This window comes from Triturus cristatus, chromosome 9 (assembly GCF_964204655.1).
Source record: "Triturus cristatus chromosome 9, aTriCri1.1, whole genome shotgun sequence".
Classification (NCBI taxonomy): Eukaryota; Metazoa; Chordata; class Amphibia; order Caudata; family Salamandridae; genus Triturus; species Triturus cristatus.
In genome coordinates, this window is record NC_140592.1 from 759385233 (window position 1) to 759445361 (window position 60129).

Consider the following 60129-nt stretch of genomic DNA (forward strand, 5'->3'; position numbering starts at 1 on the left):
CTCTTGTCCCTGGAGGCGAAGTTCTCCCTGTCCCTCAGGGTCCTCCTGGAGAAGGTCTTGCAGATGGCACACGCAGCAGGGACATGTGAGGATGACAAGCAGAGGATGCAGACATCATGTGGGTCCGTCTTGGCCTTCTTCCTCCCACATTCAGGGCACTTATCAAATAAAGCCATGTTAAAAGTGGCCAAACTGCCCCAAATTGCAGGATGCAGTAGAGGAAGGCGCTAGACGTCGAGTGAACAAACTATTTATCCAAAAATATCAAATTTTATCCAAATATCCACCCAAAGGGTAGAGCTCAAGCTCCAGGGTACTGCAAGCAGGAGCCGGAAAAAAGAACTGAAAGTAACTTGCTTTGGCTGTGCATCCTGGGATACCGGGGGTCTCTGGAGAGTTTCTTAAAGGAACGGTATCCCTTTAGCAGACACATAATGACAGCCTATAGGGCTTGTCTGTCCACCCCTTCCTCTCTATTGTTTAAAGGGATTTTGGTGAAGGGAGTGTGAGATAATAAAGGAACATGTCAGATGTGAATAAAAATGACATTTAAACTTTATTTTGGCTTTTGTGTTCACTTCGGAGGAAGTGCTGGCCAGTGCAGCCATATTGTGATTAGGCTGTATTATTTTGTCTGTCTCTTAAGTGTCTTTGCAGGTTTGCAAATGCAGGACAGCTTAAGAGATATTTTTTGATTGCACCGGGGTCCCCGCACATGGGCGGGACTATTCATAGATTATGACTATACACAGAGATCCCCTACTACAGAATCTTCATTTATGTTCGTTTGAGTTCTTTTAGTTCGTCCCAATTCTGGGCCCGATTCAAACTTTGGTTTATATTTGTGTCTGGTAGTAGAGATGGTCCTGCCAGAATCGAAGCTGCCATGTCATCAGTGTATCCCAATCCAAGGGCCTCTGACATGGTAAGTTGGTCTGTCATTTCTTTATCTCTCCGAGTTTAGACCAGAGAGAGTGAAAAAGGAGGAAACTAATGTGCTAGAGGGGTTGAGTAGGAAATGTTGCGTAGTTCTCAGTGAATAAGTGTTAGGAAGTTGACTGTGGAATGTCGGTGCACTACTACAAACAGAGATCAGAGATCAAAGATCGCTGATCAGACACCCGAAGAAACTCTCTACGAGTTGATTTGTGTGTGCTACCAGAATGTATCGGGATATAAGCCCCACAGCTGTACGCTGCTCAAAACATATTACACAAAATTAACTTAGGAAGGATCCCTAGTTAGGTTGGGGGCCGAGAGGAACACAATGAGGGAGTACACCCTCCCGTGAATAAACACTAAATCACTATAAGTACTCCCGCAATGGACCAGTTAGCAGTAGAAGCCTCTACTACCAGATCAGATGTTGGTATGCCCTATTCGAAGTAAATAACACCACCTAGGTGTGGGGAAGGAGGCAAGTCCTTTTGTTAATATTTTCCCTCACACACCCTAGTGGTGTCATGCTTCATCATTGGGACACCCTGACGCCTAGAGGTCAGGGTGGGCTCAACCAATATTCCAGGGAGCTCTTGGTGAAATGATTTTTTGGCCAGGGGGTATAAAGATTAAAAATCGTGTCGGACCCCAGTATCCCTTTATTCTTGGGGACGGCACTGATATTAAAATATAACAAGAAGGGTTAATAGAGGTATTATGGTCCTAGGACCTTATTGCCAACATGTTTCTGTCCTTAATGCCCCATGAAGGGTGCACGGACATTCATCAGGGCTAGTGCCCCCTGCGTGTAGGGAAAGAAGTAAGAGAAGTTCCCTATACTATTCTGCAGTAAGGGGAGGTAGCTGCTCCTTATTAAAATATAGTTCCGTATTTGAAATCACTCCATCTGAAAAATAAAAATTGACAAACAACATATATAGTGCGTCAGTTCTTTTTGGCAACGAGACATATCAACAAGGACATTGTGGGTGTCTCTGCTCATTCCACATCATCATACGTGAAATCCAAAAAGAAAAATAGAATGTGCGCGTGATTTTAGGCATAACCATTCACTTTTCGTGACACACAACATTTTGGTGAGTGTCTATTTTATTGTGGCGGAATTTTCCGCATTCTACATGCACTCATAATTATGGTGTCAAATTCGTGCGGTGGCGGTTCTGTACCGCATACTATCATTACACATCCAATTGCGTGTGTATCTGAAACCACATCTTGTGCCAAGCCTTCCAAATTGTCAACACGAGTTTAAAACGCATCACTCCTATTTCATGCATACATCCCAAATATACATTCACTCTAGTCTCTAGGTACTCTCTAGTTACATAGTACGTTTACCCCAATTTAGGAGAGGAAACACATCTAGTGGGACCGCTACACATAGGGTAGCCCTGTAGTCACACACTATATGTTTCCGTATCAGACGTTTAGTTAATTTGATGAGTTCACGGTCAAATGCCAGGAGGGTTGGGAAAACGCCGTGAAGTAAGATGAGAGTCAAGACCCACAATCAATGGCCGCAATATGTAAGGGAATCAAAGGAGAAAACGAGAATGAGGTGTGGAAAACACACACACCTGCACCAACATGCTGTCTCACAACTCGTTCTCACAGAATCATCCACCTCACATTTAAGGTTTACTCACACCACCAAGGGTCCTGCCCCGTGTCAGCACCTATTCGGTATGGGTTCCCACTGCTCGGAATCATTCTTGTGACTGCTGCCCTCGTTTTTAAGTCTGTCTTGATTGTTGATTGTTGATTCCGTTGCTTTCCGGGATCTCGTGGCCACGCCTAACGCGGAAGTAACTTCTGCGCATGCGACTATGTTTACCGCATGGGAATTGTAGTTTTAAACTTGATTGTAGTTCGTATCTAGTAGCTCATGATATGTTGAATCTGGTCAGCGTTACCCAGTGAATTCTACACATGTCCCGGTGTGTACCGCATGGGAATTGTTAATTTAAACCCAACTGTAATACGTTTCTGTAAGCTCGTAATTAGAAAATACATAGTTGGTTCTAATCAGCGTTAAGCAGAAATTCTGCGCATGCCCTGATGTGTCCCTCATGGGAAAGTAGTGTTTTTTAACCTGTCTGTGATTCGTATCTGTAAGCTCTTAATTTTAAAAAATTACAAAATTACACATTACAAGGTGGGTTTTACTCAGCGTTATCTAATTGATCACCAGGATGATATTTTGCCTAAAAAGTGAAGCGAGTTTGGGTTGTTAAAAAATCACTCGCTCAAACCTACTAACGGTTCTCATTCGTAAGAGTTGAGAAGTAGTTTAGGGCTTTGCGTGAACCAGGTGAATTACAGATATCTGGAAAGTGAATTCACTGAGTATCCTGCAGCGATACATACTTGCTTGTTGGTGGAAAGAAACCATGTGCCCAGAGGTGCATATATACTCGATTATATATCCATATCTTACACAACCAATATATATGTGTGTATATGTCTGTGTGCATGAATGTTTATGATTTTATGCATATTGCCTTGAATCTGGACAGGGGCTCACTCTGTATGCAGTTATCCTACGTGTGCTAGTACCAGATCAATGACTTAACTACATATACGGTTAGTATTAAAAGACCCATGTGTGAGCGTAAAAGTGGGGGCACTTTTGTAATACGTATAAGGCAGTTTTTAAACTAGCGATTTTTATTTAGTTGATTCCAAGGAATATGGTCATTAAGACCAATTATGTGAGTTTTTAGTCTGTGGACCCATCTTTGTTCCCGTTCTAGGAGGGTCTTGGACATGTTCCCATCTCCTTTAACTTTCTCGATTACAGACCACCATAGGTCACTGTCTGAATGTTTCTTCTCTACATAGTGTGCCGTAAGTTTGGTAGCTGTTATGGATCTTCTGATGGTGCTTCTATGTTCATTGAAATGTACTTTTATTTTTCTCCCTGTCATGCTTATGTATAAGAGTTGGCATGGACATTTGATGACATAGACCACTCTTTCCGAATTACAATTGGTATGGGATCTCTGTTCCCATTTGTGATGCATGCCCAAATCAATCTCTTTTGTGTGTTCCGTGAATGCACATGCGACACAGGATCCACATGGATAGTGGCCAACAACGGAAGGTTGATTCCATAAAGTACTTTGATGGATAGTTTTCACTTTCTTTAAATCTGTATGGATCAGAGTGTCTCTCAAGCTTTTGTTCCTTCTGAAGGAGAACATAGGTTTTTCAAATTCCAATTTGTTTGAAGTTAAAATTGGCCATTTCCTATTTATAATTTTCTTGACCTCATTGGATGATGCATTGAAAGTCGTCACGCAGATGAGGGTGTTGGGCTCACCCCTTTTATGAGTTTCTAATAGAGCTTCTCGTGGGGTATTCTGGGAGCGTTTCTGGGCCTTTTTGATGATTCTGTTTGGGTATGCTCTTTCTGCCAGTTTCTTTGTCAGGACTTGAGCCTCCAGTTTATACTCTGTCAAGTCTGTACAATTCCTGCGGATCCGTAGGAACTGTCCTACCGGTAGATTTTCCCTCAACGCACGAGGATGGGCGCTGTTGAAATGTAACAGGCTGTTTCTGTCTGTCGGTTTAGTATATAAAGAACTGACTAACCCATTGTTTTTGGCATGAGTCGTGATGTCAAGAAAAGATATGTGGTCTTGGTCATGGGTCAGTGTAAACTTCAGATGTGGGTTTAGGTTGTTGAGCCATGTGTGAAACTGTTCCAACGTGGTTGTATCTCCTTCCCATACAACTAGGATGTCATCAATGTACCGCCACCATTTCTTTATGTTGGTTGAGAAAGGATTGGGGGTCCATATGTGTTCATCTTCAAAATGCCCCATGTATAGGCATGCTATGCTCGGCGCACACGTACTGCCCATGGATGTTCCGTGGACCTGTAAATAGAGCTGGTCATCAAAGCGGAAGAAGTTTTCCTTCAGTGCCAACCGTAATAAAGTAGTGACCCAGCTCACCGGGGCTTCCCAGGTCCAGTCCTCTTTGTTTAGGACAGTTTGAATCACCTCGATACTTTCTTCTTGAGGGATGCTGGTGTACAAGGCTTCTACGTCTAGACACACTAGTACATTTTTCTCTGGATTGTATGGTACATCTTGAAGGATGTTCAGAAGATGTTTGGTATCCTGTATATAAGATCGGATCATTGTGACTAAGGGACGTAGAAACCGATCTGTATACTTAGAGAGAGGTTCCGAGCTGGAATAGTTGGAGACCCGGCCCTGGTGCATCTCCTGACAGGGAACACAGGCTCGCCTCATTGTGGCTCCCTTGCCTCCAGGACACAAACGTCACCAGTTTTGCCCTGTGCGTCTCTACTGTGTCGTGAGACAGCAAGGTCCGGTGCAGGGGGCGGAGAAGGCCTGGGTCCCCCAAACGCAGTAACCTGCAAAAGTGGTGAAGTGCGGAGGCGCAGCCATGGCCGGACTGGGAACCAAAATCGGCCCTGGCAAAGTGCTCGGCCCCCCCCCCCCCCCTCGCAGGGCTTGGGGTGCCCCCGAGCTCTTTGCCAGGGCCGGTTTTCGGACGATTTTGTTACAGGGCCAATTTTGCAGCTATGCTGCAAAAACGGCCCTCTAACAAAAACGGCCCTCAGGGGCCCAAAACCGGCCCCCACCCGTGCGGAGCACCGGGGGATTGCCCGGTGCCCGCTACGGCCAGTCCAGCTCTGGGCGCAGCGGAGCGGCAGGAGAAGGGGCCACAAAAAAGACAACTGCCTCCCTATTACTGCTGTCAAGGAAGATTATAAGAAGAAAGTATGGGAGCACAAAAGAGAGTATATAGAAGCAGAGTGGCTCAGAATATTCTCTCTATTGAAAGAGAAGAACGACTCCCGCCTGTGGAGGCACATAAATCATCTCAGCAACCCAGGGCAGACTAAAGAGTATGGGGTGGTGGAAAAGGTTTGGATCAGGTATGTTAAACAGCTATACACAACGGATTTGGTGGGGGCCATAGCCTCCTTTCCGTTCCACGCAGCTTCAGTTCCCTGGGTCCCTCAGGGTTCTCCTATCACAGAAGATGCAGTAATAGCGACCATTAAAAAAATTAGGAATGACGGGGCCCCAGGGCCAAATGGAATTCCTACCTCTGTGTTTAAAACTGCACAAGATTTCTGGGTGACAACATTAACGCCACTCGTTAACCACGCTTTTGCCACTGCCACGACACTGTGCTCCTGGAGAGGCTCAATTCTTTTCCCCACTCATAAAAAGGGAAACAGCTCCAATCTAGCAAAATATAGGCAAGTCGTTTTGCTTAATTTAGAAGCCAAACTCTCTGCCCGCGTCCTAAAGAAGGAATTGGAGTCATGGGCAACGGGAAAAACAATTCTTCCGCTCTTTCAATCTGGATTCAGGTCTGACTGCTCACCAATGGACAACATCATAGCGCTGAGGGGACATTTCACTACCGCTAGTGCACCACTAGGATAAGTCTTGAGGGAGGGGAGAAGCAAGTGGTAGGTGAAAGACAGGGCAGGTACACATGTGTGTTCTCTTCATAGGCAGTAAATAATACCCATGTGTGTTTTTACTACCTATGAGGTTTGCTCTTCCCATAGGTTAACGTGAGGCAACGGCTGAAATTATTTCAAACTGCAAAAGTGGCTTGCAGTGGAGCAGCTTCATAATATTTCCTATTGTTAAATTCACAGTGACAAACCCTCTCCTCTGGTAAATGTGGATGTGTCATTAAAAGTTTAGAAATGTCACTTCTAGAAAGTGGGCATTTTCTCTGCTATAAAACTTTGAGTCTCTTTTAGCTAGACTCCAGTCCACACTGGCGGATGAGAGAGTACATCTGTGCATTCCCCAGCGACAGCTATAAACATTGGACATGACACTGGAACGACAGACCTCTGCCATTTGAGGGCCTGGCTGGATGGATTAGAAGGAAAGGTTTTGTCACGGCCTCTGGGAAACCAAATCATACTCCACTAAAGATTAAGATCTGCATTCCACAACCTCATGGCAGACATGACTGAAATTTAGGGGAGACACCTGTGGTTCAAAGGGAACCCCTCTGAACCACCCCCAACTTTAAACACATACTACAGTATAACTACTGGTGCAATACTTCAGCTGGGTAGAGATACACTTGTGGAAAGTGGGACCGGACATCCTGGAACTGCATGGTACACACTGCCAGAGGCATCTGTTGTGCACAAGAAGAATTACTGCCAATGGAAGGGACTGTGCACCCATCCTGAATAGTGGCTGGCCTGGTCTGACTACCTGCTTCTTTGTGGCTCTCCAGGGGTTTGTTGGCTTGCCCCATGTTCTCTTGTGGAGGTCTCAGGGACATCAAAGACCTCCGGCGAGGGATCCACACCATCTACATGTGACACCCGGAGAGTGGTGCTCTCTTAAGTGACTGTCCTAATTTATAACATAACCTAGCATGTGTATTTGTAAAGCACACATTCACCCAAGGGTATCTTGGCGTTGAATAACATGCTCATTGTTACCCAACTCATTGGTACTCATTTTATCAACCTCAGAAGGGTGAAAGGCTGAGTGGACCTGCTGGGATTTCAACCTGTGACTATGAGGTCGAACACAGGCCCCTACAGGAAACGCATTAGTCTACTAAGCCACCAGACCTGGCTGGGGTGTGGTGGAATGTCTGAAAGCATATGAGATGATGACTGAGGAGGTTAGACCCATAAGTGAACTAACTCCTTATTTCTATCAGGAAGCCATTCAGAGCAGTCTCTTCTCCTACCATTGCTAGGTGGCTTTGATGGGTGATGCAGAAGGACGGCATTGACACCAAATATCTTTGGGGCTTATTCAACAAGAGGTGCCTTGGCATCTAAGGCCTTCTCTGTAGGCACGAGGTTGGAGGACATAATGAATGCTGCATATTGGTCCTCTGATTCAAAATGTAAGAGGTTTTACTTTAAGCCCATTGTGGACATAGCCTCTGTGGTGGTATGTAAGCTTTGAGCATCCATAATCCTTGCTTCCAGTCCTGACATAGAATAAAAAAGTTCCAAGCAATCAAAAAGGAAAGTTTCAAGTCTTGTTGAGGATGCAGAGGAGAGGATTATCCCTCATTGGCTTATGTTACCCACCCTCATTCTTCATTTTGCACCAAAGAATCATCTTCACCCAGAAATGCTTTGTTGTGGTATAAGTAATTTACTTGTAATGTTAGATGAGATGTTAACCTTATCATGCTAGTTTAAAACACTTGACACGTTGGACTATTTTAGATATGATTTAATGACAGAGTGAATTAATTTAACAGGGAATAAACAGATGACAGATTAAAGGGAATTCGATCATGTTCACAATGGCTGTTGGGGGAGGGAGGGGATAGTTGAGAAGGTTATAAGTTGTTTCTCTTTTTTGGCCAAGAACAAATATCTACATTATATATGTAACTGATGAACGAGAGAGGTGAAAGTTCTCTGCCCGTTAGAGATGTGGATAAAACCTAGATTGCTCACCCAACATTACAATGTTGCAGACATATGCCTATGCTCAGCACTGTATGTATATGATATAAATGCCAATAAAGATAAATATTTAAAAAATCCACGATGGCTGTTGTGCAGAGAAAGAGACACACGAAGCATTCATCTCTTTTCAAGATATAACTGTACCAGGATTAGAAAGACTACTGTTCTCGTTTTTCCCTGGGTTCATGGGAAATGTAGTTTCTGTTGTTGGTTGTAAAGGAGTTGGACAATAAAAAGTAGACAGTTCATGCAGAATGCTCACCTTTGTGTCCTTAAAAGAATTGAAACTTTCTTTTACAATTGCTAGGACATATTTCACTCTTGTGTATCCACTAACAAGTAGCTGAAGAAACTTGATTTTGTCCTACCAGACTTCTGTCTCTGGGATTATTATGGGTACAGTGCCTGCCTCAATCTGATTTTAGTGTCAGATGTGGGAGGACATTAGAATTTCCATGGTACACTCCACACACACACAGACTCCGAGCCCAAGTTTAGTGTGGCGGAAGTCTTTAGCCATCTTGAAAATGCCTGATGCATGGCAGTTTGGGCCTGCATAAATGGGTCAATAGTCATCTTCACCCACTAGCTAATGCCAGCATACTTGTTGCACCTCCAGGCACCCATTTGAGAACATTTTCTAGACCCGCACAGGATCAGAAAAGGACTGGACTTGCTGTCTGTGACCTGAGAAGGCCCGAAGGACTGGACCTGCTCCCTCTTTTCCCCAGGACAAGAAGTAGACTTCAGGTGTCCGTTGGCTTACCTCCTTTGTGGCTTCAGGGAGACAACAAGCTGAGAGAGGACTTTCCTGAAAGTAAACAGCTGACCAGTGGCACCTGGACTGGACTCTGCTGTTTGCCTCAGCTTGGCACCCTGTAAGTCTCGGAGGGCCTCCACTGAGGTCCTGGGGGCCTTAGATGTGTTTTCACATGGTTTATTGGTACTTAAAAGTCTTAGGGCCAGATTTATTTGTTGCCGTGATGGAGATTTAGAAATCACTGCCAAGCAGGTAGTCATTTCTAAAGCATTGTCAGGAACCGGTAATTTCTAAATCATTATAAGGAACCGCTGTCACAGTGGTTCCTGTCAATGCTGTTTTGAGTTTCGTGCAGAGCTCCCTCAACACGACGGGGCCTTGCACCAAACTGTTTTCTTTTAAAAAAGAAAAACCTAAAGCGGGATTTTCTATTTGATAATGCCCCTCTTCACCATGGGAGTCACCTCCTATGCCAAGGGAGACATTTTTTAATTTTTATTGCCCGTTGCCGCCAGGGTTTGCTTGGTAGCGATGGACATAAAAAAAAGGCTATATGCCCGCCCATCTTAATTGGATGGACTTAGAGCCAAATCTCCAACGGCACTTACTCCGTCACACCGTCTGAAATGTTTGGGAACAGTGGAGATAAGAGTAGCCACCGCCATAGCCAAGCATATGGTCTGCTCATATTTAAATAGGGCAAGCGGACCATTGTGTAGGCCAGAAAGGTTTGTCAACATCAAAATTGGGCCCCAAATCAGAAGGTAAAATATTTAACTAGGACGAACCAGGTTGAAGTATCAGACCTGTGCTCCATCGCAGACTGCTTCAAATTGCGTCTAGGTCAAAGTCTACTAGGACCATTGACTCTCACTGGGGCTTTACATTGTCGCTATTGCTATGTAAAATCTTTGGTTTCCCATCTGGGTTTTTTCTCATGTAGTGTCATTTTGTTTATTAAATTGTATACAGTTTTTCGAATTAATTTTGGGATTTTTATTGCTTTGCATCTTGACTCTATCACTGTTTTGGTACTGCATAAATACTTTACACATTGCATTGCGCCTTAGCTACCAAAGGGGCATGGGGGGAGGTGTGGGCAAGCCCTGGTTAATTTAGTATCTTTGAGGGCACACCCTGATAAGAGTTGTGATTATTTTTTGAGGTAGGTAGTCAACCACCACAATTAATTATCCCATTTATTACACTCACGATTGAGGCTCTAGGAAGCATGCCTCCTAGAACATACACCACTATTAGCATGCTGGTCTCTGAAGAATATTGTATTGATGTCTTAGTGTAGCTAATTAGAGGCAATAAGTCCTTGAATAAGTTATTGAAGGATGGTATAATACAATCATTTCTGAAGAGAATAATACTGAGACTAGATATTAGCTGGATACAGATGTATGACGTTACAACGCACACTTTTACAACGCATGCACTTACAACGCATTTTTTACAACGCATAATCCATTACAACGCATGACATTACAACGCATGACACTACAACGCATTTTTAAAAACTACCTTTACAACGCATTTCCATTACAACGCATACTACCTTTACAACGCATACCATTACAACGCATAATATTAAATTGCATTTAAGGTAAGTATTAGATAGTATAGGGGTAAAAGTTACTTTTCTAACTCCAGGGGGTGCAACAGTAGGGTAAGTGTTGGATAGTATAGGGGTAAAAATTACTATTCTAACTCCAGGGGGTGCAACAGTAGGGTAAGTGTTGGATAGTATAGGGGTAAAAATTACTATTCTAACTCCAGGGGGTGCAACAGTGGGGTAAGTGTTGGATAGTATAGGGGTAAAAATTACTATTCTAACTCCAGGGGGTGCATCAGTAGGGTAAGTGTTGGATAGTATAGGGGTAAAAATTACTATTCTAACTCCAGGGGGTGCAACAGTGGGGTAAGTGTTGGATAGTATAGGGGTAAAAATTACTATTCTAACTCCAGGGGGTGCATCAGTAGGGTAAGTGTTGGATAGTATAGGGGTAAAAATTACTATTCTAACTCCAGGGGGTGCAACAGTAGGGTAAGTGTTGGATAGTATAGGGGTAAAAATTACTATTCTAACTCCAGGGGGTGCAACAGTAGGGTAAGTGTTGGATAGTGTAGTGTAATATTATGCGTTGTAATGGAATGCGTTGTAAAGGTAGTTTTTAAAAATGCGTTGTAGTGTCATGCGTTGTAATGGATTATGCGTTGTAAAAAATGCGTTGTAAAGGTAGTGCGTTGTAAAAGTTGCGTTGTAAAGGTTGTTCCCCGCTGGATACAGTTTGTAATACACATCCTTTTAACCACATTGAGTAAAAAGCATTAGTATATGAAGAAAGTACACATTTGTTGTGTAAAAAGGCATACCTTTAATAACATGTCAGCATCCTTCAACAATGAAATCTTGAACTGACTACACATTTACTATGGTCAATGTTTTTTATGGGAATGATTTAAGGAACTCTAATCGGTTAGAAAGTGATTTTTACACAATCAACCTGAATAGTTCTATAATAGTTCAGAGGGCGGTAGGGGCACTTGGGTGAGGAACTTATGGAAAGCTTTACTAAATGCAGCTAAATTTAAGCAGAACACAAACCCCGACAAGTTTGCAAGTGCTAATACATTTAAACAATATTTACAGAAACCCAGTCTTTAAAAAGTACAGAATACTATATTAACCCTACTTTTCACGAGTTCCAGTAAGGAAAGGGTAACATTTGTAAATGCTTCTCTACTGAAGTGTTATGAGCCCCAATGTACCCAATATAGGCCTAGGTAGCTGTACAACCTTTTACCTACATTTGTCCTACCTTGCTCTACATAACAGCTCTGGCGCTGACCATTTGCCAAGTTATGCGTCGAATAAATGTCATGTGTTTTTTTTTCTCGAAAACTAGCCTCATTTATTATTAGGGCTCCCGGTTTTATGGTATTTATTTTTTTACCATTTCCGTCTGTATTTATCCATATTTATTTTTTGGGCATTTTATCTGTATTTATCCACATTTATATTGGCCACAAGCAAAAGTTGACACTGAGAGAAACACACTAACTTCAGCTACAACCCAATTATGCCCCGCTATAAACACCTGGAAGCAACTCAATTTAAATATGCACTAGACTAGACTAATATGCTACCTAAAAAAAAAGTAACAACGTACTGGAAAAAAGCAAACACTCACAGGGAAGACACCATAATGCTTTTACACTCATTCTTCAGAAATCAATGAGTGTATTTGCTTGAAAAGCTAACGACATGAAAAGAAAAGTAGTGCTTCACTTGCAAACTCTGAAAGGTGGCGCTAATGTGTTAGGGTATAAATAAAACCAAACTGGCCACTTTGCGACTACTCTGTCTTGTTTTATTTAGTTATGTATTCATTGTTTGCATCTTAAAACCTTTTTTCTCTCCTCATGAGGCTGCATTTTGGTGTAGAAAAATTCCAGACAAAGACATTTGCAGCAAACATGTTTCTCCTTTTTTTGGATCCATTTCACAGAGGAGCGAATGACGGAAAGGAGAGGAAAGAACAATCACGGTTTTCTACAAGTGAGGAGAAGTGGAGCAGAAAGAGAGGGAAGAAGAGGAAGAAAGAGGGGGGGCAGCAGAAGTGGACACTGTCCTTGTCTTGACCAGTTAAAAAAATAAGAGACCGCAACGGTTATGGGCTATGCAGTCTGGCCACAAACTCTGCAAACACTCCAGTTAGTGGCGTAGAAAGGCTTTGAGTTTGTGGCCAGATTGTTCTTGCAGCCATACATACACAGTGTTGCTCTGCAGTCTGGCCAGAAACTCGGCAACACTCCACTGACGTAGCTAGGCTTTTGCACCCCAGGGGGTGCTGGCAATCGAATACTGTTTTTGCCATCCGCAAAACTGCATACTCCACCGACTACAGCCCCACCCCCTCCCCTCTTCCCCGAGGGCACTTACTTTTGTTTACTAATGGCTGGTGAAGAGCTCACTCCAGGGGCTGTACGGAGCCCCGGAAATAAATGGCTGGGCATCAACAAAAACGTTTGATGTTACTTGTAGGCAGGCACAGCCCTGGAATCAGGAAGAGGGCTTGGAGAGGCAACTCTGCGGGAGCATGGCAGTAGTATTTTCCCGTTTTTACATTTAAATACAGACAAAGGAAAACTTGTTTTCCGTCTGTATTTATATGTAAAAATCCGTTTAAACGGAAAACCGGGAGCCCTATTTATTATGCATGAGGATTCTTAGTATCACACAGCACGCTTATCATCTTCTGTATAAAAAGTCACCGCTATCATCATCCTTGAACAACAGGCCCACAGTATAATTACACATCTAGGCACAACCCCTGAGGGTACCTTTTGGATATATAAGCACCACATCTTCGCTAGACAAGCCAGAGGAGAAGCTTCCATGCTGACAGTGGACGCTGAAGTCCCTGCCTGCAGAAACTCCAGCATATAGTGGTCTGACATCCCTTGTGGGGTGTCCAACTCAAGACAAAGACAGGGTCCTCCGTTCTTTACCATCAGGTAATCGAGTTGGCTCTTTCCTAGGAGGGTTCTTGGCTTCACACCTACATACATGCTAGGTACACTTAGCTAGGGTTTGCATCTTAGGAGTATGTTTAATTGTTGCTATGATCTATTTGCCTGCATATATTCACTGTTTTAGCATCATGTTAGAATTCTACCTTTTATTCACTCAGTCGGTGCTTGCAATTGTATATATCTGTTTCTGTCTAATGGCTGTCGCAGCACACATATTTTATGCTAGAATGACACTGGTTCAATAAATGCTTATTGAAAACGTCCCCATCGTTTATTCTGTGGATTTCTCTGAGACCAATTGAGCACGAGTGACTGAGCGAAAAGTAGTACTCTGTTTCCACTATCCCAGAAGGATCAAGGGTTGTAATGTTCGATAGTTGCCAGAAACGATTCGCTCCTTGGTAAAGTTAGGGGGCTTATGATGGCACTGCGAGCTAGCTTTTCTAAATTCTAACATATCCTTTGGGGGTGTCTGGAATCAGTCTGGACACCAATCCCTTAGTTTATGTTGTCTAAACACACAGATCCTATATAGATTTTTAGGAACTACATGACAGAAGAGATAACTGAAAGGTATAAATCAGGAATGTCAGAACAAGAAATCTGACACTGTGGTTAAATGCTTTTAGCCTATACAAACACATCTTCCCCCCAGAACCAATACCAAATAAATAATGACCGACACCCCCCTCTTACCAAGAAGAACAATGAATCTTGGAATGAGTTCAGGCCACTCACGGAAAATGATCTCACCAAACTCATAGACAACATGAACCTCACCACACACATATCAGACCCCATCCATCATTAAGGAAATCAGCCACATCATCACTCCCCTCTGGGCTAAATTAATCTATAGATCAATGACACAAGGTAAATGTTCCAGACTACTTAAAGTTGGGGCAGGTCACACTGCTCCTTAAGAAACTGGAACCGGACCCTGAAGACCTGAACAACTTCCGCCCTTCACCAATTTCCCCTTTCCCAGCCAAAGTCCTTGAAAAGAAAAGTGGGCTGCACCAACTTAACCAACAGATTGAAGATTGCAACCTACTTGACATCTTCCAATTGTGTTTCAGGGCAGGCTGCAGCACGGAAAGAGACACTCTCAACATTACTGACGACATGGTCAGAATGCTGGACAAAAGAGACTCATGGTTACTCCTAGACCTCTCCTCGGCCTTCGACGTGGTCAACCATGGCATTCTTATCAGATATACCAAAATATCTAGCTCAGAAACAGACAAGATCATGAGAACAGTACTAGCTACACAGCTCACACTCGCTGCTACTGGAGCAGCTCAGATTCAAGACAAAATATCACACTTCCGCTCCTTCACAGGAAACGCCCCTCCATGGCTATCTTCAAGGCAAACGTAAAATCATTTCTGCTTGAAAAAACCCTTACGACCCCAAAGTGTACCACGTCTCTGGCCAACCCACCCTTGGCAAGATTAGCACAATCATTTCTATCAATGTAACCTGTACATAATGCAAGTCGTATGTACCTTGAGGTAACCTCATGATTTATGTAATAGCCATTGAAGAGAAACAATACCACTAGTACAGTACAGCATTCTGATACCCTCAGGTCATGTACGTGCTTAATAAAAGTCTAAACATAAATAAATAAATAAATGTTTAGAGTACATACATACAAAGTCACAATTTGTAGGCAAAATAAGAAAAATGCAGAATAAAATGCAAGTTAAGAAGGTTATTAGGCTTCAAAGACTAGGTTAGAGAGCTCAAAATATATGAATCTAGAAATATCTAAGAAAGACACTTTCAATTTTGAGATGTGGTTGCTGGGGTTTAGCATAGGAAAAACAAGTATTTTAAGTAGCACTTCTGTGGCAGACTGGTGTAGTTATATTTCTTCCACCTAAGATTCTGATAGAAGTAGGTTACGTTTGTACAAATCTCAAACTGAGAATGTCCGCTTACCAGTAACCTCTGTTACTTAGAGTTTTAGGCTACTAGTCGCAGTCCTTACAGATTGAGACTGGCTCCTGTAAGAGTTTTTACCTACCCTATCAAACTTTTTTTTTTTAAACCAATAAATGATTGTATTCACATTATGCCAGCCTTACCCTCATCCCCAGCACTGGAACTAAAACGATCTTGGTCCCACACTTCTTTCCAGATTTAATAAATATAAAGCATATACATGTGAACCAAGCAAGGCAGAGGATGGAGGAGAAATTTAGGACTGTGACCAGGTAGATTAAGACTTAGAGTAACGAAGATTAACAGTAACTAACCAAGCGATTACTTCCTTGGAAGTCTTCCTCGTCCTAGCCCTTACAGATTGAGGAATCACCAATGCATGTAGACCAGCTGCAACATGCCCTCAGAAAAAAATGTGACAAAGACATTCTGCACGGAATTCTTCATAAATGAAAATAAAAAACAAAGAAATATCCTATAAATTAGTAACGCTCAAAATGTGTGAAGCAAAATCTGCTAAGAATCCACCTCCCACCCGTAAGTGCTAATGTGTAATAAATGTCCGGGGAAGGATCATGTCCTTTGAAAGAAACTGGGAAAGCCACAATACCTCTATTTGAGCTGCCCTGTACTGCCCCTGGCAAGAGATGGTAAAGCAAATCAATGTACTCAGACTGGAAGGAATTATGCTTATCATAGATAGTACTAAGGCTGAAAGACATTTTAAGTGTACAAAGCTTCAAAGAGGGCATCTTGCAAAGCCTGAAGTACTACGACCTGATATCAGGATGAAACGGGACAGTAAATGACTGTCTTGAAAATTAAACTCTTAAGGATATGGGTACTAAATCAGAAAAAGGCGAAAAACTGGAGAAAGCTCAGTGTCCCTGAAAGCTAGAATTGCTATCCAATGGCTTCTTAAGGCGAAGACTGACAACCCATGCAAGAAACCATGAGCTAGGAAATTTAAGACTCTCACTGGATCGCATGAGAAAGGAAGAAGGTAATACCCCATGAAATGATATTTTGCCAAAGTCTGGCATAGACCTTTAATGTTTCTGCCATACGAGATTGTTCAATAAAAAAGGCAACTTACACAGAACATCTATCGGATTCTAAGGTTTCTCAAGTTCTAGTCCCCCCATCATAGATGGCTGAAAGATGGAAATTAAAGAACTGGGGCCCGTAGATGTGATGGACTGAAGGGAAATGGCTAGGAGTATTTAACTGCTGGATGAACTAGCACTAGAGACAAGGTATGTTTGAAGCATCAAAGAAGTACTAAGCAGAACATGATTGCGCTCACCTTTAATTTTCCTCAAAACCCTGAGGATCAAAGGGAAAGGATGGAATATGTAAAGTAGACCTTATGGCCAGGGAAGAGATATGACATTGATTACCCAGACCTTCAGAGATGCAATTAGTGAGTGCGCAAAAGTTTAGAAGAAGGGCATTAGTCTCTGAAGCAAAGAGTCCCAGCCACGGATAACCAAACCAAGTCACAAATTTCTGAAATAGCAGTTTCATCATGACTGAGCTTGGAAACGGACAACGTATTCACCAGGAAGGCCCTTTCTTCTTCCCTTCTGCTAGGTAAAGGAGACTGGACTCTGCAACAGAAACATATCTGGGGCTTAGGAGGCAAGTGCCGGAGACTTCTAGCTGCCCTGGTGATTCACATAGGAGGAAGCCAAAGGTAGTCTGACACCGACAGCTTTGCTCCGATGATGCTCATGAAAATGAATGAAGGCAAAAAGAACGGCTGCCAACTTCCTCTAATTGAAGGACATTCAACTTTCTCCCAGGTACAAACCCTGAACCGTGAAATCTCCCGGTATATCCCTTGGGAGGCTGGCACCTATTGTCAAGTTCATGGTAGGTGGAAGGGAGCGAGAGAAATATCCAATGAAAGAAGCCACCTACTCAATGATTGAGCGAGCTGACTAGCGACTTGGACCACAGTTTTGTAGTCAAGGGACAAAGGATTCCAGTGCAAAAGATGTTGAACTGAGGACTGGAAGTGGCTGCAAGACCAGGTAATTACAACGAGAGACAGCAATTTGCCCCTTAACCCTAAATTATTGTCTGTCTGTTGCCTGGTCCTTGTTCAACAAGGTTCCCATTTCTGATGTCAGTTTATCCTTTCTTGACTCGGAAAGGAACATCTGCCCCAGGTAGGAATGAAAAGTAGCTCTGACATAGATTCTGGACTGGATGAAGATGGGACTTTCTCCAATAGAATAACCATACTAAGGACTGGACCATATGGCAAACCACCTACACATACAAAGGCCATCATCAAGATATAGAAAACTCTTAGTAAATATCCTTGCAGAAGACAGACCAAATGCAGAACTCTAAAGTTAATCGTTGGTTCATTGCACAAAACCTTAGGAATCTTTGAATCTATAAGCACTGGAACATGTGCATATGCGTCCCTGAGGTCAAGTAGTTTCAAGGATTGATCAACAGACGAACAGACTGAAGTGTTGTCATATTGAAATGGATGTGAGGGATATAGGTAGTGAGGTCCATCAAGCCTACCGGACGAAAGTCTGTTTTTGAACTACAAAGAAGGTACAATAGCACCCAAGCTTCTGCTACACCTCTGGTACCAGAAAGGCTGGCACTTTACTTGAAGTGCCTGTGAGCGCACATGACTTCAAGGAACACAAGTTGCACAGAAGCATTGCAGGGGCTTGTGAACTGGATTCTGTAACCCTGACAGATCCTTCGAAGAACCCAGGTGTCAGAAATTGGCAGGCTTATTCTGTGGAAACATTCTGTTTCAACTGCTTACAGGACCTTCTTCTAAATGTTGTAACAGTCATGACTTTGAAACTGGATGGAGAATGGAGGACTGGAGACAGGTCTTTGATGCAAGAGAGCCCCGTACCTCGAACCCTCCCTCCAAAGGATGAATTATGCTTTGGAAGCCAGAGGGGCCCCATATTCCATTATGGAGCCTATACCTCGTTTGAAAAATGGACCGCTAGGTGCCATCACCTTCCTGTCTTCTGCACTTTTTTGTTTACCATCTCCTCCAACTGAAGACTGAATAATTTAGCTCCTGTGAATGTTAAAAACATAAGCAGGGATTTGTGAGAGCTGTCTACTTTCCAGGAACACATCCACACTGTTGTGCAAGCCGCCACGGGTAATGAAAATGTTCCTAGCTAACGTAACAGAAAGTTTCAATTCTATTAAGGACTTGGAGGCGAGGATTATGCTAACACGTTCTTCACTTTATTTACAGCAGCCATATTAAAAGTATCAACACAAACAACATTTTCCAGAATCCACTGGGAAAGTGGTAAAAACAAACAACAGTCAACATAGTCCATCAGGGTCCGCAACCAATAATGCATCAGTGTGCTCATTATAGTCTCTTGCCTCTGTCCTTCAACTCCTCTTTCGTCCCAGGAGTCACACCAGTAACCCTTTACTACGCATCTTGCTTCCCAGAATCCATGCCTGGAATGCAGGATCTGAAATTACCATGAGAACATAGAACCCAAGAAGCAAATAAGCCACTGAAGTATGCATAAAGACAGACTTATTTACACCATCAAATACTAAAATGCAAACCAAAGGATGAAACTGATTACTTACTCATCATGGGGAGGGTCTCCCGGATCAGGTATCCGCTGGTGGGATAGTCCTCGCCTCAGAATCCTTAATAGAACTGAAACTTTCCATTACATTAGCTAGGACATTTTTCATTCTATGTCAAGACCAGAGGCTTGGGTTATACTACTTTAAAGCTTACTTACAGCTAAATAAGCCATACCCAGAATAGGCTTAAAATAGAACCATTTCAAGGTAGAGTCAGAGGACCAATCAGCCACGTTCATAATGTCCTCTAGTCGGGTGCCCAAACTGAAAGTCTTGGAGGCCATTGCCCCACTAGTAGAGTGAGCATCAAAAATAGTGAGATCAATACCAGCCTTCTGCATAACCCACCACACCCACCGTGCTATGTTGGGAGCCGAAACCACTTTATGGGGCTTATTGAGAGCAATCAGGAGCTGTCTCTCCCCAAAGGGCTGAAATCAGGAGACATCTCCTTATAGGCAGTTAGGCATTGCACCACACATAGCTTAGGCGAATCAGGAAATGCAGGGTATTCTAGGACCCTAGTGTTTACACTTTGTACGCCTACCAACTGTGAAAGCAAAGAGAATGTTCTTCCCGTGATATCTAAGGATCTAACATCAGAAACCCTCCTGCAGGATACCAAACAGAGAAGCCTTGCCAGTTTAGCCAAAATCTATTTATGCAAGAGAAACCTATTAGGTTGCCAAGATAGGAAGAGGTTGAGCATCTTTTTAATATCCTAAAGTGCCAAATACCTTGGCTCCGGAGGGAGGAGATAACCTGACCCCCCAGAGCAAGCGGCAAACAAAAAGATGCTCGCCCACCAGGAAACCGTCCACAGGGACATGCCCTGCAAATATTGGGAAAGTATTGATTAGGATACAGACCAATCCTTGCTGGGTGACACTGGCCCACAAATTCAGAATCTGAACTACCACAGCGCCCAGGGGGTCACAACCCCATCGCACACACCAACGACATCAATGTGCCCAAGCCGATCTGTACTGCTTGACTGTGCTGTCAGGCCAGGCCTTTGACAAGAAGTCTTTCAGCCTGAGACAAAAGACCTGGGATCGGCCATCTAAAACTGGAATCCGCCATGCCATCAGGCGAAGGGAGCCATCCAGTACCATCGGATGCGTAATCCGATCCAGAATAAGAAGCAGCTAAGGAAAAAGGGGAAGCTGGATTGGAAAATCCCATGAAAGTTCCAGAAGAACTGGAAACCATACTTGCGACTTCCAAATTGGGGTGATCAGGACCACCAATGCGTGTTGCCGTCTGATCTGGGTCGAGGCCCTCGTAATCATTGCAAAAGGGGGAAACACTTATGCCCGCTCTTACCCCCAGTCCTGCAGGAACACGACTGTGGCTACTGCCAGAGGGTCCGGCCTCCAACTGAAGAACCGGGGCAATTGATGGTCCAACGTGGAGGAAAAAGGTCAACTGAAAAAGGACCAGAGCCTGAAGCATGGTAAAAACTTCAGGATTAAGCTTCCACAGGCCAGAATCCCGAAAGTGATGAGACTGCCAGTCCGCCAGCTGGTTCTCCCGACTGGGAAGATAACTCGGTCATCACCAAAATCGAATGATCGAGGCAGAACTGCCAAAAATGAGTCGCTAGGTCGGACAAACCTTTTAAACGGGTGCCACACAGTTGATTGATGTACCGGATGGCCGATACGTAGTCCATTCTGAGTAAAACACAGGACTGGATCTTGTCCCAGATCCAACACAGAACCGCAAAAGATCCCGCAAGCAATTCCAAACAGTTGATGTGCAACGCCTGCTCTTGGGGAGACCATGAACCTCTTTGGAAAAATCTCCACACCGAGCGCCCCAGCCTGACCTGCTGGCATCGGAGTCTATAACGAGATCTGGGATCAACCCAAAAATTGCTCTCCCATTCTGTTTCCAAATGGGACAGCCACCAGCGGATCCTCTCCCACGCTTCGTCAGACAGGATGACTGAGTGAGAATAAGCAAGGCTTTTGCGCAGATGCATTATCTTCAATCTCTGCAGGGCCCGATAATGTAACGGTCCTGGAAAGATGGCTTGGATGGAAGCCAAGAGTCCCACCAGACTAGCAATCTGCCTTAAGGACACCCTCTGTCTGGCCAATGTTCTGCAGAGCTTGTGACTTATCTTGGCTATCTTCCTCGAAGAAAGACTCAGGGTGGGTTCGTTGGAATCTATCACAAACCCTAGAAAGGATGTCCTCTGAGAAGGTACCAAAAGGGACTTTTTCACATTTGGTACAAAGCCAAGACTTTCCAGCAGATAGACCACCAGCTGCAATTGCTGAGGATCATATAGTCAAGATACACAATAAGACGAATCCCCTGCGCTCTAAGATACTCCACTTCAGGCTTTAGCGCATTAATGAAGCACCGATGAGCGGAGGAGAGACCGAAAGGCAGAGTTGTTAACTAGAATGTTTGGTGGCGCCAGAAGAACTTTAGGAACCTCCTGTGAGGAGCAAAAATCAGAATGGCTAGATATGCATCCTTCAAGTCCAAATGGGGCCATCCAGTCCGTTGATCGCAAGACGATGAATCCCCTCAGTTTTGAATTTTCTGGTAAACCAACCACTTGTTGAACTCTCTTAGATCAGGACCGGCCTCTGCACCCTGTCCGCTTTGTTGACAAACATGTTGCTATAGAATCCCTGCGGATGAGAAGTAGGAAAAATAGCCCCTTTTTCCAGGAATGAGGAAACCTCTGCGTCCACCAGTTCTGACTTGTGCTGGGAAAATTGAATGGGTCTGGGCCATATCTCCTGAGATAGGACCCCATAGAACTCTATGTGGAAGCACTGAACCGTCTGCAGGACCCATGCATCGTTCTGGAGAGCTTCCCAAACACGGAAGAAATGCGCCAGCCAACCCCCAACTTTCAAAAGGGAAGAAGTAGACACACTTACTGGAAGTAGAGGCAGTGTTGGCAACTTTTCTAGGCCTCAGTAGCACAGCCGGTGAGATAATCTGAAACCAGAATCACTGAAGAATCAGGCAACTGGAGGGGGCCACAGGCCTATAACTGGGCAATTCTTGAATCCCCGATAACCCGCAGCATAGCAAAATATACATGCTGCATCAAGTACCGGCTCAAGCACAGCCAATCTAATAGATAACTAATATTAAGCAAAGCGTACACTAGAGAGGGTATGCAATATCATGCCAAAAGAATATTATTGAAAGATCTGACCTTATCAGAAGTAAATACATATTGCCCTAGTCAGGAGACAGAAAAGGGGCTGTGACCAAGGTTAGTTTAGTTACCATGCAGGTGGTGGAGCTAAAGCTAGGCATCATGTGAATATCATTCATTTACTGCTTTTGTTTAAAGTTTGCTAGGGTAGGTAGAAACTCTGTGGCCAGGCCCAGGGTTAGGACAAGGTAAATAGACAAGGAGATTATCAACGCTACTGAGATCTGACTAATTATACAGCTTCTGGCCCAGAATGATTAGCCTCATTGTACTCAAAAGGGTTGCACGTTTGTGGACCAATGCTTTCTTTCCAATGTTTAGAGTGGCTGTTCGGCACCAGTGCTAATCACGCTAAGCAGATTGCTACGAAGAGTGACATGAAGCAGAAGTGTGCCACTTATGTTTAATTTGCATTTCTCCAATCTAACAAAAATAATTGTTAAGTCTAGCCTTTGTTAAAGTATGCCAATGACAATGTTAATGCAACAAGCATAGACAGCAAAAACTTACTTGTAGGTTATCCAATAAAAAAACTGGTATGAAATTTCTTAAAATAGAAGCGTTTTGGTTTGCTAGAGGCGCTAGTAAATGTTGATGGTACATGAACAACAGTTGTGCAAAGAAAATTACATTTTACATGCACCCCAACATCACTTTTGATGCATTTTTTTTTATGGACGGTACATTAAAATAATATAACATTGAAAACTGATGATTCTTTTTTATTCTTTATTTAAATACGATATTTAAATGTTTCATTTAGTTGACTGAAACTAGGGTGGGGAGAGTTGGCTTACATTAAATAAAAAACAAAAAGCTATCTTTATAACAATATTTAGCAGTTGTTTGGGCCCAATCAACCTTACTAGGTAACAGAAAATGCTGAAATAGAAAGGCTACATCTATGCAGGCTCTTCATTTATAGCTTCCTCCGTCGGATGGTAAAAATGGTGGAATTGTTTCTAAATTTTATTTTGACGACACACAATACATGCCCTGGGATCTCCTGTTAATTTTATTTCTGTGGTGATGCCTGAAACAACAGCCTATGACAGATTTTACCAGCCAAAATGTGGATCAGAAATTAAAACTCTCTGGCTTAACTAGGTTTCCACACAGCTTAGTTAAAAGTTTCAGGCATCTTAGTTTGGAGAACAAAAAGGTATTCAAACAAAAGTGTAATTGGGCTCAGCTATGCAAGTGAGGTAACACTGGAACATCATAACAACACAGGAAAACAGCCTTTAACAAGATTCAGGCTTTACAGGGTTTGGATTTCTTAATGTGCCAGGGCATGGGGAGTGTTAGTAGTCAAGTATACATGCCCTATGTTTTAACATGTTATTTTGGTTGAATAAGAATAAATAAGGATACTTGCTTATACTTTTTATGTAAACTATCATATATTTCAGAGTTTTGTAGTGATTTGTTACAGGAGTATTGTTTAGAAATTGATAGTTGACTAAAACGTTAATTGATGATTAGTGGACTACTTCTCTTTTGATGTAGATGTTAATATTTTCTAAATTAAATAATGAACTTGATGTTTGTAATCTCTTGTAATGTAATCTATTTTGAGATGGAATGTAAACGTTTTATGCAACCGTGAGGGTATTGTAATTAGTTGACCGTCTCGTAGTATTTTTAAACCATTGATCAAAACACAATAAAACTGGAATCTGAGCTTAAAACACACAGCCTGGTCCTTTTCGCAAGAAGTACATTGTTAAATTTATTAATCTCAAAAATGAGTCAAACTTGTGACTCGACAGTTGCTAACATCCCAGCAGTAGGTGGTTACCCTATTAAGCCATGCTGTCAGCTGTAGCCCTTCCATCTCAATGCCTTCTTTCCATCCTAGTTTATCTACCACCCACCAAAAGCTCACGTTCAAAATGAACACCAACTACCCAAAGAACACTATTTTTTTAACGAACCTCAGATGCAAATAAACTAATCAAGACATTGTCAGATTTGGCGAATGTCTGGAAAGGAAGGAACTATGCATGTAAATCACTGGAACAATTCATTAGAAAGCAGAAACGCTTCTTTGTGTGTGTCCAAGTAAACACATTATCTGCAACACCTGCAACTTGAAGGTATGGTATCAACAGCAGACACATTCATACAAAATAGGGCCACAGGTAGCAGGTTACAGGCTGTGATACACCTCACAGTTATTTTAAGTAAAAAGTTCACATTTAAGAGGCCTTGTTTATCAAAAGTAATGGATGGCTGGGGGCAGTCAGCAGTAACTCTTCCAATCCTCCAGGCTTCTTCTCGCTCGCCTAGCAGGAATTATTTTCAGACATCATTCTCCTGCCTGAATGTCTGCTTCCTCCATCTCTACATCTGCAGCAGCAGGGCCTTTCTTAGCCTTCTTTCTGTGCTTAGTGGTTGGCTCAACATCCATAACATTAGTTGGTTTGCTGCTTCTGGCAGGAGCCTCGACTGCAAGATGTTGAGAAAAATACGGCAAATGTAAGCAGTGTGGATTCCATAAATACAGCACACTCCTCATTAGGCTGCACCATTACACGTTGTTTACAAGAAACATCCCAGCATTCTCTATAAGCGTGTTAAAACACAAATCCAAAATGTTCCAAACTCACTGGTGCACAGGAGCCTCCGTGACAATGCATTCAAGCCTCCACAGCAGCACCACATAACAAACAAATGTTTACTTTCGTCAGAAAAACTGCAAAACTCAATTAACTGTGACATTACACTAGAGCTCGGTACATTGTTTACTGAACTCTACTGTTTTCACTCAACAAAAACGTTACGTTTCTGGTGTGGTTTTGACATACTAATTGAGCAAAAAGCCAACACTCATGGCTACAAAGGGTGTTTCCAATTGGAAAGTGGCAGATTTAGAACAGAGAAACATCTTAAACCTGACCAAATCAAATACGAAAGACATCAGCATGAATTAAAGAAGGAGAGGCATTTTGTGCTAATGCTGAAAGGCAATACAGACCCCTTTTAGATTAAGAAATAGTCAGTCACAGAATTGAGTTCAACATAAAGGCTCTGGGGACGAATTAAGTCAAGCAAACGGATGTTTAAAGTGAGCAGGGGTCCCAGTTTCCCAAGTTTCTTCCTCTGCAATTTGTGACAAAATAAGACCACACTGAAAATCCCTACGTGGAACGACGCTCGTCACACGTCTACACTGTGGCCCACAGATGGGTAACTTACGATCCATGGTGGTCTTCTCCCTCTCCATGTGCTTAATTTGCTTCAGCAACTTCCGCCGCTTTTTCCCAGAGAGTGTGGTGATATCCTTAGAGCTGACAAGAGGGAACAGAAAAACGGCTGCTGTGAGAAATCAATAGAACAGACTAACACAGCTCAATAAGACATCTGTCAACAACCACAAACCCAGACCAAAAGGCTGGCAAAGCAGAGGACAAAGGAATCTAATCTGTCCACTTAGGCAGACTCAACGCCACAATATCTGCTTGGTCCCCATCTTTACCTGTTCCTTCTCACTTCTGGAACTCATCGGTCTACCTGCATTTTAGAAAGTCTGACCTGGTTTCTAATCTAAAATCTGTTCGAAGAGAGCATCTCAGTGGATTCCACTTCTTGCATATTAATGAAGGACACCAAGGCAGGAAAGAAGGTTGTGAACAGCTTTGCAGAAGATGCAGCTGCTTTTGAAGATGTTCTAGACAGGTCATATAGCTTCAGTCCATTAGGAGGCATGCTGCAACATGCTGGGCGCCCTTAAAGGGGCGGGGGGGGGGGGGGGAGAAGTGAAGTGTGGCGTCTGAGAGGCAATAGAGCAGAAGTTCTAAAGTTGCTTTCTAGGAGAATTATTTCTCTTTCTGAAGCAGAAAATGCTGATACCAAGCCGTCTTGGCTTTGCTGGCGATGTGTTCGCAGAAAGCGAGATTGGTATCCAGGGTGATCTCAGTGACTTAGCATTAGATAAAAGGTGTGATTCGAATTGTGCAGGTTCAATACATAGAACCAGGTCTGGACTAGTTCTTGCTTGTTGCTCTTGGCGAATGGCAGGAAATCTGTTTTCTTGGGATTAAGCTTCAGTTTGGTGTGGATATCCAGGAACGGATGGGTGCAAGCAGTGTTTCATGCATTGGAAGTCTGGAGCAGAGGAGACTTTCAAATACATTTGTATGCTGGTGGCCAGTTGGTGAATTTTGATGCTATTACCACTGAGCAGCACCCTAGGGAGCTTCATGTAAAAGTTGACGATAACAGAAAACAAGATGAAACCCTATGGAAATGTTCCAAGTGACTGGAATATTCTGGAGGTGCCCATATGAACAAACTGGTGTTGGTTGGGTAGGTAGCGGTAGGACCACTGAACCAAGTTACCAGTGAATCCCATTCAAGATTTAAGGGTGTGGAGTGTTCAATGGTGTTTAAGGCACACAAAAACGACCAGCAGTTAGGATTCATCTTTATCTGTGGTCAGGATGGTGTCATCTATGATTTGAAAGGTAGCTGTTGCCATGCTACAGCATGATCTGAAGCTGGATTGATAGTGCAAGAGATGGCTGATGTTCATGTCACCCTGAAGCTGCTGAAATCTGCTTTTTAGATGATCTTGCGGATAAAAGCAAAATGAGCAATGTGCCTGCAGTAGACGTGTAGGTTTCTTCAGCAGCTGGAGGACTTGTACTTTCTTAAGAGTTTCTGGGAAGATGCTTTGAGTGAGGGGTCATTGATTTTATAATGGTGAGTGAGCTTTTCCAGAGAGGGCTTTGGCAGTGGATAATAGTGAAACATGATCTTCAGAGGAGATGACTTTCAAAGAGTTGTGGATGTTGGCGACATCTTTGAGAAACGTTTGGTAAAAATGACGTTATGATCAAATTACCCCAGAGTTCTATTTCTAGCTATGTGCTTCAGAAGAAACCACTGTTTGGCCTTATGAGTGAGCTGCCCATGTGATCCTGTTTACCTTCTGCCACATGTATCAGCACAGAACCCAATTTAATGATCACATTTAATAGGAGGTATTACCAGTGTGTCTCAGTTACTAGCAATTTTTTTTTTTTTTTAACTGTGTGAGTTTCCATTTCAGCAATTACCAGAATAAAATTAATGCTCAAAGGGAAGTACAGCCTCCGTGTAAGACTTATTCAAACCAAATCCTATTTCCACGCCACTATACACTGCCCTTCCAGTCTGGGTGGAAGTATTGTGACTAAAAGCCAAATCAAGTGGATGAAACCACCTGAAGGCTTATATTGCTTACAAGCCAAAAGTCTTACTGCTGCTAGTAATACTCAATTCTAGGCCACTCTTTAGTTAGTGTTACAACGAACAAGAACACCCTCCCTTCACATCACCAAAAACCCAGCGTGAAGCATTGAGCTATGGCACCCACCCATCACATCATCAAAACACCCAGCATGGAGACTTAAAGGTTCAGGAATGCCCAGACAAACGAGACTGGCTGTCAGAGAACATTCTTAATATTTTTTTAACCCTTTTAGAGTGAGATTATCCATAATAGCACAAGCATACATGATATTATTTCCTGAAGGGGCAGAGAAACATATAGAAATTGGGAATCCGGAATGCAAATTACCATCGAATTAGGACCAACATCTACTGACTTCTATCAGGACAGCTGCAACTAGCGCTGCAAGGCACCAAAGGGTCCGTATGGAGGAGGCAAGACATTTTCACCAGATCTATATTTCCTCCCACCTGTGCCCACGCTCACCCCTTCTTTTTCAGATGAGGCGCAGTGAAGAGACTCAGGTCTGCAATGGTTCCTGCAATGTTAGCGCCTGTGATCTTATGCTTCTGATGCTTCCGCTTGCTCAGGACACGGCGCTGCTTGAACAAGTTCTTCCCCAGCTCCTATGTTTTGTATTACAAAATGTTTTTATCATTTAGATTCCTCTATTCACATAAAGCACTATTTCAGAAAAATATGTACTTAAAATGAGAAAATAATTTGAATAAATGTCTTATCCACTGAAAAACACAAGCCATCTAATATAGTGTTCTGACACATTTTCTTACACTACATACTTGCAGAATATCACTGTGTACCTTCCATCACCTTACAAAATTTAGAATTTGTAAGGCAACTTAATTCACAGAATGTACGAGTCTCAGCCCCACACTCAACAGAGCAATTAAAAATAGTACATAACTCCTCTAACAAAATAGATAATCCCCTTATGTGCCAACTCATTTCTTATTAAGCTTTACCATTACCATGTGACCAAAGATGTTTTTCAAAGGGAATATCGCTTTGGGCACTATAGATGAGCAGGGACATTTAGGACCAGAAACCATTAGGTCCAGAAACGCCAGACACGTTTTTACCTTTTGTGGATCCGCACTCGGTAAAAGGATGAGGCTGCAGGCAGAGGCACAGCCTGGCCACCCCTCCAGCCACGAGAGGAGTAGAAAACTCTCCCCTCGATAGACAATAGCCTCTACGTCACCACGATGCCCTCCATGCACCTCCACCAGCCGACCAAGCACTGCCTCCCCAATCCGCTATTTACCACTGCCTGAAAGCAGGGGGTAAAACTTTACGTTAAACTCCCCAGAATCTGCAAAAATCTGTTAAATAATCTGGAAATTCTGAGTCGTCTAGGTTATTTATTCCCCAATGCTGGGAGTTTAAATCATAATCCTTGTTAACTCAGTGGGGCATGCTGGCCAACATCGTTAATTTCAGACCCATTATCTCCATGCAGGACCCATTAATTCTGAGTCTGGCAGTTTATTCCCCACTGCCAGGAGTTTAATTTGTAATCCCTGTTAACTCCCGGCGACATACTAACCAGAATGGTTAATTTCAGTCCCAGTATCTCCATGCAGGATTAATGAGGGAACTCTGGGTTAGTGCACAGCACCTAGCTCTCCTTCTTAAGGCTTCCTTAATAAAGCAAAATATAGACACCACTTTTTCAGACTTAAACTTATATTTTTAAGGCTTACTCTACTTTTCAGACATTTCTGTAGGAAAATCTATCTTAAAAACCTTGAATGAAGGGTATACAGCTGCTTACATAAGGGGTAACTGTATAAATGTTTCTGCTAGTCTGTAGGGTCAAAAGTCATTAACACAGCAATCATCTTGCTCTCCATGTTCTCACTGACCAGCTACAAGCAGATAATCAGCCCAGTTTTCTTTCTACTTGTCTAACCTGATTTTTAATACTTTTCGACCTAGATTCCTCACACCCACCTTGGGTTATACCTCCGCTCCTTTCCTGTTCTTTTGTTTCTGACCAATCAATTAATGCCAGATACCAACAACAGTTTGTGGAAGATCATTCATTTCGGATAGCTCTCTTCTTGTGCTCTGCATTACTCTCTCCTTCCTCCCATTATCAGCACACAGACGTGGTCTTAGGATGGCATAAAGCACAAAACAAGCAACTAAAATAACAGACTACCGTAAACACTTTACGAGAGGACCCCTAATACAAGAATCACATCTTTAATTTAAACCCTTCAAAGAGACCTAATACAATTATTCAACTCTGTTAATGAAACCACCTCATTTTAATATCGAAAGTTGTAGTGGTTCTCTAGACCAGTTATTAACCTTGGAGTATTCACATGGTTGCCCTGCCACCGCCCTTATATTACTCCTGTAAGGGGGTCTGTATAAGGCTTAATGTTGTCCCAACACTAAACATTTAATTCTACTTAGAAGTGGGGTCCTCCTCTTCCATCCTGCACTGATATTCTGTTTACCTCAACAACGAAACATTTTTTTAAAAAAACATAACCAAAAATCATAAACCCTCTTCCATCCAGATGCTGGGTGGTGCAGCTCCTGGTACTTTAGGGACCTATAGATAAAGACTGCGGCCACCAAAGGTCAATCCAGGAGAATGCTCAACCACCAAAAATATGAAAGGAGATGCACCAAGTGAATGATGAACTATTTGAAACAAGCAATGGCATAGCCAATAGGTCTCGCTTTTGGGACCTTATAAGTATTTAGTTATGCAACTGTTGTGCGTTTGTGGTTGTGTTATTGTGTGTGTGGGGTTGTGTGTGTTTGTGGTTGTGTGTGATTGTAGTTGTGTGTATGTGCTTGTGGGTGTGTGTGGTTGTGTGTGGGTGTGGTTGTGGGGGTGTGTGGTTGTGGGGGGGTGTGGTTGTGTGTGGGGGTGGTTGTGTTTGGTTGTGGGGCTGTGTGTGGTGTGAGTGGTTGTGTTTGTGGTTGTGTGTGTAGTTGTGGTTGTGTGTGGTTGCGTGTGTGGTTGTGTGCGGTTGTGTGTAGTTGTGGTTGTGTGTGTTATTGTGTGTGGGTGTGGTTGGTTGTGTGTGATTGTAGCTATGTGTGTGGTTGTGTGTGTGTGTGGTTGTGTGTGATTGTAGTTATGTGTGCGGTTGTGTGTGTGTGATTGTGTGTTGGTGCTTGTGGTTGTGTGTGTAGTTGTGGGTGTGTGCGTGGGGTGTGTGGTTGTGGGTGGGTGTTATTGTGTGTGTGGTTGTGTGTCGGTGTGGTTGTGTTTGTGTGTGGTTGTGTGTGTGGTCGTGTGTGTGTGTGGATGTGTTTGTGGTTTTGTGTGTGTGGTTGTGCGTGTGTGTTTGTGGGTGTGTGTGTGGTTGTGTGTGAGTGGTGGTGTGTGTGTGTGGGTGTGTGGTGTGGTTGTGTGAGTGGTTTTGTGTGCGTTTGTGGTTGTGTGTGGTTGTGTGTGTGGTCGTGTGTGTGGCTGTGGTTGTGTTTGTGGTTTTGTGTGTGTGGTTGTGCGTGTGTGTTTGTGGGTGTGTGTGTGATTGTGGTTGTGTGTGTTTGGTTGTGTGTGTGTGTGTGGTTGTGTGTGGTTGTGTGCATTTGTGGTTGTGTGCGTGTAGTTGTGGGGGGGGGTGTGTGGTTGTGTGTGTAGTTTTGGTTGTGTGTGTAGTTGTGGTTGTGTGTGTGTGTAGTGGTTGTGTGGGTAGTTGTGTGTGATTGTGGTTGGGTGTGGTTGGGGGGGTGTGGTTGTGGGGTTGTGGGTGTGGTTCTGTGTGCGTGTGTGTGGGTGTGGTGTTGGTGTGTGTTTGTCGTTGTGTGTTTGTGGGTGTGGTTCGTTGTGTGTGATTGTAGTTATGTGTGTGTGGTTGTGTGTGTGGGTGTGTGTGCTTGTGGGTGTGTGGGTGTAATTGTGGCTGTGTGTGTGTGTGGTTGTGGGTGGGTGTGTGTGGTTGTGTGTGTGTCTGTGTGGTTGGTGGTGTGTGTGGTTTGTGTGTGTGGTTGTGTGCGGTTGTGTGGGTGGTTGTGGGTGTGTGGTTTGTGTGTGGTTGTGTGTGTGTAGGTGTGGTTGTGGGTGGGTGTATGTGTGGTTGTGTGTGTGTTTGGTTCTGAGTGGTTGTGTGTGTGCTTGTGGTTTGTTGTGGTTGTGTGTGTAGTTGTGGTTGTGTGTAGTTGTGTGTGTGTTATTGTGTGTGGTTGTGTGTGTTATTGCGTGTGTGGTTGTGTGCGTGTGTGGTTAAAGTTTTAGTCACTACTCAAAATGAAATCCATTTTATCAGCGTTGCCAGTGCTCCTTTATGTTTAATGCCCTAAATGAAACACAATGTTATAAGCATCAAAGGGCTGGCCGAGAAGGGAGGGGTGGAATGAGAAGGGAGGGGTGGAATGCGAGGAGCAGAGGGGAAGCGATGACCCAGAATGAAACTGACGAAAAGGAGCCAGAATGAAAGTGAGGAAAAGGGAGGAGGGAGATGCAAGCAGAGCATCAAAGGGCTGGGCGAGAAGGGAGGGGTGAATGGGAGGAGCAGAGGAGCCACAATGAAACTGACGAAAAGGGAGGAGGGGGATGCAAGCATCAAAGGGCTGGACGAGAAGGGAGGGGGGAATGGGAGGAGCAGAGGAGCCACAATGAAACGGACGAAAAGGGAGGAGGGAGATGCGAGCAGAGCATCAAAGGGCTGGGTGAGAAGGGAGGGGGGGGAATGCGGGGAGCAGCTGTACACGTGCACGCCATTGTGCACTCAAGCTTGTAGCCAGCAAAACCATGTGGGTAGCACTTTGAAAACTCACCTACTAAAGTCTCTCCAAGCAGCGCATGCGCGCTGACTCAGCAAGACCTAAAAAGGAGCCAGCCTCTATCCTTCCAACTGTGTGGGAAGGTATATGTTTGGGAAAGCTAAGAAATATGCTTTGAAGGTCTCTCACTACTATGCAACCAGCTCCTTTAAATAAATCCCATTGCTCTTTCATCAAAAGCCCAGGCAAGAAACAGGCTAACTATAGAGACACTAGAGAACAGCCACCTCTGAAATAGTTTAGGCTCTGAAAAAAAAAAAAACAGCTCACTCTCGGCTAATAGAATACCCAAGCCAAATTTAACATCTATCTCCCTGAACCCCAATTTCTTTGTTCTCCAAGAAGTACCTGCACCTAGGGAAACTTTGGGAGCACCATCTGTGAGAAAGTGCCATCTTTCTTGCATGGTATGCCCCCACTTTTTGCTGAATTGCTGATGTACTTTGACTGAGTGTGCCCTGGGCTCCTGCCAATCAGGTACCCAGGGCGTGTGTTCCTTCCCTAAAACTGCATGACAGCCTAAACCCAATTGGCATCTCTGGCCACAGGTCAGCCCCTGGTAAATGGTACCATAGGTACCCAGGGCACTGTGACCAGAGAAGGCCCCTAAGGGCTGCAGCACTTATTGTGCCACCCTTAGAGGCCCTGTACCCGAACACACACACACACACACACACACTGCCTTTGCAGGCTGAGTGTCTGGGTGCACAACTAAACAGAGTCGACATGGCACACATCCCTGTTTGCCATGCCCACAACACACACTGCCCTGGCATACATCAGCCACCCCTCTAGCTGGGTGCCCTATGCCAGTGGTGTGGGCACCGGTGCATGAGCCCTGTGCCCCTACAGTACCCAGGCCCATTCCTGGGCACTGTAAGTGCAGTGCTGCCATTTAAGAGTATATGGTGCTGGGAGATCGTCAACACGAACTCCACAGCACCATGATGGCTGCACTGAAGACTGAGAAGTTTGATATCAAACTTATCAGCACATTAAACCCGCACTGATGCCAGTGTGGGATTTAATGTACAATGCACGACAGAGGGCATCTTAGAGATGCCCCATGAACCTAACCTACAATCCACGTCTTGTCTGAGGGGCTGCCTAGGCTGCCACACTGCAGACATGTTGCTGGACCCCTGGGTAGAGCGCCATCCGCTCTCCTGGGCCTGCAACAATGCACATCCTGGGCGAGGTGCTAGGTCTCCTCCCCCAGGATGGGCAGGGGAAGCTTCAAAGGCATGCCGCCTTTGTGAGCTTCTCCAGGCCACTTGCTGTACTCGAGGCGAGGCGAAGCACATTTCCGGGGTCTCGCCATCTTGAAGATGGGAAGCCCTGCCCAATCAGGACAAGGCTACAGTCCCCCTCCCACAGGAGAGTGGCAGGATAGGGGGTGTACCCACCCCAAGGCAGGGACCCATTGGTCCCTGCCCTTTACCTACCTGTAACGCCCCTAAATCTAGTATTTAGGGGCACCCGGAACCTTCCTTCCTTAGATCCAGATTCCGAAACAGCAAGGAAGATCAAGAAGCAAAAAGACACGCCGTGCAGCTGCTAACAAGAGGAAGACACCAACTGCTTTGGCCCCAGCCCTACTGGCCTGTCGACCCTCAAACCTGCTCCTGCTAAACGCCAGCATCTCCAGTGGCCAGCAACCTCACAAACCCCGGAGGACCTGGCTATTTTGTGACTTTGAGCAACTGGGACTCCCACAAGCAGTGGTACTGCTCAAAGCAAGTAACTGACCCCTGGCATTAGCCAGGAACCGCGAACCCTGCACACGCCAAGCCTGGCCTGTGCCGGAGTCGACCAAGACCACAAGGACGTCCCCCCGGCGACTGTGACCCCGCATGCAGCACCCAAGGACCCACCTCGACGCTCCTGACGACGCCTGCAGCCTCAGAACCAGGGACCCCTCCAACCGCGACCAACAGAGGTTAAGATTTCCCGACAGCAAAAGGCACCCCTGCACCCTGCGGCCCCCTGTGCACTGACCCTGAAAAGTAATTACAACCATACTTACCGCTAACTCAATTTTCTTCCATAGGAAACCATTGACTGTTTTTCTGTGAAATTTCTTCTGTCGATTTTTGCAAACTACAAATGTTCTTTAAAAATCGCACCAACGGTGAACACGTAATTACTTACCTGTTTTAGATAGATGTCCCAGTGCTGAACCTAGGAGCTCAGCACTGGATTACAAAAGTAACAAGAACACACTTTACCTGTAATTTGAATTTTCTTCCATAGGAAACCATGGACTGTTTTTCTGTGAAATTTCTTCTGTCGCTTTTGCAAACTTACAAATATTTGTTAAAAATCGCCTGTATAACAAAAACCCATTCTTTCAACTGTTTACAGGTGGTGCACCAGTGCTGGATCCAGGATCCAAAACTGAGTTAGAAACAGTAACAATAACCCCACTTACCTGCTAAGTCAGGGTTACTCATAGTACGGCCCGCGGGCCGCTGGCGGCCCGCCCGGCCTTCATTGGCGGCCCGCGGACCTGGTTCGATTACACTATGCCGCAGTTCCTTCCTTGGAGTAAACAGGGAAGATGGCCGCAGGAGCAAACGTTGTGAATACGCTTGAATACGTATTCACAACGTTTCCTCCTGCGGCCACCGTCTCTGCTTACTGCTTGCCTCTGATTGGCCTGCCTGCCTCTGACGTCACACACGGACCCAGGCGCGAAGCTCAGGCCCTTTAAAAGTCAGGTGTAACTAGCGCTAGTTACAGCTGACTTTTAAAGGACCTTTTGGTGAGCTTCCTGTGTCCCTGTTGATTACGTCCTTCCAGCCCGCAGCCCCGGAGAACCTTCACAGCAGCCTGGTGCCCGGAAAATCTTCAGCGTCTCTTCACCTGCACAGGTATGTTTTTTTTGCCAACTCCCAAACAACCTTCATATTTACAAAATATACAAATAGGCACATGCATATTTCTATCGGGAAGCAGGCACCCTTGCTCGAAGTCTTGTCTAGCTGTCTGCCACTCCCTTGGCTTCACATCGAAGGAGATACTCTCCCCTTCCGCTGAGCCATCTCAAAAGTCGGGAGTAACCGCCCTGGGGCGGTTGCCTTTAAATAAAGTATGGAACTATTTTTGACAAAATTAAGTATGAGTGCATTATGCCTCTATCTAACCACGTATTTCTTACTGCCCTCCCTGTTCTGTGGGCTGGTTTCTTTTGCATCTAAAAAGCCCCCAAACAAGAGATGTGCATGTTGGTACTTATGATTCTTGTTGGGCTCCAGGTCCCATGCGGTGGACAGAGTCGGGAAAGAAACTGTAATCAATATGTAGGGGGGGGGGGCACTTGTGTGTATCACTTTCGGGAAACTAAGGCAACATGAAGCTGCACATCACCACCCTTTGGCACTTCGGAACTACAGTTAAAATCTTCACACATTCTGGCTCCTGGAGATATACTAAAGGTGAGGAATCTGTTCTTAAATAGTGTATCCACCTGAAAAATTGTTATCGAAGGTAAGTAACTTGTTCATTTTGACATATCCCAATTTTGACATATCCTGGTTCCCTGGATTCAAATCCAGCGCAAAAAGCTTTTGAACTGCATTGCAAAATGCGATGCTCTTTTTAGTTGCATCTGATTGTGAAATACAGCATTGTCTAATGTTTTGAAAGGTTTTTTTTTTTTTACTCTAGCTCTGCCCCCCACTGATCCCGCCCCCACTGACTCCACCCCTACCAGTGCGGCCCTCGGCCACTAACCACACTGTAATTTTGGCCCCCGACAAAAAGTTTGTGAGTACCCCTGTGCTAAGTGAATTTCCTCCCATAGGATAACATTGTTGATTCTATTAGAAAAAGTTTCTAAGTGTCAACTTTTAAAATACCAAAATATTGCATAAAAATCACAACAGTATTTACTCACCTGGTTCCAGGAACTATCCCAGGACTGAATCAAGAATCCAGTCCTGGAGTTAGAAAAGTCATCCTAAAAGAAATCAATTGCATTTACTTAGAATTTCCCATTGAGCTCAGTGTATAATTGTGTTTGAATTGTGTTGCCAAGTACAACAAACTGTAACTATTGCATTCAAAAGACTATTGCCTATTGAAAAGTATTTAACTAAAGCATCTCATTCTGAGAAAGTATATTTTGATACCTATTGTTGGTTCTAAAATAAAACAACCATATATTTTTATATACAAACCATTGGCCTAGAGTTCAGTTCTTGAGTGTGTGAGACCATTTGCTGACTGAGGGTGTACAACAACTGCTTTACACTGTCCTCCGACACTGCCTTACTGCTCGACAAAGCTACCACTTTAGAGAGTAAGGTTATATCTAACTTTAGCCTCTGCCAAACCTCTGGGGACTGTGGACTCTGTGCACACTGTACCTATTTGGGAACAGTATATACAGAGCCACTTTCCTACATTATCAACCAGATGCTTTCCAGTCAGTGTGTGAATTCCAGTGTGGTAATTTCTTGGTCCCAAAATTAGGTCCTCTTGTTTACCCACCCCCTTTCGGTAGCAAATGAATACAGTGCGGCAATGTGTCTGTTATTTAGTGACTGTTCATTATGTGGTGTAAATGTCCATTAACAGTACTAGCATTTCTCAGTAATTTCCTTGCACATCCTCCACAGGGCCACTATCCTCAGCAGCAAATGTAAGCAGTATATTAAACATGGTAATGGCCTAAAACCTCAGCCAGCTGCCACCCATGAGCGTTCTCTCTTGCCTTCTCCCTCTCCCAGCGGCTGCAGTGCATTATAAATAGGAATGTCTCAAAAGCTGGGAGAAATGGTAACAGTAAAATATACCGGGAACAAATATAAACTGGAAAGAAGCACTTGTGGAACATGTCCAATAAAAAATAATTAAGAATTAGAAAAGGTTATATTGAATTGTATTTGTATTCATAAAACGCGCCCTACTCCCGACAAGGAGTTGAAGTGCTTTATGGCGAGTAGCATGGTACTCAGTCGAGCTGGTATTGGATATTGAGATTAGTCTTGTGCTTTCTAGAAAATAATATAATTCATTTACTCCTATTTATTGTAGATTACAATAACTGAAGTTGGTTCTCATTAGTGTGTGTGTGAGGGGGTAGTTGAGTTGTTACAAACGGTTGCTGTCATGAACAGATTGCTGCAGCCAGGGCAAACCAAAACAAACATCATCTAAAGTAAACAAAGATTAAAGTATTGCTTGAGTCACCCACCCTAAAATTAACCCTCACACTCAACACGTAGGAGAAAGAAAACAGTCAATAGTGGCAACTGATAAACCTAATGGTTCCAACCCCGGTGCAGTTGGGGGTCTTGTAAGAGATGCAAAATATAACAAAAGTGTATTCGATTGACGAATAAAAGTGTACTGTTCAGCAATACACTGCAGCCCAGTTTAGTGGGGCGGTTCAATATCCAGTACGCAGGGGACGTGGCCCAGTGCTGCACTTTGGGGTGCAGGCTGGTTTCTTTCTCCATCAGCACAGAAGAGTTCAATACCCCTGTTACTAGAGTATACACCCTTTAAGGTAATGTGCGGGAGGTTGTCAAATTTTCTTTTGTGTGTATGTTTGCTAGTTTTATTAGTCTTAAGTATGTCCAGCTACAAGTGTATGTTTGCTCAGTTAGTGCTATTTATTTATAATACACAACAAAAAACATAAATCAATTTTGACTGGTTTTTGTGTCTGCCATCTAGTCATCTACTTTGTTTTAAATTATTGTGTGACCTCCTCAAATGCGTCCGTATAACTGAGGTTTTGTCCTGAATTTAGAACCTGTGTCATGATTTTTGATAGTCATTGCCCAGATGTGCATCCATGGCAGGTGGGCACCCTAGACGAGTAACACAGGTTTGTGAGTGATACACTCACAGCATCGGATTGGGAAGGCGGGCATTGGCCGATGGGCTGGTGCCTATGGTTCGCCAGTGGGCCGGTTTTTCTCACCTGGCCCACAGAGCCTTAGTGTCTTCCCCACCAGGCCACTGTAGGGGTGGGGTAGAATCATGAGGAAAGATGCTCCTAGGGGGTTGCTTTCAGAAGCACCGCTAGGCCAATGGTGTTCTGTCTGTCAGCTGCAGACTTTATCTTGGCCTCCTGTTGGGCCAACGCAGACGCCCAGAAGCAATGTCCCTCTCCCCTGCTGCGGGCCATTATCACCTCGGCTCCACTGGACTAGCAGCAGCTATGTGCTTTTCTTCACCCCTCCCCTTTAGTTGGCTGGGTAAGTGAAAGGCCCTGCTGAGGGCCTGTCGTTGGCACCTCGGCTACAGTGTCTTTCATGCCTGGGTGGGAGGTGGGATGTGGTGTATGTTTGCATAAACCTCTCTGTGAAGCACCTTTCCCAGAACAGAACATTTAGATAATGTAATGTTAGGGTCAGAGCTGACGAATGTGGAACTATGGAAATAGGTTCGGGTCTCAGCCTCACCTCAACATCCTGTGATTCTGGGCAAATGTTTTAATAGTGCAAGGCCCAAAATAAAAATGAATTTGATCTTCTGTAATGTAACTGGTGCTCATAAAATTGCGCCCTTTGGCCGAGTTTACTCCATATAAAACTCCAATTAAAGAAACATAACCATCTGTTTGCTCATTTTTTAAGAATCTGCAAAGGCTGAAACCTAATAATGAGAGAGGATTCTTTATTTTAAAAAAATGTCTATTCCTTCTTAACATGGCTTTTCTTTCTTTGTTTAGTTTTAACTATCAGTCACGGATCATTAAAGAAGCTTTAGACCACATTTTAAACTGCTTTCACCTTACGTTTGCTGTTCAAACTTTAAAGTACATATCGATCAGGGGAGAAAATACCATCTTTAGGTGTTGTTCTTCATTTTCGTGCTGGCAAAGACATTAAAATACTGGTAATGCTGGTTAAAAAAACAGCCAGGTGGCAAACACAGCCATATCAGGAGTTGTGGCCTTTGGGCCACTATATTTCACTTTGCCCGCCCCGCCAAAATGTAGTGCTTCTAGTTTTCACCAATGTTTCTGGCTCTATGAGCTTTAAAATACTTAATTTATCAAACATTTCTCTAAAAATGAGTCAGAGGAGCGTAGCCAAATGCTGTTTCGTGAACTGGCGTGATTCGGGAATGTGGGCCACTTTTTTTTCGGAGTGCCCGGGCTGAATTGTGATCCCAATCCAACCAGCAGTGTGTGCCACAGACAACTGACCATATGGCCTTCGCATAGAATGGCTCTGCTCCTTCCCTCCAACCCGCTCTTCAGATGAGGAATCACAATTAAATGATTAAGGTAAGGAAGTGCAAGAGGTAAGACTGGTGATACTGTGGGATTAAAGGCGACTGCACACTAGATTGGCTTGCCACAGTATCTCTCTTACCACAGATCTGAATTCTTCATGGCATTTTCTTTCCTTCGCCACATACTTCCAGACAGCCAAATTCGGCTCCCCACAACACATACACGGCTTCGCGCCCGATTTAAGTAGGTGACTGGTGGTTTTTAAGCTATAAATCAGGTTATTGTAGCCTAATCCCCTTCAATGCAATAAGTGCAGAAACCGATTTTCTTCAATTTGTACCCCTTTGTGTACCCAAATGTTAATATGTTGTAGTAAATACACTTAATCGTTTTGTTAATTGAAAACAAATTTATTGAAATGCTCAACCGGACATCTTCAAGGCGTCCTGTCCGGAGTGAACAACGTTAGCAAGTCCCAACGTACATATCTCTTTTGAACACTAACTACCCTTGTTAACAGATTATAGGCTCGAGATAATGTCCACGAGCATGCACATTCAAAGATACACATGTCGAAAATCATACGATGGCACGGGCTTGTGGAATTCAAAGATAAACACGTTCTCGCTCTGCTTTGTTCTCGTGATGACTAAATCAAGATGCACGCGAACAAAGCAGAACGAGACACGCGACACTACACATCTCCTCCTTTACACAGAACAGCAAACAATTTAATCACATATATAATTACCCAAAGAGACAGGTCGTTTGACAATTCTTTTAGCTCTAGCGTTGACATTCCCCATTTTGAAATGAAGCCTGTTGACCATTAGTTTTTTTAACATCAAGATGTTGACGAGGAATTTCAACGGAGTTGTCTACCCTAATGGATTGAGCAGTAATAGAACTGTTAAGCTTGGGAGGGCTACATAATGCAACTCTCTTCAGGCTCCAACACTTCCCATCATCCAACACGACTGCATTTCTCCTTAAAGCTACAATGCGTTGGGGAAGAAACAATTTGCTGACTCCCTTCTTCGCAAAACCAGGTTTTTTTATTCGAACCCATTGACCAACAGAAATATTGACATTTTTTGTACCATGTTTGGTATCATAGAATTTTTTGTATTCACCATGTTTAATGGAGAAGTTATTTTTATCTTCAACCGAAGACCAATATACTTCCCCAGAGTTTTGAATCCACCCCGGGTACCATTTTCCCCTCGGTTTTCTTCCCCTCATGAGCTCAAAAGGGGAAAACTTTGTTGAATCAGCAATGGCCACTCTGTATGCCCATAAGGTTTTAAAGATTTGAATTTCCCAGGGAACACTATTTTGGCAAGCTAACTGAATGGCACCTTTTAAGACCCTATTATACCTTTCAACTAAACCATTGCCACTTGGATTATACAAAGAAGTGGTCTTGTGTGTAATACCACACTTGGATAAATAATGAGTCATGGTTTCTGAAGTGAATTGTACGCCATTATCACTAATAATGTTAGCTGGAATACCTTCAGATGTGAATACATCATCAAAAAATGTGATCACAGATTCTGTATGATTTTTTTTAATAATCTTGAGGACGGGCCATTTAGAAAAAACATCCATCATGGAGGTGATATATTTTTCTGAATCACTAATAGGACCCATGATATCTACCGCAACACTTTCCCAAAGTGCACTAGGGCATAAAAAAAAATCACTAATGGGAGGTCTAAGGGTTTTGTCAGCTGTAGAACACAAATTACAATCTCTTATTAGCCTTTCTACAGAGATATCTAAACCGGGCCACCAGAATCTACTCTTGACAATGCACTTTGTTTTAGAAATGCCCAAATGTCCTTCGTGGCACAAAGCAAGAATCTTTTCTCTCAAGGCTGATGGGGGTACTATCTTGTCACCTCTCATTAAAATACCCTCTAAACATGACAATTCGTTCCTGACCTCCCAAAAAGGTTTAATCTCACTTACATCAGGCTTACGAAGCCAACCACCAGTGACCGATTCCAAAACTTTCTTCAAACAATCATCTTTGGAAAGAGCCTCATCCCACTCATTTTTTTTTTTTTAACGCTTCCATGCCATGATCCCAAAGTAGTGCAACTTACACACTGTCCATAAGCTCATCCTTGTTCTCTACCAATTGGACTGGCAATCGTGACAGAATATCAGCTACAGCGGTTTTTTTTCCAGGCAGATATTCAATCTTGTATAAAAAAATCAATAAGTCTCCTTGAGATGCGAGCTAACCTAGAAGACACATTTATCATACCAACATTTTTTAAAACTTTAACCAATGGTTTGTGGTCGCGATTGATAGTAACTTAATTCCCCCATATGAAAGTGCGAAAATGCTCTAGAGCCTAAACACAAGCAAGAGCTTCCCATTCAATTACTGCATATCAAGTTTCAGCAGGAGACAATGATCTTAAAGCGTAAGCTACAATATACTCTGCACCACTCTTGTCTACCTGTGAAAAAACTGCGCCAATACCTGTACCACTTGCGTCCGTGGTGATTATATTTTTACCCATCGGGTCAAAACCTTGAAGTGCAGGAGCTGAAACTATTGCATTTTTGATATCAGTAAACTCCTCTTGGCATTGACCGCACCAAGAAAATGTTCTCTTTGATTTAAGAAGTTCTCTAATATGAAACGTTCTACTAGAAAAAAAAAATTACAAATTTTGAGAAAAACTCTACTAACCCTAAAAAGGATTTGACCTCATCTTTGTTTTTTGGACTAGGGGCATCCGTTATTGCAGAAACTAATTTGGTCTTGGGGTGAATACCTGAGGCGCTAATTTCATGGCCTAGGTACGTTACAACATTTGCAGCAAATTCACATTTCGTAGGTTCAATAGTTAGACCATGATTTTTTAACAAGGACATAACATGAATTAATTTTTCTTTGTGATCTTGACTATCTTTCCCCATTATCAAAATATCATCTTGAAATATAAGCACATAGTTTAAATGCCCAAATGTGCTTCGTGGCACAAAGCAAGAATCTTTTCTCTCAAGGCTGATGGGGGTACTATCTTGTCACCTCTCATTAAAATACCCTCTCAACATGACAATTCGTTCCTGACCTCCCAAAAAGGTTTAATCTCACTTACATCAGGCTTACGAAGCCAACCACCAGTGACCAATTCCAAAACTTTCTTCAAACAATAATCTTTGGAAAGAGCCTCATCCCATCCTCGTCGCCAAAATGTAAGTGTAGTAAATACACTTAATCGTTTTGTTAATTGAAAACAAATTTATTTAAATGCTCAACCGGACATCTTCAACGCGTACTGTCCGGAGTGAACAAGGTTAGCAAGTCCCAACGTACATATCTCTTTTGAACACTAACTACCGTTGATAACAGATTATAGGCTCGAGATAATGTCCACGAGCATGCACATTCAAAGATACACATGTAGAAAATCATACGATGGCACGGGCTTGTGGAATTCAAAGATAAACACGTTCTCGCTCTGCCTTGTTCTCGTGATGACTAAATCAAGATGCACGCGAAAAACGCAGAACGAGACACGCGACACTACATATGTATTACACACTTCTGGTTAAATAAAGGGTTTGCGTGATGTTTATTACATTCACATTACTCCATCATGACCCCGCTCTTCTCTTCTCGCCTGTACAGTACTTTGGGGCTGCCTAATGACCTAAAAGACCAAACAACCGACATGGCAGTAGCATTGAATTGTTAAAGGACTGAAATTTACTTGGGTTTAGGATCAACGAAATTAAGAATTAAGATTATAACAGAGGAGATAATTCTAGGGGTCCTAAAATGGGCTTGGTCTACAAAAGGGAATTGCCATCGGAGCAGGACAGTAACGTAGAAATAAGGAGGTCGCCAGTTTAGTTAGAAAGGATACATAGATAAGTAGATGGGGTAGCGTGTCACAGGACCCCTCGCTGTGCGAAAAAAATGCTGAGCACATAAATTACATTGGGTTGATGAAAAACAGGTTCTTTGAATGGAAGAAAAGTACAACCTCTAAATAAAAATAATCACCTTTTTAGGACCTGTCAGAGATTTGTTAATTTTACGCCCAGGAGCCATCTTTGACCACGTGAATAGCTTCGCCCTCGCCTCCGCCTCTGTGCGTTTCAAGTCTCGCTCTCAGCTCAGCACAACACGCCTCCTTTTCCAGATAGCCTTCACATTGGTTTGTAGTTCCACCCCTATGTGCGGATTGGGGCTAGAAAGCTGCCCGCCCCACTTCAAAAATTCTCAACGGTTGTGCTCCCCACCCTCACAGATTGCATCACACGGCTTGCCCCGCAGCTATCGGTCCAGGGTGAAGTCTGTGCTTGCACATGCGCAGATTCAGTCTCCGCCCTATATAAAGGCTGATAATGTGGCGATTCATTCTTTCGCTCTGTTTCGGGGTGTTGAGAAAGATGGTGAGTACGAGTTGCTCTTGTGACAAGTTCTAAATTAACTAAGAGGAAAATAGTTTGTGTATTTAGCATGGCATTTATCGAACGTCGCTAATTTACCTAAATAATTTTTTCTTAAATAGTGTGGTTACGGGTGTTTAAGTCGTGGCAGGAAGATGTGTATTTTACGTGTGTGGGTGAATTGTATTGTGATTGAGTTGAGAGTTCTGAGATTATGTGCCCATATTTTTCCACTTTAGACACGTGAGGCGTTTTACGACTTGCGCTGAAGATGAGGCCGGGCGTTGTTTGGTATAAGCATTGTTGCTTATAGGGGCCCTTATGAACAGTAGCGCAAGCGTACTACATTATTCACCCGCATTTACCTTGCCACCCTTTCCCCTCTTATTCGCGCGCCTGTCAAAACCCATCCATATACTTCGAAGAGAAAATCTGCCTAAAACGTAGCTTAAAGTGAATTTTATTTGTATAAATTGGATAATTATTGCCGGAGTATTTCCTTTTTACTAGTTTAAAGCTTGTCCGGTGCGCAGAGGGGCTATCGCTAAATTTAGAACCATTTAGAATAGAAGCGAGTGGGTTAATACCACGTGGAGTTTAAAATGCATCCTCGTAGAGTATTGCCCTTCGCCTCATCCCCGTTTTCAAAACTTTGGTCAGTTTCTCAATGGTCTGTGCGTTTATGCATATAGTAGAACGCCTTTGTCTTTATAAACATGTAGTATTTGAGCCTCCAAAGCAGATCATGCACGCAATATTTATTGGCATACCGCTCTGTAGTCTAAATATTTGTTACATAATTAAATTGCTTCTGTTCACTTGAATGTACGCAGGGATAATAACTTCCCAGTTATTACGCACAATGCAATAGGGGCATTATGTACAAGCACCTTGGGCCACGTTTTTATTATTAACATCGGAACAGTGTCGTATCCGTGACGCAAGGTGTGTAAATAAGCCCCAAGGTCTTTAGTCTCATTAATCTGTAACTGGTGTTACACGGTATTGTGCGTGAGCCTCCATTTCTTGGCATGTCCTGGTTATCCAGTACCGTGATGTGTAATGTTCGGAGGTAGAGTAATTCCCAGTGCTATGTCTTCGGTGCCAGCTGCTTCCATCGGCTGGTTCTATCCTCAATCGCTGGGACACTTTGTGCACGAGATAGGAAGAAGATGATAATGCTAGCCATTTTAATTGTCGATCTTTGTGCTCTGTGTGAGAACATTACTTGTGCTTTAAACCTGTTCCCGACTAAATTCTTAGGTGATTTCTTTCTTTCTGTTTCAGCTGATGAACACGAGCGGACCAGGAGGTGAACAATCAATACTTTGTAAACACTAAGGATTGCATTGATTTGTATATATGAACAGTGAGTAACAAAATAGACAAATAGTCTTGGATCACAAACTGTCTACACCAAAGCTTTGAAATGGACAATCATCAAAGTAAATTTCGATTAATCTATGGAATTGTAAACGCACAATATCAAAGTCATGTCACACTTGAACACAGATAGCGTTTCTTTGCACTTTTCCCTATATTGGCATTCTTCCGGCACCTGGATTCTCTAGTTGCAGGCTTTGAGACTCCTTTGGTACCCCTGTTCCTTGGCTGATTCCTTACACTTAACAGCCAGGCTAACTGGGATGTCCTTTGATATTGCAATAGCCTTTGCTATGAAATGGTTGGGGAATTAGACTGAACCAGTGAATGTATCTTTCCAAAATTATTTAACCTTTAAAATGTTAGAACACTGAAGAGTACACTTAACTTAACCACATCCACTAGTTGGTTCTGAACTGAATGGCTATTTTTTAGTATTATAAAGTTTTTTTAGGTATATCTAGGGTTAACATGTAGGTCACTTAATGGGTGCAACTTTAAGATCTATTGTGACACCTCGCTCTAGCTTAAAAATGAACACAAGTGAAGTATAAAGACAATTTCCAATAAATTCCCTTTTAGCTGGTGCCACCATCTCACCACGTTTCCAGTCGCATAGTCTCTTGTATTGCATCCCATAATGTTTCTGAAGTTACTAACTTTAGCTGCTGCGGCACATTAAACTATAGTATTGTCCCCAGATAAATGTCAAGATAATTTGAATATTGAATGCCAGTTAGTAATTTACTTGTAAATTTGCTGTCTGCCTCAAACTTGACTTTGATTTGGTCTAGTTCTAAGTGATTTTAAACTGTGTACTTGTCTACAATAAATGTTATGGTTTATCCTGAACTTGCTGTGCGTGTATTTTTTTTTATTGCCTGATAATAGTTATATAATTGATGTGCCTGATTGTGAAGTCTTTGCGCGTTATGAAAGCTTACAAGGCCAATTTAGACTTGCTCTGGCTAAATGTCGGCGTTACTGTTTTGAAAAGGCTTCCGTCCACACCCCAAATGTAATCTGCTGAGGCCGGCATGTGCTGTCTGAACCCACCCACCTCCGATCCGAGTACTGGGCTCGGAAAGTGCTCTGTAACCCTACATTCCCAAGGGAGTCAATCACAATGTTGTGTAGCATCAGTTTGTACCACTGCAGCTGTAAAAAAAAAAAAAAAGTTGCGCCTTTGTGTGAACTCGCCAAATTTCTCACATTGCTGGGTCTTGGGGTGGTAGTTGCTGGACTGTTTCATTATCTATTACGGTTGATTTCGGTACATGTACAGCGGGAAAAAAACCCACTAACTAGGTTATTTAACAAATTGGATTCACTTCCCTGAAACATTTACCAAGCCATCGTAGCGAACAGTTCGACCCTTTTCTAGGCAAAGATGAATTGGCCTAAGCATTTACAAGATACCCCCTACCCCTCTCCTACAATGCTACTTTTTCGGTGACTGAGCTTTTCCTAGCTTATAAATGTTCTTGGGTGACGGGCGCATCGTGCTTTGTGTGAAGGAATGTAGCGCCTCGACTGATTTTATTTTTCTTTGCTCTACGGATTTAGCCGTAGACTACCCGGGGCTAATTCTGCAGTTCGAACAGGTTGTGAATTTAAGCGGCAGCTAAGACTTAAGGGCCTTCTGATCCACCCATATAACCTACAGAAGTAACTAAATTTCTTACGCCTATTATTCTGCCGCAGGGCTGCCAAATAAACTTACCTGAATTCCTGGAGATTAATTCCGGGTTAGGCCACAGATAGAGGTGGTTGTGAATCACATGATCCCCCCCCCCCCCCCCCCCCCCCGCTGCCGCAAGTTAAACGGGAGGAATTTTCAGGTTGCTTTACCCCAACTGGTGGCAAGGCTTTTTGGGCTTTGTGTACCGAACAGGTTTAGAAGTCGCTTTTTGTCTGACCTTACCACAGAATGGCTAGGCCGGATTGTTTACCTGTTAATTTTTAGGTCTCGCCTGACCCCGCGCATGCGCTGGTCTGGGGAGACTTCGAGAGGATTCAAAGTGCTACCAGGCCACCCTAGAGCTACAGTGCATGTGCGCGCGCGCCGCGCTTAACCATGATTACTTTCACGGACGCATGGCCGCTTTGATGTTTGATCACTTTCACGGCCGCTTGTTTTATTAGCTAGCTGGCACTCTTTTCCTGAACTGTCTGAACCACCAGGAAGCATAGTGGACTGTACCATTATATCCAGAAAAGTGAGGGATGTTTCTTTTTTCAAGTGAAGATCGCTTTAACGCTACAATAGCTGTTTATTCTCCGCAAAACTAACTATGAAAAGTTCTCGTTTAGTACACATCCTATGGCATGACCTGTTTTTCCAGAGTCACAAAGCAACTCTTCTATTTACTGAAGTGTATCCTACTACATTAATTTCATTGCCCAACACCCCTTTTCCAGTGAGTTTAAGCTGTGTGCCTGTAATAGCCAGCGTGCAGTTGGCAAATGTTCCCCTATTCTCACAAGGCCAGTAGGTTACGGCCTCCAAAGCTGTGTTCTCTTTACTCGGTCCCAAAACGAGTGCATTCTGAACATGTGCTGCAGCTGGTGGGTAGAGGAATCATCACTGCACATGCGCACACAGCCTTTGAATTACCATCAGGATATGAGACCATTAATCCCAGATGTATCAAAACAATTGGGTTCAGTTGTTGGGGCTTTCAGGTCGAGAGATGAGTAAACTTTTAGATCTACAAAGAAGAGTCCCAGAAGTACATTTTGAGTTCCTACAGAATTAGGCGTGCATTTTATTTTTTTATTAACAGTACAGTTTAGTATTAAAGGTGCTTACAAAATGTATACTTTAGCAAAAAATAAATGCTGCCTTTTACAAAAAAAACAATCCACCTGCAGGAATTTACGGAATACTTAAACCCTCATTGTTCTCGAGGGAAACTTTCATTGTTTTAAATAGGTTGGTTTGGAACCTACACGCGATGTAGAACGAGGGCACTGACAACATTTTGAATATGTATTCTCTGTGCTTAGTTCTGAAATGTCAGTTATTGCTGCCAAGTAAGGAACTATATAGAACTGTCTGCTGTGAATTATTGATTTTAAAATATTGTTAAAACATTTAGGGCTACCAATGCGAATAGAGACTTGCGTACAGGTTTAACATCTGCACTTATTTATTTTTAGGTAAAGGGCATATAGAAACATTGGTTCAGAAGTATGTACGTTTTACATATTTAAAGAGTTTGGGTCATTTCTCATCCTTTTTAGGTCTCGCCCTTTTTAGGTCTCGCCTTGCTATCGCGTAAGCGATTCCAAAGCGATTATAGAATATGGGTTTCAAAAGTGCTCCCAAAAAGCGGATTGCATGGCTAGCACGCGCAGGATATTCCTCTAATGCGAAACGAGTCACTCAATTTGCCGAGGTTCCTCTCGCGATAGGACAGTGCCCTTTATAAGCCGCAGGCGGAAGCCTGTTCTCTCTTTTCATTGTTGATCGTTTTAGAGGCAAGTTGGATGATTTTGTTGGCGCGCTTATTCAAAAACTGTTCCAAGAGTGGTTTAGTTTGGTCATAGTTTAAAAAATGTTTATTTTGTGGTGAACACCCTTTGAGGTTCTTGTACTAAACAATTAGACGAAGCGTCCTTTTACTTGTAGCTTGTTCCTCGTGCTTGTTTAAGTGTGATTTGGATACACTTATTTTTATAACGTGCGCCATTCATCGAATCTTGCGACTCCCTTTTAAGTGCGCATTCAGAGCTTATTGTGCTTTGTAATGGCCAACACAGGGGGAAAGAGCATTTCTCACTTAAACCTGGAGATGGTGATTCGCACGCCTCTCCGGATCCTGTCGTGGGGTACATTAATTCATGCTAAGCACTATTAAGGGCTCAGTCTTATGCTAATGATGTGGTGTTATCCCTTGCCGACATTACTTTTTTATTCTTTGATGCAGATAGAATTTGTATCAAAAGTAATCTGGCGTAAACAGACTAGTGTTGCAAAAATGTTTTTATATAGCGAATGTTAATCGTGAGTGAGTGGCACCGTATATGATGGTCACTGATACTTTAGCTTTCTGCAACTCTAAAACGTGGAATTGTAAGCGCGCTACTCACCCTTGAGGGTGTCAATGCGCCTGGTGGTGGACGGGGTTAGCAGATCTGTTCGCCGAATAGCCAGAAAAAACTAGAAAAGTATGTGTACACTGATTAATTCTTTATATTTTTTTCTGTAGATGTGGGGTCCATGTGCTGTGGACTTTAAGGTATGTATTTCTAGATTTTAAAAAGCGGATTGTTCTTATTTCGATCATTACATAATTATCACGTCCAGTGACGTTTAAACTTATGCGTCTAACTGGCAACTTTAAAAACTAAAGCTACACTCTGCAATCCAAGTCCACCTACAGCACTGATTAAACGAAACAGCTGAAACCGTGGACATATTTGACATAATTTGTTACAACCATGCATATCTAATTGGAAGTAAATCTGTTCATTTGTACAAAGTACTCGGAACGAGGAAATTACTGGTTATGGCTCCCTATTAAGCATATGGTATATCTGCGCTCCTAGTTATATTTAGTCTTGCTAGTTTTTAACCCCTCTTTAGCTTTGCCCATTCAAGGCGTGTCATGCTTTGTAGTGGCCATCTCCGGGGGGGAGAACATTTCTCGCTAAAATTTGGAAGGAAGCTTCAGCTTTCACTCCGGATCTTGTTGTGAGGCACATTTCTTTCCTGGGTCAATTCCTTGCAAAAACAGAATTACATGGTTAAGATATTTTCGTGTTTAGGGAGGGCAACGTGTGGCTGACCTAATTGGCTTAATATCACGGAAAAGCACAGCCTGGACTTGCACTTTGACGGTGGTTCCGGTTCGTTTACATTAAGTGAAGGCATTTTGTTAAAAATCCCCCCAAAAAACTGGCCTTAGTTGATAAAAGGCCGGGGAGTGGATTTTTTTTTTTAACTCATGGGTATATTCTGATTTCTTAATGGTGTTGGAATGGTAATTGCGCGAATCTCATGATATTTACTAGTAGAAATGTTAAACTGGTCCTTGGCTTGTTTGTTTTTTGTATGAAATCTGTAACTCCACTAACTTGAGAATTCTTTTTCTAGGTATGAGTGAACGCAGTTGTCTACCAGTGACCAGAGATTCTGTTGGAAGATAATTTACATTCATGTAAGGCAAGCTGCTTTGCAGTTGTCTAATATTGGAGCAACATCTTGTGCTCTCCCGTATGGGTACTTGATTACTAAGGGTACCATCTCTACATTTCTGATTAGCTGCCCTTAAAAGATATAACTGCTGAGGAGTATCGTTGGCTCAAAGGGATATAGCTGCTGAGGAGTATCGTTGGCCCAAAGATTCCTTGAATTGTGTTTTAGTAAGGAACAGAAAGGTGTCCAGTCATGGGCCTTCCACTGCACGGCAACATGTGTTGCTCCTTTTCAGACTTTTGAACGGTTTGAGCCAGGAACTCTGGCCCTCAGTTACAAGAATTGAGTAGTGCATTGCGGCAACACTTGCCTTGCTGTGCTGCACTACACCAAAAGTGAAAAGGCAGGAATGCACTGTATTTATGCAATAAAGTGCATTTGTGTCCTTTCTCCCTGTGCTGGGGTTAGCTATATAGCTGTGTAAGTGACCGTATGGGTGCATGGATGCCTATGTACGTGTATAGGTGAGTTAAATGGGTGTGATTGCTATTATGGGCGTGGCCTCCAGTTTTTAGTGCGTTTGTGGGAGTGCTACTACTGGATGCGTACGTGCCGGCCTGCATGGGGGCAATTTACATACTGAAGGCAAGCATTTGCCTCTACTTTCATATTCATTTATACTGGATTAAACAATTTTCAGTAGCAACTCTTTGCTGCTCATTTTTAATGTTCTCATCTGACCTCCCTTCGTTTGCGTTTAAATGTGTCTAGAACCTGCTAATTTTCTTTCAGCTTATACAGAATTACTTTTTTAATAGTACAGCCTGTTTAACATGGCTTTAAATCTGTGCTTTCCAACTTTTATATCCCAGTTCTTAACAAATCACAATTCCTTTCATCTTGTCATACGCTTGTAAATTATCACTTATTAACCATTTCCAAGTTTCCTGTGAAGCCAATTTTTTTGTGGTATTCAGCTATTGCTGGCTCGGTCCCCCGTTCTCCCCCTCCCCAGCAGATCCTAAATCTGCTGTTAATGCTTTTTATCATTTCATTTTGTAATATGTGGTAAATTACCAGTCTGCTTTTCAGTTTTGTCACTTTTCCCATGTACTCGCTTGGTTTTATCCAAAATTGCCAAAGACAATCGGCAGTGGTCAACTCAATTTTGTCTGCAGGTATGGAAAACCAGCAAACTCGTTAAAGCGCATTTCTGTTAGACCACATGGGCTCTATATACCATAACTTGCACTTTGACATGTGCAATGTATCCAAGACTGAGTCCATTTCACAGACCAGTTAAGGAACGGGGTTTTTCTTAGTTGGGAACTGGGTGCATGAGGAGCTATATGGGTGTGAGTGGGTGTTAATGCTTGTATGGATCTGTGAATGGGGTGTTGGTTTTGGAGTTTGTGTGGGTGTATAATTTCAATTTATTTTTAATTGTGTTCTGGGTCTGAATAGCACAGTGGCCACTGGAGGATTCTCGTGCATGCATTTTAACTCCATCTACTGAGCAGATTTACACTGAATTACAAAAAGCATTTTCTAGACCAAGCTGTAGCTTTCTGCCAAAATTGGGTGTAATTCATTTACCAGTTTAGGATGTAGTCCTATCTAAAATTCCTTGGAAAGTGTTTTGGGGACCCCACCCCTTTCCTCTGCCCGACCCTTCCCAGACAGCAGCTGAAGTGACTGACTAGTTCTGAAATACTTTTTGTAACCATGAGTGGTCAAGGCTTTGTGAAGGCCGACACCGAATTCCCCCATGCACATTTTCTCAAACATTCGACGCAGCTTGGCATTCGTAGCAAGTCTCCTCAACTTGCTGCATAAAAGAACAAACCATGCTAAGTTGACTACCAGCTTAGCTTGCTGGTCCTTAAGGTGTTTTTTTTTTTTTTTTTTTTTTTTTACAAGGACTATTGATTAGGTTATTGCAGTGAAGGTGTGGTATAAGCAGTTTGTCTTTAAGGGGGAGTTAGGGCTTTGAACTCTCATGTAAGTGTACCATCTGTTGTCTTTGTCGTAATAAAAAAATATTAAAGAAGCTAGTCTGTCTGTTTTTCTTATCTTAGTATAACTGATTTTAATTACAGATTTATAGAACATGCTGAAGTTTAGGCACTTGTGTTTTGGGTGAAAACGACATTTGATCAAACCCAGTGACCTTGTTACCCATGCGTGGTGTAGCTTTTAACGCATCTTGCACCACCCAAGATTGTATGAATATCTGTCTGCCAGAATAGTTATCCAATGTACTTATGCATGCTTTGCTACTTTGCCCCCATTCTAAACTTCTTCCGGCGCGAACGTTTGCTGCTCAATTATAGAATCAACGCCAAGGGACTACTCCTGTAAGTATAACCACACCAAGGAAGCAAATATTAATTATGGAATTGTTGGGCTTAGCCAATAAACCTCCCAGAATGCCCCCACCACTATACCCTGCAGATACAGCTATCTTCTCTCCCATGCACAAAATGCATGTGTCTGCTTGTCATGTACCTAAAGCTTGCCTTGTTCATTATCTTGCTCTCCATATGAGCAAGAAAATCGGACTACACTGACGCGAAGTTTGGCATGCATTTAGACTCAAACCAAACAAAATGTTGCTTTGATCTCAAATGCCTCCTGAAGTTAAAATGTCACTGCTGTTTCACCATTTAAAGCATGGGGATTTTTAAAACTTGCTGGCTAGCGCATTTTTATAAGGATAAAGTTCGTCTGCTCACCCAAGGTGAATAGTGGTACTGAAGATGTGCATGCAGAATTGAATATCTGCTCCTTAATACTGGCTGCCACAGTGCCTTGATTATTTCTTGCGAGTATTGGCTACTAATATTCTTGGGCTCAATCTGAGTTTTGCTACACCAGTAAACGCTTGACCTTTATGGAGTCAACCCATGTAGCTTAATGTTCCATTCTGGTACACAGGGGATGTCGTGCAACCTCTTACTTTGTGCGTAAAAGTGACAAAGCTTGTTAGTAGGCCTTCACTTGATGCAGCCATCCTGAAGTCCCCACTGCATAAGATAATTGGGGTGCACCAATCCCATGTCCTACTGGAGGTAGGTATCGCTGGAGGAGTCTTGGATTCAATTTGTATAGGAGCTGGCATAACCGGCAGGTGGTGTGATTTCATGGCCACTGCTCGCCATCGCTAGGAGTATCGACTGGATTTCTTTTTTTTTTTAATGGGTGTTTTGTCTCTCATGTTTCAAATTATCAAATTGTTTGTCTCACATCCAACCAACTATAAATCCACTTTTCTGTTTTATTTTTCCCGTTATGGTAAAATGTCCCCTTTAACTGACTTCGCTCATTCCCCGGTACAGGCCATTATATGCAAACAAATTTCCTCCTCATAAATTCGTCCTCGCCTCAATCCGTGCATACCAGTCTCCATTGCCACAACTGCATGCAGAGCTAAATACTGCATGTCAGTTTTGAGATGTTTCAATCTGGTTGTACTTGAGTTGCATATTTCTTGCGCAGGAGTGGAATACAAAGACCTTGCAAGGCTTGAACTGCCAAGACGTGAGCACTATGTAACCGTAGTTCCCAGCTAACTACTTTTAAACCAATTCCATCCTCCCTAAGTTCCATTCTCTTAAGGGTTACCACGCCTCAAGTAACACCAATTCTCGTCCATCTTACCCACACACAGCCCGTGTTCCCTCTATTGCCGTCTGCTGTGGACTGCTACTGCCCTAGATCTTTCAACTGAAAATAGATTTTCTGTCCCAACGGCTGTGTTGCTGTTTGCAGGGCTTTAGCAAGCCCTGCTGTCTAAAGTAGTCTGTTCTGAACATAAGGAAGGACCTGATTTAAAATGTAGGATCCATGCCTTTATGTTCTCCTTTCACAATCGTAGCATCAGTGTCTTTTCTGACTGTTCATCCCTTACAATCCAAAAGTCTGTCCAATCAACCAAGAATGTCCCTGATGAAATGAGAAATGTTTGATGTAAAATGTGCAGTTGAGATCTGTTCCATTTTCTAGGTAATCTCCAAATGCCATAGTACCTGGCCTTGTTCATATTGATTAGCAAGGTGCATAGCTTTCTTCGTGGCCATGTGGAACAATACTTGATGCCACAATCTCTCCCTATGCATTAGACCGTAGGAGTAATTCTAATTATGCTGAAATTTATTTTTCCTTTTGGCAGAACCCATGAAACACCCGGCGGTTGATGGTAGTGGCACACCCAAATGTGCAGGCCACTGGTAATTAAAGTTTTGTCGTCCGTCCGTCCGTTTCCCCCCCCTCCCGTCCCCCCCCACACACACTCTTAGTTATATAAGGTTAGGCAGATATTTCCATTCCAAACAAGTGATTTGATAGCTATATTGGTATGTTGACAAAGGTTAAAATGTGTGGTCCGAATCATTTGGTAAGTAAGCACCATTTTGCCCAGTCTTGCAAGAGAAAGCCATGTTGATTTCTGGTTTCTGCAAATTCGGTTTGTCTAATTCTGAATCCCCCAGCAAGTGGAAGGAATTCTAGGCACCTCCCAGTGAGCAACACGAACTGATCTCGGATCCTGAGATCTAGGGGCTTACACGTGAAGTTGAGAATTCCTCAAACCTGCATTCCGACAAGACTGCAAAACGTTTTCAAATGAGTCCGGTCTGGTGGCGTTTCTTGCAGCAAAATATCGTCTAGGAGGATGGTGTGTGTATATTATAGTTCCTTTTTGTGGTGCCCGCTAGTTTAGCTTTCTAGACGATCAACTATTTTGAACCTCACCTAAAAGTTAGATGTGAATGTCCTCGTTCTGGATGCCCTGGTGTCGGGCCAAGAATCTCGGTGGGGTTGGTTGCATAGGGGGAAGGGTAGAGTTAGCCTGTTTTGCGAGGTGCATCATTAGAAGTTAGATTTCACTTAAGTAGACTTTTTAGGTCTCGGCTGCGCTTACGCAGTCTCGCTCCGAGATATAATGACTTGGGAGAAGAGGGGCTTCGTAAATGCTGGCCAGCCATTGGAGGAGAGGTCCCGTCACTCCATCATGCCCCGTCCTTTTCGGATCGGGGGGTGTTTTTTTGCGAAAAGTCTCAGGGAGGAGACAACAGCAAAACACGCCCCCGAATCCGAAAAGGACGCTGCCTTGTCATAAAATATTAGGAAATCCCCGACACTGGCATTACCGCAGGTCAAACACTTACTGACTTCAGTCAGCTCTTTCAAGATCGAGACTGCTTCTTGGCCACCTTGGATTGTTTTACAAACATTTACACATAAATAGGCGTGAAAGCTAAGACGTGCGTGGTTCTGTTGGTTGTTTATTTTTCACCCCTCGAGCGACTAAAAATAAACCTGTTTTTTAACAAAACAAAAAAATCTGTGGGGTTCATTGTCTCTGTTGTTTCAAGCGCTCAACGCATGGAACTCTGGGACCTGTGGTTTACGATTGTCGATTGTGTGATTGGCAAGGCCATCTCTTCGTACAGGGTTCAAACTGCAGTTCCCATGGACACTTGCGGTTGTTTCGGGCAGACGCTCGCGGCGGCTTTAATGCGTGATCCCGTGCCTGCTGAAAGGCGAACGATAACTTGGATGGCCGGGCAGTTCGCTTCGATGGAGCCGGCGAATTTCTGGCAGCTTGCGCAGGAGGCGACCTGGAAGAAGCCGAGGCCATGCTACAGGGCAAAGGCGGGAGCGACCTACTCAACAGCACCAACGTCAATGGCATCAGCGCACTTCATCAGGTGCGGGGCGTCATGGGTTGTATGATGTCACAGTGACGTCAGTTACTGGACGTGGTATTGTTGTAGTGACGTGTTTTTGAATTGACATTCTGGCCGCAGACGTTTAATTTGCAGGCGGCCCCATCCCGTTTTGATTTGTAGGAGCCTCTCTCCCCCACTACAGCCCGTTTTCTCAGACGTCCTCCCATTTGGTGTGCTTGTTTTCCCAGGCAGGCCCCCTGGTGGTCCCTGCTCTGGGGGGTTGGAAAGCAGCCCCTTGCGGGTCAGACCCGGTTTATAGTGTGTGTGTGTTTTCCTCGGAAGGGGTGGGGTGGGGGCAGCGTGATCTCTGCGGAGATATGGGGGGCACCTGGGCTGCTGGTGACTCTGCTCTCACTTTGGCCTTTCCTAACCCCCGCCCACTCCGCCGCGCTCTCCCTCCCGAGTGTCACTTTTGTTTGTGAAAGGCCCCTAAGTGTGCGCCCATTCACACATGCCCCCGGACCTTGGTGTCTGGGACAGCCCTGGGCAGAGGATAGGCTTCATTGGGCTGTGGAGAGAGCGCTGCTGCAGGTCCGGGCACTCGGGGGCAGGGCACGAGGAGCAAGGGCAGAAACAGGGCAGAGGTAAACGGCAGGCGGTGAGGGCAAACGGGGTGGAAAGTGATTAAAGGTAGCGGACAGGCGTCGGAGAGGGGCAGAAACAGGAAGAGACAGAAGTGTAGGCCTTATTGTGGAATATATCGGTGAACTCGTGCTGATGGGATTATTGTTGGCAGGACTCCCACCTCAAAGGCTGGTGGCTGGGTGTACTGCAGGCGGGGGGTGGACCTGGAGGTTGTAGACTGTCTACCATAAGCCCCAAAACGCTGGAGAATAGTGCAGTGAAGATGCTGCCAGTGAACTGTGGGCCTGAAAGAAGGAATGCAAGTGTGGGTGAGTGTAGAACTTCGACCTTAGCACTTCAGCTCTCTTGCACGTTTCGTTACTACATTATAACGAGTGTCTTTTATGAGATTTTCCTTAAGTTTCACAGTAGATGACGGCATGGGTTCTTTTGCATCATGTCCACCACCCATACTCGTAAAAACCATAGTCTGTGAAAATGTGTCCTCCTTTCTTGGCCCAGAAATAGTTTTCTCTTTGACTCGCTCCCTTCCTTTCTAAATTACCTTTCTTTTCCCCTTTTCCCATTTCTGTTTCTCCTTTCCCCTTCCTTCCCCTTCTGGGTAGTCCAGGCAGCCAACTGTGCTTCAGGGCCCTCCTCTCTTTGGGTAATGACGCTCTGGTGATTGTTAGACCTTAAGGCACAGATTGGCACAATGTCCATTCCCCGCCTTGCAGGGGGATGACGGAAGCATTAGCCGCTGCTCTCAACTCCCCACTTGCTTGCCCAGTCCGAGAGGAATGAGAACTCCTTCAGCTCTGCATCATTTCGACTCGCAAAAACAGCTAGCCAGCAGGTCATAGTAACAAGCATTTACAATGCAACGGTCTCGGCATTGTTAAAGTTAGAGCTATTGGCATTGCTCATGACAATGCCGTTTCTTTAAATGTTTTACAAACAAAAAACATAAACAAATAATGTCATGAGCAATGCCAATAGCTCTAACTTTACCAATGCCGAGACCATTGCATTGTAAATGCTTGTTGTTAAAGGCATTCACTTTTGGGAGTCTTTCGTGATGGTCATTACTCTTCTGACATGTATGATAACGACAAGGTAAACCCTTAGTGGGGAACCTGGGAAGATGATATAATTACGTTCTGCTAGTACATTTTTGTGATAATCTTGCCATCGCAGTTGATTATCCCATCCGTTCTGTCATATGGGGCTTTAAAAAAACTGTGAAGGGCACTTATTGAGTAAGATGGCTGTGTCTTTGGGACCGGTGATTAGAAAATGTGAAGTGTAACTTAATCATTGGACTCTGAAAACCACAGCCTTTTTTGCTGAAAGTCTTGATTGAATCTGGACCAGTTCAGACATGTTGGGATGCTTATTTACCTTGTACCCCCACTCCCTCTCTACACATGCTCTCAGAAAACCCTCCATTGTAAAAAGTTGTTTCTCAGGTTAGGCTTCTTTCATCTCTGATTTTTACACGTGACTGCCAATCTAAGTATATCTTGAGCTGAACAAGTGGAATGTTACCCAAGACTAGAAAGAAAGCCTCTTTATCTCAAACCAAGCAACCCACTCCGTATCGGCATCAGAAATAATACTCCCATTATGAAAACGTCCACAACATGTCCACTGATTAGCACCTAAAAGGGCAAAACATGACTGATTGTCAAACATCGCTGAGCTAAATCTACGGATAGCAACGCCGTGTCTTAACATCAATTTAAGAAGGAAAAACGCTTAAACTCATACCTTCTGATTTTTATTAAACTAAATGTTCTCCCCAGGCAGTTAACGGGTGTACAAAACGTTGCTTCGATTCTGCGAGGCTCCTCTGAAGCTCATTGAAACCTGCGCTCTATTCTAGACTCGTTCATGTAGTTTGCTGTTTTGCTATACATTTAATGCAGCGTTATGAATATGAATTGCATGTAAGTGGCCCTAATACTTAGTGATGCAGGAACGCTACACAAGTCTGAATAATAGATCAATAAATAATAAAAGCGCTCAGGGCGCTATACTGACCTAGAATTTGCCATTACGCTCTGCGGATCAGTGTGAATGGCTCCTGCCATGTTCTGATTTCATGCGCAGAAAATATATTTATATAGACGTGGGGTTAAGCCACGTAGGTGGATAAAAACTCATTAAAAGCCTTATGGTTAGAGGCCCATTCTTACTTCTGTAAAGTGATTGTAACGTGAAATCTGCCAGACAGTAAGCAGTGAATTCTAAAGAAAGCGAAACTGGATTCTGGCAACATAAAATTTCTCCTTTGCACTCTGGTACCAAATGTGCAATCGTTAGGAGACTTTTTTTCAACTAACAAGTTAAAATGGGCCACATTCGTCTTCATTTTCGCGGTACAGTGCCTGCACGCTCTGCTCTACCCAGGAGCACACAGTTGCATCAAACAGTATATTGGCATTTGAGCCGAAGCATTGCTCCTCCTAGACAACAACAAATGCATGAGCTGTCCTAGATATATTTGGCTTTAAATATTAAAATGTGTTACTCACCTGGTTGCAAGACTCAGCCGGTCAGACAACTTCAGCGTGCATGTGTTTGGCCTTCCTGTAAACTCAGCGGTCAGATGCACTTTTCACTCCATCCCCTGGCGGGAAGCAAGCGGACTGTGTCCATAATTAGTGAAAACAAGCATTGGCATAGCCAATAGGTCTCGCCTTTGGGACCTTATAAGTGTTGAGCCATGCAACCGTTGATGTTGTTGCACCAAGGATATTGTACTGCATAACTAAATACTTATAAGGTCCCAAAAGCGAGACCTATTGGCTATGCCAATGCTTGTTTATTTCCTATGGGGGCGGTTTCTTAAAACACAGAAGGATTTACATTTACATCTATAGGATCTTGCTATTAAACACCCACCTCCTTTTCTGGGCCTCAGATTTGGAAAGAAAGCAAGACGCAGGATATTACATTGTAGTTTTTATTACAACAGCATATGCTAGGGTAATACACACTGGAATTTAGGACTACACCAAAAAGGTGTCCGAGTATGAAGCAGATTTCATTGGCAGAACTGCACTCTGAATTTCATAATGCATCATTAATGTTTTTTAGGGCTACAATCGGAGTTTATTCGGAATGGGGGTGACAAGAAATCAGAAGCATAGTTTGCAGGTCTAGTAATTGGAACATCAGATATTCACAGGACCCCAAC

General features: G+C 43.4%; 1 protein-coding gene, 2 long non-coding RNA genes, 1 other non-coding gene and 1 pseudogene across 4 annotated transcripts; 4 read left to right on the plus strand and 1 right to left on the minus strand.

Annotated features, from left to right (window-relative positions):
- Window positions 1–24197: 24197 nt before the first annotated feature.
- Window positions 24198–44004, minus strand: C9H11orf98 (chromosome 9 C11orf98 homolog). Its single transcript, XM_085626082.1, has 4 exons — window positions 43717–44004; window positions 28196–28335; window positions 25693–25784; window positions 24198–24942 (listed from the first exon to the last, which is right to left on the minus strand). Exons 1-4 carry the CDS (start codon window positions 43762–43764, stop codon window positions 24803–24805), a joined length of 420 nt encoding a protein of 139 aa, XP_085482208.1. The 5' UTR covers window positions 43765–44004; the 3' UTR covers window positions 24198–24802.
- Window positions 43973–46340, plus strand: LOC146798786 (uncharacterized). The gene is made up of 2 exons (XR_014968766.1): window positions 43973–44108; window positions 45393–46340. It is a non-coding gene; the product is annotated as an uncharacterized LOC146798786 (long non-coding RNA).
- On the plus strand, window positions 45122–45256 carry LOC146798787 (small nucleolar RNA SNORA57). Its single transcript, XR_014969401.1, has one exon. It is a non-coding gene; the product is annotated as a small nucleolar RNA SNORA57 (small nucleolar RNA).
- A 2853-nt stretch (window positions 46341–49193) lies between the features above and the next one.
- On the plus strand, window positions 49194–52681 carry LOC146798788 (uncharacterized). The gene is made up of 2 exons (XR_014968767.1): window positions 49194–49732; window positions 50590–52681. It is a non-coding gene; the product is annotated as an uncharacterized LOC146798788 (long non-coding RNA).
- LOC146798789 (small nucleolar RNA SNORA26) lies at window positions 49211–49330 on the plus strand (annotated as a pseudogene).
- Window positions 52682–60129: the final 7448 nt, after the last annotated feature.

Coding starts and splice junctions, on each gene's coding strand:
- C9H11orf98 (XM_085626082.1), bottom strand. CDS start 43,764: ATGGCTCCTGGGCGTAAAATTAACAAATCTCTGACAGGTCCTAAAAAG. Junction 28,336..43,716: donor CTCTGACAGGTCCTAAAAAG/GTGATTATTTTT, acceptor TACAAAACATAG/GAGCTGGGGAAGAACTTGTT. Junction 25,785..28,195: donor CCTCATCTGAAAAAGAAGGG/GTGAGCGTGGGC, acceptor CCCTCTTGTCAG/CTCTAAGGATATCACCACAC.